General features: G+C 37.2%; 4 protein-coding genes across 5 annotated transcripts; 3 read left to right on the top strand and 1 right to left on the bottom strand.

The window, feature by feature from the left end:
* The first annotated feature begins 2,368 nt into the window (after nt 1-2,368).
* LOC105441023 (transmembrane protein 268-like) lies at nt 2,369-23,476 on the top strand. The gene is made up of 10 exons (XM_030976015.1): nt 2,369-2,554; nt 12,399-12,995; nt 14,297-14,344; nt 15,324-15,436; nt 16,354-16,626; nt 17,175-17,285; nt 18,436-18,471; nt 18,940-19,005; nt 20,112-20,249; nt 21,351-23,476. The coding sequence occupies exons 1-10, from the start codon at nt 2,503-2,505 to the stop codon at nt 21,504-21,506; spliced, it is 1,590 nt and encodes a 529-aa protein (XP_030831875.1). The 5' UTR covers nt 2,369-2,502; the 3' UTR covers nt 21,507-23,476.
* Nucleotides 23,477-28,363: 4,887 nt separating this feature from the next.
* Nucleotides 28,364-45,707, top strand: LOC590080 (metal-response element-binding transcription factor 2). Of its 2 annotated transcripts, none has more exons than XM_011671739.2 (15): nt 28,364-28,645; nt 29,678-30,112; nt 30,998-31,181; nt 31,835-31,938; nt 33,215-33,245; nt 33,868-33,908; nt 34,617-34,693; nt 35,080-35,132; nt 36,070-36,112; nt 37,104-37,172; nt 37,789-37,912; nt 38,990-39,057; nt 40,713-40,886; nt 41,905-42,019; nt 42,656-45,707. In XM_011671739.2, the coding sequence occupies exons 2-15, from the start codon at nt 29,681-29,683 to the stop codon at nt 43,265-43,267; spliced, it is 2,127 nt and encodes a 708-aa protein (XP_011670041.1). In that variant the 5' UTR covers nt 28,364-28,645; nt 29,678-29,680; the 3' UTR covers nt 43,268-45,707. The 2 variants fall into 2 exon arrangements, with proteins under 2 accessions (XP_011670041.1, XP_011670040.1); XM_011671738.2 differs by having other exon boundaries at nt 40,692-40,886.
* A 761-nt stretch (nt 45,708-46,468) lies between these two features.
* LOC105441025 (transmembrane protein 141) lies at nt 46,469-50,438 on the bottom strand. Its single transcript, XM_011671742.2, has 4 exons — nt 50,057-50,438; nt 49,509-49,575; nt 48,850-48,939; nt 46,469-48,120 (listed from the first exon to the last, which is right to left on the bottom strand). Exons 1-4 carry the CDS (start codon nt 50,099-50,101, stop codon nt 47,870-47,872), a joined length of 453 nt encoding a protein of 150 aa, XP_011670044.1. The 5' UTR covers nt 50,102-50,438; the 3' UTR covers nt 46,469-47,869.
* A 55-nt stretch (nt 50,439-50,493) lies between these two features.
* Nucleotides 50,494-69,369, top strand: LOC105441024 (TPR repeat-containing protein DDB_G0287407-like). The gene is made up of 11 exons (XM_030976239.1): nt 50,494-50,570; nt 60,085-60,237; nt 61,238-61,365; nt 61,930-62,041; nt 62,698-62,805; nt 63,349-63,543; nt 64,431-64,618; nt 65,040-65,218; nt 66,419-66,828; nt 68,027-68,155; nt 68,862-69,369. The coding sequence occupies exons 2-11, from the start codon at nt 60,103-60,105 to the stop codon at nt 68,976-68,978; spliced, it is 1,701 nt and encodes a 566-aa protein (XP_030832099.1). The 5' UTR covers nt 50,494-50,570; nt 60,085-60,102; the 3' UTR covers nt 68,979-69,369.
* The last annotated feature ends 2,720 nt before the right edge of the window (nt 69,370-72,089 follow it).

The raw sequence follows: 72,089 nt of genomic DNA, 5'->3' as shown, positions 1-72,089 counted from the left end.
GCTCTGGGGGTATGGGCATTTAATAACAGTCAGATGAGCATATTCTGATACCTTATTTGTGACGCTGTCAGGTCACTAATTGGCATGGGGTCCAGCGGCAGAGACCCCGGAAGCTCGGGGTCTTAGGCCATAAATTATGGTCAGATGAGCATCTAGGGCCCCGTCTTAGGGCCATTGGTTGGGTCCAGGGGGCACTGAGCCCCCGGAAGCTCAGGGTTTTAGACATTAAATCGAGGTGAGATGACTTTCATGGGGCCCGCCTTAGGTTCCTTGGTTGGGGCAGAGCCCCGGAAGCTCAGGGGTTGTAAGTATTTAATTACAATTACAGGAAGCTCAGGGGTGTTATTAGCATATTTTGATACCTAACTAGGTAAGGTAAGGTAAGGTATTTATTCATCAACCTATCGCAGCCAATGGCTGAATTGCATGCATGATATATATATTTGGTTTAAACATATAAAAAAAACATTATATTTACAATTCATTATTTAACAATAATTTGATGAAAAAACTTAATAAAACTCAGAAGGGAAGAAAGAAATAAAGGAAAAATGTGGAGCAGGAAAATAAGGAGAAAAGGAAAAGAAAGTTGAGGGAGAGGGAGGTGAGAGAGAGAGAGAGTGAGAGACAAAAGAGAGAGAGAGCGAGAGAAAGAGAGAGAGAGAGAGAAAGAGAGAGAGAGAGAGAGAGAGAGAGAGAGAGGGTGAAAGAGGAACAAAGAGAGAGATGAACACAAACACAGAGCTGGTATAATATAGTACAAATTAAAAATGTAATTGTAAAAAGTTATTTCATCCAAAGGAATTAATTTACAAAAAAGAAAAAAAAGTTTGCAACACTGGTAGGTCACTTATTTTTTCTTTCTATCTCTTTAATATACTTTTTCGAAAAAAGTGGGGGGCTCGAGGCTCCTGAGCCCCGCCGTTCCGCGAGCCCTGACATGTTGGCCTCTAAATAAGCATATTTCTTGTCTGACTGTAAATTTAGGAATTTGCATTTTCCAACAAACGCATAGTAAAAAAGGATATAATCTACTAAAGAGTGAAGAAAAATCTCGAAAAAATTATGTCATTTCACCAACATTTGTAAATCACATGTATCACATTAGAAAAAAGTAAACCACATTTAATATTTGAAGCCCCCCCGATCTTCACCCTGGTCTATACCTTGTTGGAGGGGAAATGGCAACTGAACTCCCTTATCTTCTTTCTCTTTTTTATTCTTTCCCCTTTTCTCGTCTTTTCCTTCCCTTCCTTCTTTCTCATTTAGGCCGTTTGGTTGGGGGGGGGGGGGGAAAGGGCCTTTAATCGCCCGATCCATGCGTTGTTGGGGGGATTAATCGCAACTGATCTCCCGGCCTTCTTTTCACCCTTTTCTTTTCTTCTTCCTCTTTTTTGTTCCCTTTTAGCTCTTCTCTTTCCCTTCCTACATTTTTTTGGCTGGGGCGGGGAGAGGCAAGGGCCTTTTGCCCCCCCCCCCCCCGATCCACAACTTGTTGGTGGGAAAATTGCAACTAATATCCCCTTCTTTTATTCTTCCTCTTTTTTTTTCCCCTCCTCTTTGTCTCCTCTTTTCCCTCCCCCCCCCCCTTTCCTTCTTTCTCTCTTATTGTTTTGATGAGGGGCGGGGGGGGGGGGGGGGGGGGGCAATTAAGGCCCTTTTGCCCCCCCCCCCCCCGCCCCGATCTCATTCCCCCCTTTACTTTTCTTCTTCCTCTTCTTTCTTTTCCTTTCTCTCCTCTTTTCCTCTCTCTCTCTCTCTCTCTCTCTCTCTTGATTGATTGATTGATTTTGTGATTTGGTGAGTGAGTGACGGTCTCATTGGGTGTGTGATTTTTTATATTTATAGATATTTTCATTAATTTTATTTCAAACTTATTTTTTTGAATAATAATTATTTATATTAAAAAAAGATAATCAATTATAATAACATTCCATTGTTCATTAATCATTAGTTTATTTACTGATTGGTCGGCGGGTAGTTGGATCCTAGTTAGTAGGCCTAACTGATTGAATTTATTGCTTGGATGATTAATTGATTGGTTTATTGAAATATTTTCCAGATTTGTTGTGCCCAAATTAAATTGAGAAAATTACTCAGCTTTCAATAGAGAAAGAGAAAGAAAAAGAAATCTGTTATCTGAAATAAATTGAATGTATCGTATCACAGATAAGCAAAAAGTTTAGTTCACCCTTTAACGCTCCGGTGTTTTGGTATGTCGCCCTCTTTTGTTTAGTGAATGAAAACTGCATGTTGCATGCATGCATGCAATGTTTATCTTTCTCATGCAAGAGCTGCATTGACTGCCTTGCTATGCAGTGGGCATGCTGTGCAGGGATGATATGCATTGTTGCTGCATACATGCAGTAGCCTAGATCTGTATCGAATGCCTGGATTGAAATGTGATCTCGTTTGCTCCTAATCAGACCTTTTATATTTCGTGCTGGAATCAGGATGAAATCGCCATTTTCCAAGTGATCTTGTTGAGCTTGAGCAATCAAGATGGATAGCATTATCCCTTCAGAGTTTCCAGAAGGAATCTTTGTGGAAGATGGTAAGATAAAATATTTCGAGCAAAAATTACATTCACAAAATCAACACGATTGACTCGAATTGATAATTGGATTGGGTATTAACGGTAGAGTTGCATTGCCATGACATGTAGACCGTCCTAGTACTAAGCCGAACATTGTTTAACCTCTAGTCTTTAGAAGGTAGATGTAAAAAATGTTGTAACAATGTTTTGTTTTCTGACGTTTTGTTTTCGGTCATTTGGCCTTCGGACAGGTGAGGTTGTGTTTCCAGACAGTTGATTTAAATTTAAGGACTAGATAGATATAGTCTAGACTAGAGTCTACAAACAATATTCCATAATGTTTAGACATCTGTCTGGAACAAATATTCATGATGGTAAGTGCTGTTTGACGAATAATTTTTGTTAAATCCACAGGCACAAGAAGGCTTTATTATTATCAAGTGTTCGAACATCCAGTCCCCTAGCTCCCTAGCTACCCTCCCCCCATCGACCTTGTGACGACAAGACTAGACTAGACAAAAATAACCATCTGGTATGGGAAATTCTTTAATGAAATTGATATTTGTCAACCTCCCCCAGGCCCCATACACATACTGACAAATTCTTTTCACCTGGGAAGTTCTCCATCTCTGTAGGTGGAGAAGTTCCCCGATGAATTTCCCTGGGCTTCCGATGGGGAATTTTTCCCTGCCCCCATTGAGATCGGACATTTCCCCAGGAAAAACAAGCCCTTCCCCGGGGAGTTGCTTAGTTTGAAAAGGGGTAAAAGACATGACTAGCAAGAAAATGTAGGTAACTCTAAATCTAACCATGATGTTCATGCTCAAGTTAGACGAGTGTTAGTCAGATGCGCTAGAACAAGAAAATATGGTATTGGCAATGTACATGTACGTCTGACTTCGATAAATTTTGTGAATCCCGAGGGTTGTATCAAATTATTATTTTTGTACTACCCGGTAGGCCTAGGGATCTACCATGTTCAGGGTTCAGTTTGTGAATTTTTAAATCCTTGAAACTTGGTTATTAACTAGTAAGGGATGACTTAATTTCTACCTTTATTGTTTCTCAAGTGATTACTCCAAATTCAACAAACTGCAGCTTGCAATTGACCATTTTTCATAATGTAATCAAATTTAATGCATAAATCTATGTACATGTAACAAACTATTTCATTCACAGCTACATATGTAGGACTGTAGGTTACGCAAACTGCATACATTTATTGTTGCTAGCTAGGTACTTGTAGGACAGGCATTTTGGCTTGTCCTACCTAACAACACGGAATGTATGCAATTCCCATCCTAACGATTGGAATAAAATTATTCATAACAGGTGAATGAATCATTCGTAGGGACCCGGAGGCACTTAACAAACATGTGTGCATTAAATTTGAGTACATTAAGAAAGTGGCCTATTGGATGTACTATTTGATGAAGTCACATTGGTTTTAAGTTGGTAGGAAGGAAAAGCGTGAATTTCACATGCTGCCAAAATAGCTTGAATAAAAACAAAATCAAGAAGAAAAAAAATTATCAGAACAACCACAACAAATATCAATTTTTATTCCTCCATATTCCCTTAAAAAAAGGTAATAACAGAAAACGCAAAGAGTCAATAGTCATTGCGAAGAAATACATGAAAATGATTTATGCAAGCCCACTCAAAATTAAGATGAAATGAAAGTGAGGAAGGGACACCCACCCCTCCTATTCAATCAAGTCACAAATAATTACACAACTTATCCTCATGTTGTCATATGATTTATGAATGGTTGAGAAACTTGGGTCTTTGCAAATCATTTGTACAGGTAGATTCATTTTCTGTTAAACAAAAATCTGTTGCTGCTGAAAACTTTACTAAACTAAACTGGGTTTTTTTTTTTTTAAGTTTCATTTTCGAATCACTTAATACACCAATGTCATGAACTAATTTATTTGTTTTTCAAGAGTTCAAGTGGTGAATTATGATTGGAAAGAGTGGTATTCTAACTAACTAAACATAATTAACAGGTATTAAAGCTTCTTATGAGAATCATTTATGAATCAAATCAATCAATCAAGAATCAGGAATGATAAAGAGAATAACAAAACTAAATTGATGGATTGGTTTCATTTTAAGATCATTTGTCTGATATCAAGAGCTAATTTCTGTCGTGAAAGGGATGGAACTGAAATAAAGTATAGAGAATTTAAAAAGTAGAATGATTTGATAGGTTGCTCACGTGCTTTCTTAGTACTCAGGTAAAATAAAACAAACGAACAAACAAAGGTTACATGTACAGTACAACCATAAGTTTATTCTTCTGATCAGGAACCAATATCTGTTACTAAAGGGGGGTGGAGCTGCAGTAAACAAGACAAAACTACATACATGTATAACCTAGTACATGTACATGTAAATGTAAAAGGTAGTAGACTTTAAATAGTTTGCAGTTCCAAAGTTCACCACCGAATTTGAGTAGTGAACTATGAAATCACAGGCTAACTGGAATTATTTACACTTAAGCATACAAGATTGTGATAATCATGTTTGATGCATTTTTTAATCCAGAAGTGAGATGCAATATATGTGCAACTTTATTGTGATAGGTAAATATAGCGAGGATTAAGGAATGTATACCTAGGCTACAGGTACTGGTATTAAACAAACAGTTCAAAGTTCATCAACAGGAATGCAGCTACATGTACATATATTTACCCATCTTGACAAAATGTATGTTACAAGCAAAATTGAATTTCCAGGTGTACAGTATACATGTAACCAAAAGAAATAAAGAGAAGGGGGAGGGGGGGGGTGTACATTGCATATCTACAATGTAGTAGATATAATTGAAAATTTTTTAAACAGCAACAACAAAAGGGCGGGGGGGGGGGTGATTGGCCTTGCCTGTCCTATTCATTCTGCCTTCAAGGGTAAAAAGGGCAGATTTACACATTTTTTGTACAATAATGAATTTAGCAGCCCCCCCCCCCCCCAAAAAAAAAAGAAAAAAAGAAAAAAAAAACACCCATATGAGAAGGGTGCATATAATGGTTTCTTTGTGTTCTGGTTGAAGAGAGAACAAGAGGGAAATGGTGAAAGGAAAATGCAAGAGAGAAACACTGATAGTTCACAAAGAGAGAGGGAGGGAGGGGAGGGGGAGAGAAGGAGAATTGAAAATATGAAAGAGACATCAACACAAGTCACATTATATGTATATACATGTATGCATGATAAGAATCGCTGACTGTCCTTTTCAAGGCACTATAGATGCTTTGTTTCCCTTCTTACAAAAATACATACAATGTAATTTTGTGTTTATAAACAATTATGTCTTTTTGTCGGACCAAGGAGTTTTGATTATTATTTTATACAGATTGGATATTTACTTCAAATAAATTGTATTTTCATTTTAGGAAAAGACAATGATCCAGCTAAGGTAGCGACTGCGGAGAAAGGTATAATTCTACCATTCGTCTATCTTGCCTATTTCCAGCAAAAAATAAAAGCTGCTACCATATCCCATTGCTATTGTAATCTCTAATGTTGTAATTTCAGTGAAAATATACAGGTACCCATTTATGCATTATAATGTAATCTTGCAGTGTGTACATTACATTGTTTGTTCAATGATCATAGACATATCAGTACCATGGCTCAGTACCCTTTGGTTTCATCTTCATAATGACTACAGTCGATTATTCATTGTCACATTACATTCCACCAAACCACTTTATTTTAAACATGAAAAGAAAGAGAAAAAAACAGAAGAGATGTTAAGAGTGTTTAGCCTTGTTCATTGATAAAATGTTTACATCAGCATTCATGAAACAATTTGATTTTAAAATATTCCCTAAATCATGCATATGTTGTAATTGTTTATTTAATTTACTGTGCTGCCTCGTCATATTTGTTATGCAAACAATCGATCATGATTGAGGCTGTTTGCTCTGAAAAGAAAAAAAAAGAGTGCTTAGCAAATTAGCAATGGGAATTATGGGACATTTAAAAAGGAAGTGGATTATATGTTACCCTAAGGCCTAGGTTAGTTTCACTTTCGCATTCAGCATATATTGATTTTCTATCATCCTGGCTGTTTTTATAGAGGTATCGAGTGTTTAAGATGAAGATAAGATATTTATTAAGAAAGATATTTTGTGTGCGTGTGCCTGACTTTTTTTTTTAAATGTCAAGCATTACAATGACAAAAATGAAACCACCCTATCTAATCATACAAATCACCAATCCTGTATTTATGGTAATTGTTCCCATTGAATTGATCATATTTTTGCAAACATTGCTGTAATTTTCAAACCATTACCAATTTACCATTTCATCCCAATATCGTAAAAATTTGGGTTCAAATTTATGGGTGTAAACTGTAAAATACTGTATAAGCTTCAATTTTACACATGCATCATCAATTTCAAATTTAGTCCTCCATGTACTGTACATGCAACCTGTAAAAATGTATCAAATGTTCAACCTCATTTATCTGACAAAACGAAAGAGAAACTGAAGAAGTAAACACATATTAAGAAAGAGAATAGTATCTTGAAGGAAAAAAAAAAGGATCTAGGAGGTTACAACCCGGTACATAATGTTGAAAATGATATCTTTTAATTTGCCAACCCCAAACACAAATAGTAAAAAGTTTTAGACAAATAATACTTGTGGAAAATGCAATATTTCAGATTTTATGAAATTGTAATCAATAATCATCTAGCTAGACATACGTAGAATGAAGAATAAACGAACATACATGTTTCTCTGCAATACTTTTTCTTCACTAATCTGTTAAGTCACAGGCAAGTATGCACCTGAAAGTGAGAATCCTTTAATAGATGAAATCTAGACTTGAGCTGCATTGACACTGCAACCTAAAATCATTGATTTTTCTCTCATCCCTGTATTTCAACCAAACACGCCAAAAAATCCTCCTCTGGAGGGTGGTTTTTTTCAAACACCTGCCAAAATTTGACAGATTTTTGCAGTGTAAATGCAAACTTTGGTAAGATACTGATTTTTGCTTACGTGACTCTCCTGGCATCCATGCATGACACCGATGATTGGTGCATGCACACTTCTCATTAAAAATCGTTATGAACAAACTTCATAAGTTTTTTATAGGTTTATCCAGTAGTGTAAATGCTCGACCCAAAATTGAACGATTTTTCAAAACAGTGTTTTTGGATGTGTGAATGGGCCTTTTGGTAACAACTCGTTGAGGAGAGGACAGATGGTATCATTCACCCTCTTGACATTTAGAAAGTAAATCAACCATTTATAAAGATTCGATCTTTGGGGTTCACACAGCTAAAACGTACCAGTATATGAATAGTGAGATTCAAGAGGTTTTGCGTTTCACGCAGACTCCAAAAATAAAATGAACTTACATTGATGTACTTGGTTTCAAGTTCAGTTTTCAGTATTTTTAAAAATTAATTCTCAAAATGTGCCTGTTTGTTAACATCCAGGCTGTTACATCACTTATGGGAAGTTGCGATTGATTGCAAGTTTCAAAATTTGCAACTGATATTTGCAATCGATTGCAACTCAACTTTTTTGCAACGCCTCTCTAATCTCCTAAATTTTCTAAGATTTTGTTAGGGTTAAAGTTTTAACAATTAAATTAAGTTAACTCGATCTAGCTTTTATTCTCCCCCACCCCCTCTTTCTCTCTCCCCCCTCCCCTCTTTCTCTCTCCCCCCTCCCCTCTCTCTCTCCCCCCTCTCTCTCTCCCCCTCACTCTCTCCCCTCTCTCTCTCCATCCCTCTCTCTCTCCTCCCTCTCTCACCCCTCTCTCTCTCTCCCCCCCCCCCCCTCTCTCTCTCCTCTCTCTCTCTCTCTCTCTCTCTCTCCTTCCTACTAATGGGACATCAATTGCAAGAATGTTGAGTTGCATTCAATTGCAAATTTGCGATTAATCGCAAGACTTAATCTTGATTTCAGCAGGGAAAAAATTAATATTTATTTTTTGGGGCTACTTTTCAAGCTTACCTGCATGAATATAACATTCTAAAAATTTGTATTGAATTGAACTCTATGCAAATTTACAGGGGCTCTTTTCTGATTTTCGGGGGCTATTTTGGGCATTTCAGGGGCTAATTCGCCCCGAGCCCCCGTGTATTTTTTTCACTGGATTTCAGGGATTTGCAATTGATTGCAACTTTCTTGCAACGCCCCATTAGAGTACCCACAGTAAGATTGGTTACTGATTAACCAAACCCATTTTTTCCCCTCAGTAACCAACTACCTTTTCGGTCCACAAATTTAATTCCAGCCTATAAAAGTCATTTCTCTGTTCATCGTAAATGTGAGTCACTATGTACAAGTAGTATTTACTTTTTCAACTGAAGGCCCTTGAGAGACAATATATTCAATTAGCTCTCCACACTCGTGATATTGAAATGTGGTTGGGCATTTATTTGCCCATGTCTACATTGAAATAAACCACATGAATTTGTGTATTGTTGATTGTTCTCCCTCAATGCATAATGTTAGAGTATTCATACCTTTATAAGAATTTCCCTTTCCTTGCATTTTCACCCCGTTGCTCATTGGTACATCAAATTTCATGCTAATTTATTCATCAAGGTCTAGTGTATTAACTGAGTGATGATCTATCTACATGTACATGCATATTTCATACAATCATGAAAGTTCATAAAATGTATTGTTGATACATATCGTTTGGGAGGTAAAGAAGATATTGAAATCAAAACTTTAACTTCCAATTCAAAAAATATTCCATATACCTGTACATGTACAAGTACATGTACCGGTATATCATTTTATATCTGTTTTATGTTTCATCCAGCAAATTTATTTGGCCTTTTTTGCTCTTAGCATCATGATAAAAGAGTGGAACAAATAGATAAATCATGATTTACGTCAGGTGGAGTCATTTCGAAATGTCAATTGTGGCTCATTGGCTCATCTACATATACGATCTGAGTGCCAATCTTGTCAAAATGTCAAGTATAAGACAAGACACTACTTGGGCCTCAGCATACTCAGCTGCCTCATGTACTGGTTCAATATATAAAAAAAAGGAACAAAATCTACCCAACATCTGCCCTTGGAAAATTAGACATCAGTTGTAACCATGGCAACATTAATTAAAAAGAGAAATTAGTGTCATACCATGCCCCATACAGCATCTGCTACATGAATTCAACTCATTGATGCCATTCACTTAATTATTACAACACCCCCCCCCCCCCCCCCCCCCCCCCCCCCCCCCCCCCCCCCCCCCCCCCCCCCCCCGTTCTGTTCACTGCAGGATTGTCAGGTCAAAAAGAGGAGTTTTAGGCTATGAGAAAATCATTTGGGTTCTCATTTTTTACAAATTTGGCTTTAATTTTCGTGTTACCGGATTTACCGGTATTTAGATGCTTTTGCAACTCATGCTGGAAGAAAGACAGTCATGAGGACTTGATTCTCACATTCAAAACTCTTTACCTCATACCAATTTTTTGTTTTGTCTCACTTTTTATTTTGGTGTTTAGTCATATTGGTAAATTGAAATCCAAACCTGCATCGGGCCTCATAATTTAAGAAAGTTAAAAATGTGCATTTTATATGTGACAATGCCAAAAGTTATGTTCTGGACTGGATTGCATTAAAAAAAAATGTACACAACATATTGTCGACATTGTCTGCTGACAAGTCAGCTGAGACTAGACGTATCCCACCCAGGCTCTACATGTATGTGTATTCTGTGTATGAGTCAAAACAAAAGAGAATACCTCGAACGACTTCCTATAATACCAATACTATTCAGATCAACGTTATCAAGAGAATCTGGCCATATAAAAATAAGGGAGTTTATTGCACTTGTGCCACTTTGCCAACAAAAATAGAACAATGCTTAAAGGGATCCAGTAACTTTGTCTGGAATTTTGTCTGGATTTAGCTCATGATGCAATGAAAATTATAAACCTTTAGGTCAGTCAGGAACCCCATGACTTTTACAAGCCGATCGCCTGTCTGATTATCAAGATATTTATGATTGGAATTACAAATTTTGGAAACTGTTCGCCTGACGGTTTTCATAACACTACAGTCTATTGGGGAAAACGAGTATGGTAAAACCGGTCACTCAAAGAATTTTACTTTTTTAAGGCGCTTCTTGATCATTTTGAAGCGCAATTTTTTTAGGGCTTCAATATTACACCATATCACTGACACTGATAACACGTAGGGCCGTGTATCTCAGATTTAACATTGTTAAATGATACCTTTAATAGACCTGTAGGGATTCTAGGGAATACAAATTGACTTAAATTGTACATGTACATGTAATCCAACTATTTGTGAAATTTTGTTTCCTTCTTAATTGTCATACATGTTTATACAAGGATCATATCGTCATTTCCGTATGAACTTTTATACATTTATAAATTTTGTTATTTCCACTTGTCAACTGTACAACTGCAGGTACAGGTACCCAAACATACATGTACTTAGCGTGTTTCATCATACAGAAATGCCCATGCATCGATAGACAACAATAATAGACGCATACCCACCATTACAATGACACCTGGAAGGGTGAAAAAAATAACAATGAAATTCAATCTTTTTGAGTTATACACCTGAATGAGCAGTTTTTGAACCCCCAATAGATCTATAATATGATGTGTGTTTGAATGCATTATAGAGCAATTTTTTTTTTTTTTAGAGTTTAATACATTAGACATCAACTTTTTTTTTTTCCTTTCCAAAGTTAACATTGATCTAAATGTATTACCCTGTCAAATATGATATAATTTTTGGTATTCATAACATGCTGTTTTCAAGTGCCATCAACTTCAAATTTCCCTATTTTTTTCCTTCAAAAGTTCTTGTATTACGCTGGTGAATATAATTTCATTTTGGTATTCATAACATGCTGTTTTCAAGTGCCGCATCAAGATATTTCATAAACTGTCATTAACTCTTTGTCTTCTGGATTGGGTAGTCCATGTATTATAAACCTATGGAAATAAGAAAATTCAGTTGTCAGCAGGTTAATGGCTCAAACACCTAAAACATTCAGAGATATTTTTTCTCACATCCATCCCATGAAGGAGGATCTATTACATCCCATGACAGATCTATTACATCCCATGACAGATCTATTACATTCCATGGCGGATTTATGAAAGAACTATTGAACTACTTTCACCTCTTTAATTATGTAGATCAAAATGTTAGTTTCTATGAGAACTTGAGTTTTCTCACAACACGAAGACAAGGAGTGGTAGGAACAGTGTGGAATTGAATTTAAGGAAGCTACTTCCTGGGCTGGTAGAAGGTAAATAATTGGTCTTTTGTTAGGTTTCGTTCAAGTACACCCTTCGTTACATAGAGGACATCCTGCTTTCGTAGAAATCGTGAGAATTGTAGAAATAGTACACCATCTGCCAATGTGCAATGCAGTTGCAATGCTTCCTTATTTGAAGAAATTATTGAAGCTGACAATAAGTTTGATACAATTTCATAACTCTTTGGAACAATCTGCTCATTATGCCTTTCATTCTAAGTTTTGATAAGGTTCGTGTTCACATTTTAAAAGATTAATGCTTCAGCAATCTCTGATACAGAGGGACAACCTGTCTATAAATACGTCATCTTCCTTGAATGGTCTTTATAGTCAGGTTTCACACCCTCCATATACCAGTGTCTATGAATGAGAAGAATCATATTATGTCAGTTCAAAGGGAGAAAGGAAACGGCCATAACGATACCTGTCATTCCTGATTTTAAATGTACTACAGAAAATTTCTGAATGTGAAAGGCCTATATGTTTAGTTCCAAGGGATGAAAAATGAAAGTACAGTCATTCAAGTTGCTTATGAAAATGTTTAAAATATCTTCTTGTTATTATGCATTACAGAGAAGCTTCTGGAAGGAGAGGATACCCACATGTCCAGCTTCTTGACCGACTGGGACACGGAGGCTGACCAGGGTGGAGGACGCATGGTCACGGCCGACAGCGGCGATGACCACTCCGTCGACAGTCTTCCCATGTCACCCGACGAAGCCAACTCCAATCAGAATGCAGACATGCTGGTGCGAGGCATGGCACCGGTCCTGGTTGGCGAGGAAACGAGCCACGCCTTCTTCTGCTTCGCATGGGAGGATGACGAATGGGCCATCAACGTGATCCGGAAGCTGGAATCCTCCGCTTACGGTTTCTCATGTGATAACAGCAACCACAAGTGGGATCCGGGCGTCGCCAAAATGGACAAGATCATCAATTCCATCTCCACCGCCAAGAAGCTGGTGCTTGTCGTAACGCCAGACTTTATGCGCAGTCCGTGGTGCATGTACGAGAACCTGCGCGCTCTGCGCGGCCATTATACGAACACGGCGAAAGTCATAGTGGTGGTGTTGGGTGAGATAGAACTCCCAGATTTTCTTGAAGGGATACCGACCATTAACGCGATGTCGAGGAACTTCTGGCAGAGGTTTGTTGCCGCACTGAGATTAGGTAGGTGCCTGAAGACACATCAGAGCCTAATTCAAAGCATTTTATCTCGTATAAGACCTTCTATCTGGAAAAGTATCGGTATGTCAACATGACAATCTTCGTGATTGTGTTTATTTGGAGAAGTTTTATGATTATGTAGAGAGAAAACCTGCTCCTTGTCCTGAGACGATTTTTTAATGGTATTGCAAGCTCTACCTGGGCCCCGTTTCACAAAGCCCTTTTTCAATGACAAATGACAGAAATCAGTGACAAATCCGCTGATAACCAACCAGAAGCAAGGATTTCAGTAGCTTATAACAAAACCTGTCATTTTTCACTGATGACAAGTTTTTTTGAAACGCCCCTCTGCTCCTTGTCCTGAGACGATTTTTTTCATGGTATTGCATAATTGCAAGCTCTACCTGGTCTAAGTAAACAGGTCATGAATAAAAGCACAACCAAAACACAGTTGTGCAACATTTTAAGATTGTCTTGCTATGATACAATGATTACAGATAATGTGTATTCAACTTCTTTACTCTACCGTAATGCGGCATATCTATAGACAAGCATTGCACAGACGAGCCCTTGGAAACGATGCACACTAGTAGCCCAAAGGAATTTTGGACATGTCACATGAGACTCTTTCTTACTTTCTCTTTCAATTTCATTCTTGTATTTTAATCAGGGGTAGGGTAGGGTCTTATAAAAGGTCGGTATTGATCTGGATTCATCGCAAGTCCTCCAATCAATCCCAAACTTTCCAACTCCTATTTCTTTAGTCCAGAATTGCAATTGATTTGAATTAATCACACCTGTTCATAGGATGGGACTCAGAATTCAAAAGTGAATGTGAATGCTTTGTATCATGGGCTCTTTCCTTTCAGTCTGTTGTATAAATCCATAAACTCAAAATGAAAGTGAATTAGCTTCATTATACAGTCACTTTTCCTCGTGATGTTTTGGGACGATCAATAATGATTTTGAAATGAGCAGTGTTTGAAGGTCTCTTTCTCAGAACCCCGATTCGCCACAAACTGAATGTGAATTGAATAACATTGCTTACATTGTTTTCACCGTCTCTTAATACTATTTCAATGTGTGGGTAAGATTTAGAATTGCACTCCCCAGGGAGTGGAGAATGTGCTCTGGGGTATTAATGAAGGGCTTTAGTCAGTTAATTGAAATGTGCTATATTGGAAATTTGTTATCATTATTTTTTTTTTAAAATTAATATTATTATTTATTGTTATTATAATCATCTAATCATCATCATCATCATCATAATCATTATTGTAATCATCTATTTCAATATCTTGTAGGTTCTAGCTTGGATGCTCACGATGCCTCTCTCAACAATAATGTGCCTGGTAAGTCGATAATTACCGGTCGATAACCCGTTGCATACCGGACCTACATCGTTATGTATTAAGCCCATGGGAGAAGAGATAATTCAGTCTGCAATGTGTTGATTAAGCTTATTGGGTCAAAGTCTGAGTGGAGTGCAAACATGGTGGGGATGCTTTAATGATTATTTAATCATTGAATTGAATTAGAAAGGAAAGACTGTTTGCAGGCATGTGTTTATATTGGCACAATTCTCATGCAGTCTGTATAGGAATGCATGTATGTGTAGCACATAAAAATAACATGTATTGCATTTAAATACATTTGTGTGGAATAAATGAAATAAATTGAGTTCCTTTCTGGCCAATATTGTAGAGTAAATAGACTTTTGACAGGGTGGCAGGATTACGTTGTTATTTGTTGACTACCGGTATGCATTGAAAAAGAGGATAACGTGAAATTAAAATACCCCCAATATACCTTGAATATACCTTGAAGGCCACACTTCGCCATGGAAGTGATGAAGATCCCTAGATAGTGTGGTGTGGCAGGGTTAAGGGGGTCCCATGGGACCCATTTTAAAACCCAGGTTGGATAATTGTCGCTTGAATCTGAGGAGTGTGGGAGCATCAATGGCAGTTTTTTGCAGCATGTTCCCCTTATTTACAAATCTCTGGCTATAGAAATTTTTCCTGATGTCAAGGCGGCTTCAGTGCTCATCAACATTTGAATGGCCAGATGCCCCATTTCGCAATTTTCTTTCAGAGGCTTATTTATTGTTAAATGGCTGTGCTCACTCATATATAAATGGTATGATTTCAATTGCATATTCTCTTACAGAGGATTTTTTTTTTTTGATGTATGAAAGATATTTTAAATTAAAAGTTTATTTGAATATCTGAACTATAAATAGTGTCCACTTTCCTTTTTTTTATTGAGTGAAAATTGATGTGTATGAGAGCAATTTGTAAGAATGACATCCTATTTGATTTCTCTTTTCAGCCCTGTACAACAGTGCTCATCTGGCGACCATCCAATCAAGTACAGATTGCTGTTGCAAGGCAAGATTTGATACCATCTACTGTCCTGATGAACTAGCAAGGAAAGGAGTTCAGGTAGGTTTCTCCTGTTCTTCAATAGCTCCCCTATTATTCTGAGATATCAAACTATTTATTGAGATTTAAGCGACTTGGACATGAAACAGATTGCAGTTTGTAAGGCAAGAATTGATACTATCTGTCCAGATGGACTAGCAAGGAAAGGTGTTCAGGAGTGGTCCCCCACTATTCAATTTGTAATAATAACAATAATGATAATGACGACAATGACATCAACAGCAACAACATAAAAAATAACTACAATAACAGCAACAGCAGCAGCAACAATAGCAGTAATGATGACTCCTTGCACCCGAACATAAATTCTCTTGGGGGCCCTTGTCAAAGCGGAATGGCCAATATGTGACCCTCATAACCATGTGGAGAGTGGATTAATGTCTTGCCATAGGCGTACTATGCCTGCCCGGCTGGGATTTGAACCCTCGACCCTTTGGGTGATTCTCAAAGAAAGGGTTAAGTTTTTTTTTACTAGACAGACATTATCTGTCTTGTGGGCTCTCAGTCTCGAGGGTGGTTAGGTCTACTAGGATGTTCTGGTTTTTAAAACCATTTGTCACTGACTATAAGTAGCTTTGAATGTTCCTTGATTAGATCGTTAGTTAGACATCCCAATTTTAGAAGCTTTTGGTGATAGTTCATTTTCACATCCTGAACTATACCTGTGGAATCAGTTGCCCTAGGACATTCAAAACATATGTAGGTTGCTGTAAAATGCCCTCAAAGCTCATCTGTACAATCTTGCTTTCCAGTAGGTCTTCATGTTTGTATTTTGTAAGTTGTTTCATTCTTTACTTTCTTTTCTTCTGCATCCCAAGCACATTAGCCATAAGGAGTTGCTTGTGTTATGAGCTGCAGATTTCCCTCTTAATCATCATGTTGGAATATTTTTTTTATTTTCTTATTTGACTCTGTAGATACCTCAGCAGGACTACACTGCAGCCATCTCCTCCATCCTGGACGCTCCCAAGATGAGATGGTACACCCTGTGGTACAACCGTCTCTTTAGCTCCCTCGTCTGTGCCATCATCACCGCCCTCATCATCGTGGGCGTGGTCGGTAACCTTAGTAACTTCCATAACAAGGAGTCCGGTGGTCTCCATGTGGGGATCTCCCTCCTCATCGCCTTTGTCTTGTCGGCCGTCGTGGTCGGTCTCCTGCATCTTATTGTCTTCTATGAGAAGAGAAAGGTGAGTCTTCAATGAGGGATCCTTAGCCCCTTTGGTTTCACTATTAAAGTTTATGTTATGATAGTAATAATAATGATAATAACGATAATAACGATAATAACGATAATAACAAGGAGAAGAAGAAGAAAATGGATGGGAGGGATGAGGAACGAGGAGAAGGAGAACAAGAGGTCCATTTATATACATGTAGTTCAGCTATATGTATATAACCTACGGTGCTTGAATGAATGAATGAATTATCAAGAGTAGAACTGTGCCTGTTGATGATGATGATGATGATGAACAGCATTTGTATAGCGCCTGTTTCATTTATTGTTTCATTGTCTGATATTAAAGGCCCTAAAACATCTGTGGAAACACCTTGATATGTACATGCACATGCACTTTCTCTGAAATTTACCTTCAATGTTATTTAATTTTGCGAAAAAAATTGTTTAGTGTTAGAACTTGCTTTTACGATTTCAGAATTATTATATATATTTATCACCATATGGAATGCAAATTTGAGCTGACAACTGCCTTTTCTTTTGTTTCTTATCTTTTCTCAGTTGAATGGTTTAATAGAGGCTAACCTGTCCCGTGCTAACATGATCTTCTGTAAGCACAACATCCTGGTCGGGATGACCGACAGATTCAACTGGTGCTGGAATAGAGCTGTGGTATCCTTTCAAATGAAGAGTAAAAGTAAAAGAAGCAAAAGTTATGAGGGAGTGGTGTTAATGTAGCTCTGAAAAGCTTTAATAGAGATCCACAAAACTCAAAAAGAGATCTGGTTGACAACAAAAAAGGAGTATATTATAATGAGAGGCACCATCTCTCTTATCCTAAAACAATTATTTACACAATTATTTATACGGAAAGAGAAGATAACTAAACTTAAAGGTAAAGACCAGTATTGGAAATGCCCCAATTTCAAAAAATGAAATGGAAGCTCTCATTACCAATCATGTGAAAGAATATGTTTTGACTAATACATGATGATAAAAAATTTGCCGGGAAACCGCCTACTAATTCATATATTTGGTAAATTTGTTTCTCTCATGGTCTGTGAGAGATATAGGGTAGTCCCATATACATCTTTCTGTGTATAGTGCTTGTAACTTTACGAAGAATGGGCCAAATTTCTTATCATTTTGATGATTCCAGAACCTTGCAGATGCTAGATGATCAACCTTTTCTGATCGATTCCACAACGTTTCTTTCACAATGCAATCGCATGACCATAACTGGTCTTTACCTTTAAGTGCATATGGAATGTATAGTGGTTGGTATTCAGTGGGATTTGAAGTATTGGTAATAGTAATAATGGTTGTAGAATTAAAATGTATGCGTAGAAATGGTAAAGAGTTTTTATACTGTAACTGTCAACTATATATGTAAAGCAATTTGTACTAAAAGTTCATATGCAGAAACATCTGCAATAATCCAAAAGCAGAAATCCCTCCTAGAGATATAAGGAAAAACAGCATGTGATTTCAATGAATTGAAGTGATGGACTTCATTCTATGGTGATCTTTTAAGCCCTTTTGCACTAGTTTGACCAGGAGGGATTAGACCTCCCTGCATGGTCACTGACAGGTGGTTAACTTATCAAATAAGCTCAATTAACATAAGAAAAAGAGGATCATGGGGGACCAATGGTCACCGATTAGGCATTGTTTGCTATATAGAGGGCGCAAGTAGCTATAAGTAGTGCAGTTGGGCTTTAAGTGTGAGTTTAAGATAACTGGAGCATGTTTTTCTTCATTATTTATGATGGATTCTCTGTTAATTGTGATACCTATTTTGCCTTAACTTGTGCAATATCAGCTCCACTTCATATACTTTGATTTGACAGACTGTAGGGTGAGTGTACATTTCATTCCGTCTTTTTATTTTTTTTAAGAATCCTAGACTTCTTCATGATTTTGCTCCAACACCATGTGATTCATATTTTATAATAAAGGATATATGTTTAAAATTTACTGAGAAGAAAAATGCAATGAGCATGATTGGAAAGTGTTATGTGATATATTGATAAGTTTTTTTTTAATGAACATGAATTATATAATGTGTGTGCTGGAGATAAGAACAAGAAATGGAAAGCCGAGTCTATACCTCACAACAGCAAAAAAGTTTGTAGAAGTCCCCATATTTGTGGTCAGTTAGCCATCCATTGCTGATATTAAAAAATGAATGTATGCTTTGTCCGAAGTCTTATATCAGAACAAGTCTTCAACTTTTATTAAAGGGGTTATTAAACTAGATATCTTCTGGTTCATTAAATTGCATCTGAAAAATGTATAATTGATTATTATTGTTTGATCATGACAGAAAGAGATGATACAGTTCTTGAGTGACAATCGCGTCAGAGGAGATGGAGATATGGGTTTAAATCAGGTATGTATGAAAGAACTCTTTGATTGCATGGGTACAGGTTTGTGGTGGTAATGATGATGATGATGATAGTGGTGGTGGTGGTGGTGGTGGTGGTGGTGGTGGTGATGATGATGATGATGATGATGGTGATGGTGGTGGTGGTGGTGGTGGTGGTGATGATGATGATGATGATAATGATGGGAGTGGTGGTAGTGGTGATGATGATGATGATGATGGTGGTGGTGGTGATGATGATGATGATGATGATGGTGGTGGTGGTTGTGGTGGTGGTGGTGGTGATGATGATGATAATGATGGTGGTGGTAGTGGTGATGATGATGATGATGGTGGTGGTGGTGGTGGTGGTGGTGGTGGTGGTGGTGGTGGTGGTGGTGGTGGTGGTGGTGGTGGTGGTGGTGGTGGTGGTGGTGGTGGTGGTGGTGGTGGTGGTGGTGGTGGTGGTGGTGGTGGTGGTGGTGGTGGTGGTGGTGGTGGTGGTGGTGGTGGTGGTGGTGGTGGTGGTGGTGGTGGTGGTGGTGGTGGTGGTGGTGGTGGTGGTGGTGGTGGTGGTGGTGGTGGTGGTGGTGGTGGTGGTGGTGGTGGTGATGATGAACTTATGATGATGTAGAGGAGGAGGATGATGATGATGATGATGATGATGATGATGATGATGATGATGATGATGATGATGGGGGTGGTGGTGGTGGTGGTAGTGGTAATGGTGGTGAAGATGAAGATAAAGATGATGGTGGTAGTAGTGGAGATGATGATGATGTAGAGGAGGAGGATGATGATGGTGGTGGTGGTGGTTGTTATGGTACTAATAATGAGGAGGAGGAGGATGATGGTGTTGGTGTTTATGTGGAGGATGATTGATTATAATGATGGTGGTGGTAATGATGATGATGTTGAAGAGGAGGAGGATGGTGGTATTGATGAAGAGGAGGAGGAGGAGGAAGATGTTGATAATGGTGATGATGATGTTTATGGTGACAATGCTTGATCATAATACTGCTGATGATGATGATGTTGATAATGGATGATGATGGTGGTGATGATAATGATGTTGATGATGCTCCATAGGATGATACAACAATAATTCTTTTCAACAATATCTTCCATTCCAGAACTCATCAGTAAGCGTTGAAATGCTGCCCTCATCAGGGGGAGATGGAGATGATACAACCCGGCTCACCATAGACACCAGACTACGGACATTATCTCCACAGACTCTCATCGCAGACACAGACCCAAGATCAATAGCGGTAGGTCTATTTCTAGTTTCAGAAACAAGGTTCTAGGATAATTTGCTAATTATCTTTATTGATCGTGGTAGGATTAGTAGGGGTAGAACAAAATCATTAACTTAAGTTGCCTTGAAGGATATCACAGTTTCATTGAAATGAAAGATATGAAGGTAAGGTTGAAGAAATTTTACGAAAGGGAAAGCCAAGAATCTTGGAAAATACAAAAACCTCCAATGGAATTAGAGTTTCAAGGTTATGTAAGAATTCTAATGAACAAATAGATGAAAGAGCAGATGAAATTATGAAAGTGACTACTGGAGTGGGAAATGTCGGAACAATACAGTCAAACCTGCTTTAGTGAACACTTGTCTTCAAAGACCATCTGTCTACAGAGACCACTTTTTGTGTTTCCCTTGGGCAGTTGCTATAGACAGGTTCGACTGTATTACATTTTACTATAAGGCATGTTTCTGAAAAATGAAAGTCGGTTCTTTCTGGACAGTTATATGATTACCACTTTTTCATGTATTTCAGCCCTCCATCAAGGTCATACTTGTTTACATCCAAGTCAATAATGGTCTCATTGGAGAATTGATATCTAGCCGTTCTGTGACAAGTTTATTTACAATGTTTTTATTTGTCTGCTTTTATGTTCCTCTGCTAGATTTTCATCACATTGTTTGTACATGATATACTGCAGTGAAACCTGTCTATAAAGACCACCCAAGGGAGACAAGGAAAGTGGTCTCTATAGGCAGATGGTCTTTATGTACAGGTTCCTTTAGTACATGTTTCAATGAGAAACAATTTTCCAGGGAAACAAAAAAATGTGGTCTTTGTAGATGGGTGGTCTTTCTATACAGGTGGTCACTAAAGCAGGTTTGACTGTATTTAAAGGCCGTCTGTATTAGTTTGGCTAGGAGGGATTAGACCACCCAGGAAGGTCACTGACAGGTGGCTATCTCATCAACCCAGCTCTCAATTAAAATAAGAAAAAGAGGATCATGGGGGACCAATGGTCACCGATTAGGCATTGTTTTCTATATACAGGGAGCTAGGAGCTACAAGTATTACAGTGGGCCTTTAATATTTCTTTCACTCTGTACCATCTCTACGCAGGAGGAAGCAGAGCTGTACCTCATGCAGCACAGTGCACCGTATATCAACAAACTACTCAAAAAGCAATTGGTGGGACCGTTGCGAAAGAGACATTGTAGAACCACGGTTTGCCTTTGTCAATTTACCCAGAAGACGGTCTTCTGCGCTCCCGTGTAACGTTAACTTGAAGTTGGCACAATCTCATTCAACTTGTGTGGCATCTTCATTTCATTTGAACTAATAGGTTTGATTGTTGGATACAATATTAAAGGTTATCATCGCCGTCACCATCCTTAAGCGTCCGTTTTTTTTACGTGCCATTGGGTTGGACATTTCATTACCCTCCTTGCACTTCTCCAGTGAATAAAGTCCAAAAGGAGATGTAAGTGTTAGGTATCTGGGCACTGTGTGTTCGATTGATAAGGGTTTACGGTAGATTTTTTATGAGATAGAAAGTATTTTAATGTGTTAATTGTGCCTTTTTTGTCAATAATTGAATTGGATTTTGCTACGATAACTCTGTTGCTCGATCATTTGTGAATATGTGAGCACGATATATAAATTTAGGAATATGGTATATGTACAGTACTCGGATATAACAGATGTATAACTATTTCTTCTTGTGTTTATTCCATCGAATGGAAACTTTTGAAGTACTAAATGTAATCGTTGATGAGAATCTGTGTCTATTCTCTCTTCTATAATGCTTTTTCTACAGGATTTCCTTGGAGAGAATTTGTTATCATTTTGTTTTGTTTGTAGCATTTTTCAATGTAGCGGTGGTTTATTTGACTGTTTTTACTTTGCTAGAATGTGCATTTGTTTAAATATGTGTCTATTACACCCCAATACATAAGAAAAGCTCGATCAATATGAATTTTGTACAACTATTCTTGTATATAATAAGAATGAGCAGGTATTATCATTATTGCCAAAGTACTCATGGGGGTATGTTTGTGCCATTTTGCTCAATACATAGAAAGGATAAAGAAAATGAGAAAAGTTGTTCAGAGAGTTGATTGAGAATGGAAAAAATGGAGATTCAGCATCCTATTCTACATGTGAATTATTGACCAAACGTGGACTAAGATTATTGCCTAACAAAATTTAAAAAGATATTGGAGATAGTAGTGGTTTTGACAAAAAGTTATATTCTCACATAACTCTCACATAAAATTGGCACTTAACTTTAAAAACAACAATTAAATGGTACCTGACAAATATATGTGATAAATAACGTAGCTCAGTAATGATTATAGATTGACCAAGAGACTGACCAAATGATTGTAAAAGAGATTGTAGCTGTGTGATAATTATTAACTGACCGAAAGAGAATGTATTATTCAAAGAATGTATTAGTCTGTATGTGCACATTTTGTTTGGTACAATTGAGGGGGTTCCTCATTTTTTTGCAATATTCATACATTTTGTAATATTGTATAACTTTATTTGAGTGGTGGTTATTTACCTGACTGCTAAGAAAGGATACCAGAGGACCGACGGCTTTAGGTCGTCTCAGAGAGACCTGGCAATGAGGATTAATGCCTTACCAAAGGGCACTAGCATTGCACTAGCGCATCGCCTTGGTTTCAAACCTCAAACTATGCCTGATAGAAACACTGCTAAAATGTTAAATTTTTGCCTGCTTTTGTCAATTTTAATGTGGAACAAACTAGGATCACCTATATCAACTTTTGACACAAGTACAAGGTGCATTAAATGTGATATCCAAATAATTAAAGGAGGACCAGGCACTTGATGTGTAGCAAACAAAGTTTTATAAAAACGGATGAAAGTAAATTGTTATGGAGAAACGACATGGCAATTTTCCCCTGTAGTATGTAAAACTCTCACAAGCTTATTTTCTAAAAAGAAAGTGTCTCAGAAAGTACAGTTTTCTTTAATATCATGACTTAGTATTGACTTCTTAAACAAATATTTAGCCAAAGATATACAAGTATTAGTCTACATGTAGGCCTAGCTTCCATGTAGAATGAGTTTTCTCTCGTTCTGAAGAAAATTTGATGAATTATATTCTGCTAGACACTGGTATTTCTCATCTTATTTGCATATAGCTTGAGTATAGTCTGACTCTGTCCTCAACAGGTGTATACTGGATTAAGAATATATTAACTCTACATAAATATAAAAAAAAATAAAAAAATATATTAACTCTTGGTCACAAATGCCATTACGAACTGCTACGAACGCCGTACGAACGATTTTCAGACAATGGAAATTTGGGAAGACAATGGGAAAACAGAGATTTTTACGAACTTGTTGTTCGTACGAAGCTTTGACCGTTGCATAAAACTGCACCCTCCACCTGTTTCTCTCATCCAGTGTTGAGATCAAAAAAGGATAATCAAGATATATATATATATTCTTATTCAAAATCTACTTGAAACCATGTTAATTTAGCATGGAAACATACAGTCCGTAACTTTGCCAATATATGTGACACGTGCCAACTGTATTCCAAAACAAAATGCATTTAATGTAAAGCTGTTTATTTGTGAATTTGTAAGTACTACATTTAAGCCAACATCAGATTCAATCATTAATGTTCAAGAAGTGACGGATGTCTTCTTTTGTGCGTTCTTAACTTCTTATGAACCTGTACTATATATGCAGTACTGAGCTGGAAAGCTATTCAAATTAAATCCCCAAATAAGATGAATACCTTCAAAGACCAAAGTGTAAAAGAAATAACTTGGAGAGTATTTATTAAAGTTAATAAGTAGTTCATTATTACTTCTTGGTTTTGTGAAGAAGGAACTTCACATTTTCATTTTGATCCAATTTAGAAAATGTTGAACCACTCTGAACTAAAATAGTGGCATTTTTTCATTATGTTAGAGACATAATGTGATAGATTTAGAGTTTCTTTCAATGTTATTATTAGCAAATCCTATTTAAAAATGGGTAGCTTCATATATTTAATCTATCTGGATATCCATACAAGTTTATCAAGAACCTATGATGTCTTTACAAATACAGATACAAATTCCTGTTTTTTTTTGCAGTTGGGAAATTGGATAAAGGAAAATAAAGGCATTTCTTTTTTTTTTTTTTACTGAACTTTGATTTGTGAGTAGAATGTATGCCATGTAAATGGAATTAAAATGTTAATTTGCGTGTATTTTGTAATCAACTTTTATAACTTAAGATGCCCCACCTCTGTTTGCTTTTTATGTACATATAAGTTTGTGTTCCTTTTTCAATATTTAATATTCATGCTGCTTATTAGATAGATAGTGTTATCATAGTTGTGTATATATTTTGCTTCCTTTTTGTGAATTTAGAAATTATTAGTAATTTAGCAATAAATAATCAGATTTATTTGCATTTTCTGAAATTGAGTTATAGATAGCATCTAGCTTTGAATTGGTTAAAATAATCAAATGAGGACATTCATATATATATAAGCATTGAAAATTCATACTTTTGCATGATGCCATATTGCAATGAAATTCTTCGATATATCATACTCTTAAAGAGATGGATAATAACAATTTGATATATTGCAATAGATTAACGAGGAGGCATGGACTATAAATGGTGAGAGGTTCATCTTATAATTGTTTAAAGATATACGTAGTAAGATTTTTTTGTGGGGGGGGGGGGGTAGTGATCCACCTATTGGCATAAACAACAGTCGACCATTTGATTCTATACCAACTCATATTCTATGATGAATTGTTAAACTAAATACTAGTATGAATATTTAAGTCTTGTTTTTCTTAGCTCATGATACCCCCGGCCGAATCTTAAAATGCAAGAATGATTGTGATGTTTTTGTAGCCTTCCAACTAATGTATTGGACTTTGGTGGGCAAGTATACCGTAATCAAACTTGTAACATTTGGAATGAAATATCACACTAAATCGACACTAGATAATGCACTAAAAAAAAAGTCATTGCATGTGCATAAAAGATTTTATAGAAGGTATTGGCATACTAAAATCCCAGTTCAAATAATTGTTAAAGCTGTTTGGGTTTTATTTTTACTTGTCTTGGTGACGCTGCATTAGTCCCCTGAAATGGCTATCAACATGCAGATCATCTGTGTTAGTTTAGAATCTATTTTTTTTCAATTTGGGGGAGAAATGTCAAGTCATATAGTCAGATGGATACACATATTGATAATTATTGATTATCTAATCAAAAGGAAATGTTACATTCATTTATAATTGATGCTGCCAACATTTTGTATAGTTTTTATTCTCAGGCGAACTTTTATACACTCCCACATTGCTAGCTTTTGTCTTCATGTATTTCTGTGAAACAACTCAACTTATTTAGTTACATTATAGTTACAGTTTTTTGTATTCCAGTTTTGATTGATTGCTGGTTTGGTTAACCTGAATCTGAAATGAGTTAGATAGTCTTGACTTATTTTGTTATGAATATCTTAAGAGTGATGATCCAACTGTTAAAGTGAAAATTATAATGGTACTGGATATTCTTCTCTGATGATATATATAATCAAATAAGGATGAATGATACATTTATAATTTATGTGTATCTCATTCCCTCCAATATGTAGCCATACTGGTACCAACAGAAAAATACTCTGTTGAGACAAGTTATTGTGCAAAATTTCGCTCATGGATATTTTTTTAGGCTACCTGATAATCTCATGTTATGTGTTTCAGAAGTAAACAAAATGAAAACAAACATTTTTTTGCAGCATAACTACAAAGTGCTTGTACATGTGCAGGAAAAAGAAGGAAGAGGGAAAGTGGAAAAAGTTACACAAAGTTAGTTTGCTTATATAGTTTGCTTAGATAAGCCCCCAGTTAACACATGTGATATCCATCTGTAGCTTTTGCCTTTATGAAAATGTAGTTGGGGAAAACATAATGAAATATCATTTAGGAAACATTGAAATGCTAAAAACTTTCTGTACTATATGATACTGCCTTATATTTCATATAAAATTTGGAAATTTGTTTCTGTCTCCATGCTTTTTCTATGATTGGGGTTTTTGGAAAACAATGTCGCCATGTAGTACTCATGCAATAAAGATTTATTTATCATCTTTACATGAACTTCACTGCCTACTGAGTGTGTGCTTTCTCTTACTGTTATGAGTTATAAGTATTGGAAATCTTCTGCTACTCTTAATCATTTACTGACATCAATGGAGGGTTATTTACCTAATGCTTTTAAAAGCTTTTTTGACGAAGGGGGGGGGGGGGGGTCCGAAGGTACATGGGGTTAACTTTACCGTCTAAAAAATTGTTCCTGACAAGAAACCCCCCCCCCCCCCCCCCTCAAAAAAAAAAAAAATATGTATGTATATCTAAGCCTCATCAAGAAGCAATCCAACTTCTTGCACTCCTCATCATCAGGTCGGTTACAATCATCGGCGGTCATGGCCCTCCAGTTATATCTGTTAAATTGCTATTCTTAAAAACCTGGTATTGCTAATACAATTTTTGGTTGCCCATTTGTTCAGGCTTTGCCAATAATTATGTGAGGCGTTATTACCTCCCCCTGCTAATATTTCCATCAAACTTCTATGTTAATATTGTTTTTTTGTGTAGAGTATCCTTTCTGTATATTGACCGACAAATTGCTTTTGCCTCTTTCTTACGTCAGTTTGTTGACGAGTGATGGTTTTTACTCTTACTTTTCTAAACACTTCTTCATTTTTTTTTCTTTTCTTGTCATGATATATTTACAATCTTTCCAAAGAACCTGGGACCAGTTTCTTGAAACCGTCAGTTCATGGGCGTTCCAGAGAGAAGTCTATAACACAGATTTTCAAAGGGATGTCCAAGGAAATGTTAGACTCATGACAAACTCGAGAAAGGGACCCCAGGTCCCTGGCGCCTCTGACCATATATAATTTCTTGCACTACCATGTGATGCTTTTCTTCTTCTTCTTCTTCTTCTTCTTCTTCTTCTTCTTCTTCTTCTTCTTCTCCTTCTTTTTCTTCTCCTCCTTCTCCTTCTCATCCTTCTTCTTCTTCTTCTTCATTCTCTTCTTCTTCTTCTTCTTCTTCTTCTTCTTCTTCTTCTCCTTCTTTTTCTTCTTCTTCTCCTCCTCCTTCTCCTCATCCTTCTTCTTCCTCTTCTCCTTCTCCTTCTCCTTCTTCTTCTTCTTCTTCTTCTTCTTCTTCTTCTTCTCCTCCTTCTCAGCCTCTTTCTCCTTCTTCTTCCTCTTCTCCTCCTCCTTCTTCTTCTTCTTCTTCTTTTTTTCTTCTTCTTCTTCTTCTTCTTCTCCTTCTTCTTGATCTCCTCCTGCTGCTTTTTAAGTTATTCAATATTTTGAGGTACAAATAATTCATTTTCAGAAAGATTAAAGCCCCACTGTCCTACTTGTAGCTACTTGCTCCCTCTATATAGAAAAATTCCCCAATCGGTGCCTGTTGGTCCCCCATGATCCTCTATTTCTTATGTTATTTGAGAGCTGAGTTGATGAGATAGCCACCTGTCAGTGACCTCGCAGTGTGGTCTAATCCTTCCTAGCCACACTAGTGTTGATTAGCTTTAAAAGAGTGAGAGGCAGTAAATAATGGATTCGGAGCATGTAAAATATAGGCAATTCCGTCAGGGGGGGGGGGGGGGTGCCGATTTCTTGCCCGAATAAAACCCTTCCATATATTCTCTGCCTTTTTTTTACCGGTTGCCCTACAGAATTAGTGATGATTTCAAAATTCGCGGTGTGGGAGGGGGGGGGGGGTGCAATCCAGTCATCCTGTCATCTAATGATTGAGAGACTAGAAAATATGATGCTTATATAGAGGAAAAGAGGATAGAGCGGAATGATCGAGAGAGCAGAGAGAGCTAAGAAAGATGTAGGAGGGAGAGAGAAAGAGAAATAGAGAAAATCCGAAAAAGTTAGATATAATATTCTTCTTATTATACTTTAATAAAGATTCTCTTAAAGACACATTGTTAAAATTTCTGTCTACTTTTCGTTTATCCCATTTCCACAATTTTCTTTCAAGTTTGTATAATTAAGCTTCTATAAACGCTAAACTAGGTCGTCCCAGAAAAAAAATTAGACGCATACCGGAAGTAGTGTTAGTTCACATCATTCATCATAGGTTTTCGCGGGAAACGTACGCAGGTTCTGCAAAATCCACACACACATTGTACACAAACACATGAATTCGCATGTGGGGCAATGGGATTGAATTGAATGGAGTCCAATTGAATTTTGGTACGCTTTTGTGAGATGTGAATGTCGTCATGTCTAAGCTGTCAAATGACTAGGAATTGCTGTATTTACTTCCACAGTGCTCTGAACATTATAGCTATCATAATTACTAGAAGCGAGGACACATTGTGATAAAAAGTTGGTGAGTTAGCTAAATCATGGTCACTCTTTTCAATGAATGACAGGGGGAGTCCCACGTGTGTAATTTCATGTTGGTAAAACCATGTTTGACTTTGAGATTTGAACATTCTTCAATTTGGAAGATGTGCCATTTAATTTCTAGTTGATTGAAGTAACAGTATCTGTACCATATTGTTACTAATGTAATATGAATTTTACATCTAAGTTAGAGTCTATGAAATTGTTATTGTCATTCACATTTGATTTGTAATTTTGTAGTTTTGTAATTTCAACTTTCAGTATTTTAAAGTTTTGAAATTTCGATCTAAAGTAGAGACTAGAGTACTAGACTACATAAAAGTAGAAAGAGCATGAAAAGAAAAGTGGGGTAACTTATATTATTTATACTTTTAATTTTTAAAGAAAGTCTCACAAAGGCAAAGCGAAGGATCATCAGTAGATCTATCAGTGCTGACGAAAAATGTACAGACATAAAATTACAGGTTTTTATCCTTGGTACTTGGTTGGGTAATCCCTTTGGCAGCTCACTCAGGAAGCTATACTGGGATGGTAGGTGAGGCGAGTAACTACAAGGATTGCCATGAATTGCTGGAATGGTGTGTGGACAAAGCACTTGTCAATTTACAGTAAAATATGTTAAGTCCAGTGCAAGTAAAAACCAAGCTAGTAAGATTATACGATGTGAGAACCAACAGGGGACTGCATCATACTGATGGAGGGTAGAGCAGCCTCCTTGAAGTTGGTTATTCCTTGAGCCTGGCAGATGGTTCCAGATCCTTATTGTTCTTGGGTAGGCCTAGGAGGAGAACTTGAAGGATTTGATTTGAATTTGAAGTAAACCAACTTCAGTTCTCTTAATTTAGATCCCTAACTTTAGAACTCTAGATCTAGATTAAATAACAGAATTCCATTTTGTCAGACTTTATAATTTATCATTTTAATAAAATTGAACAAGGCATTTATTAATAAAAATTAGAGAAAGAAAATTGTTAAAAACATGAAACTTTACTTTTCATTTTGACCTATTTTGTAGGATATGGCATCATCAACTCAAGTCAGTTCGGATCTTGCAAGCTGCTCTTATCAGCTCTCTCCAAACAACAAACCTTCTAAAAGCACATCCAACCAATCAGATGAGACCACAGACAGGCCCAAGCCCCAATCATCCCCCAAGAGGCCAATCAGGGATGCAGTTGCTGCTGCGAAACTCAACAGCGCTCTTCTCCCTGCCAAAGTGACAAGAATAGGTGCTTCACCGAAAAGGTTGAAAAAGGAAGGCTCGTGGAGAGGGGACGAGAGCGCAACCAAGAAACAGAGTCCAACTAAGAGTGATGCAAGTGAGGACCAGGACCAGAGTCCTAATACCAGTTCCAGTGGAGAGACTTTCAAGGACGCGGAATACTCAGAGGGTCTAGATGTGCTTGCCCGTTGGAGTGATGGTCTCTTTTATCTTGGAACTGTAAAAGAGGTAATGTACCATGGTCATCAGTACTTAGGTAGGAAAGGGTAGGAAAGGGGTAGAGGCATGTTAAACTTTTTGCTTCTTAACACTGTCATTTATTAATCTGTTTCTTACAACTGAAATCTGATAAGACCCATGCCTGCTGGTCATCTTAACAACAAAATCAATCAATTTGAAGTGTGATGTAATGATTAGGAGAACTTTAAATCAAAATTTAATGTTGATAAGTTTGTTTATATTGTGATGGAATATAGAATACTTATTAAACACAATCCATCGTGGGTATCTGTGCATGGAGGCTATTTCATACACATGAACAAGACCACTTGTCTATAAAGACACCATTTTTGTTTTCTATGAGCAGTTTCTCATTGAAAGGTGTATCACAGGATTCCGTACGAAGACAAAGACCACTTTCTTGGTCTTCCTTGGGTTGTCTTTATATACAAGTCTCATTGTACTTGGAAGACCTAATACATGTAGGTGATACTAGTATTTTCTTTCTTTTTTGTGTGTAAAATGATCATTTCTGGTCTTCTTTATTTCCTCATAATAATAAATACATCAGACATCTTCACATTTTCAGCCTTTGGCTCCATTTCTGGAGGGATATACATGGTTTTCTACATGAGATATTTTCTTCTAGCTGTAAATGGTAATTCAGTAGATTAAAAAGAACATGCATAAGTTTCTGTTTTGTTCTTTTCCTTTAAAATTCTTTTCCAACAAAGATTTGTAAATAGTGAACAGTGCATAATTCAAAATAATATTGACATCTATTTCCTTCTCTTAATTAAATTCAATACCAAACAAAAGAAGACATGGTTTTAAATTATACTTGTATGATCTAATGGTTCACTCACACATCGACTGTTTCTTCTCCCACCAAAGGTTGAACAGGAACACGAGCGCTGCATGGTGTCTTTTGAAGATGAATCTGAGTTCTGGGTGCTCTACAAAGATCTGCAGAAGGCCCACAATCAGAACGAAGACCAGGACATCACATGCTTTGTGTGCAATGATGGCATGTCGGATTTCCCCAACGAGATCGTCATCTGTGACAGATGTGGTCGAGGTAAGGCCCTACTTATTTAACGAAATTACTTACCCAATATGTTCCAAACAGAACCCTCAGATCTTCCCGAAAGTCTCTCCTCACCATTTCACAAATAAATACTAAATTTTACTGGTCTCGCTCTTTTCAGGTTGCATCGGCCGAAATTTGGAATAAACTACCAGAAAATCTAAACTGTGGTACTGTTGACAACTTTAAGGCGCGTCTTAACACAATTCTTTTCAAAAATACTTTCCAATGTTAACAAGAGGAAGTACGCTAAGCATATCTCACTCTTCTTACGTTACTCTATCCACCTTTCCTTCTTACTCTTTCTGACAGCGCAAATAGATATATTGTCATATGCGCTATATAAGTACGGTATATTATTTATATTTCTTATTTAGGAATGATAGTGACAAAATGTCAGATTGTTCTTCGGTTTATTGAAGTTACTCTGAGGTCCACTGCCATACAGTTTCCTGAACCATTTTAGAGTATTGAATGATGATTTCTGCCTTTTAAATTTGTAATCTCATATTGATGGGGTGATTACTTGATTAGTCTCCTTCATTTTTCGCTGTAATAAAAAAAAATATATGATGTGGAGAAGTGTGAGAGAGATTTTCTCATGCCTTTTTTCATATTTTTTCTCTTTTTCTATTTGTCTATAGGCTACCATCAACAGTGTCATAGTCCATCTATAGAGGGCTCTATTCTGCAGAATGAAGACGAGCCTTGGCACTGCAGACCGTGTGTTTTTGTCAACTCAGTTAAGGTGACTTTGAGTGTTTTAATAATTTTGGCCCATTACACAATACACCAGTTTACGGTTATGGGCGCCATTTTAATTTACAAGTAAACAAATCAAATGACCTCTAGAGGTCAGTGGTTTATGCGTAAATTAAGATTGCGCCCATGCAAGTTATGATGACATCACTGCCTGCGCGCTGCGTTGTGCGTGCACATCATCATTTGCATGGGCGCAATCTTAATTTACGCATAAACCACTGACCTCTAGAGGTCATTTGGTTTGTTTACTCATAAATTAAAATGGCGCCCATGTCTGCGCATGCTCACTGTTGTAACCGTAAACTAGTGTATTGTTATTCTGGACAATTATGTTGATAACGATAGTGATACTCATTTTGTGCACCCCGTTTCACATACAAATGTATGCATTTAAGTCTCTCTCGAGCACTTTTGTTGAAAGAGTCATCTTAATTTACATCTGTTGCTATTTTCTGCACTCAATGAATGGAAAGGATTAAACCCTACAAGGGTCCTGTTGCATAAAACGTACCATTGATGGCAATTTTGCAGTTAATGGTAAATTCTGTGGAAACCTTGATTTAAAGATGAAGTTGAGTTCTGGTCATGCGATTGCATTGTGAAAGAAACGGAGTTGAATCGACCAGAAAAGGTTGATCATCTAGCATATAAGAATTTGTGTGTATTGCAAGGTTCTGGAATCATCAAAATGATAAGAAATTTGGCCAAGTCATGGTAAAGTTACAAACACTGTACACAGAAAGACGTATATGGGACTACACGAACACGTGGCGTAAAAAACCTACCCCCGAGTTTTACGAGTTACATGACATATTTAGAATATAAAGGCATTTGAAGAGCCATGCTTTTCAGGGAACATGTCTCATCTGATGTTCTTCCACACTTGCATAATAAGAATGATAACGCTCACAAATTATTTTTCACCTCTTCCCAGAACTCAACCTTCTCTTTAATGTTGCCATGGTAGTTAGTATTGATGGCAAGGTTACCATCAGTGGTTATTTTGTGCAATGGGGCCCTGGTACCTGTTTACCCTACCCAGTTTACTGAAAGACAGCCGATAAAATATCTTGTCAAAACTTTAAGTTGTATTCAAATAAATGTAATGACAAGCACATTTTGCAGATCCAGTTGGTTCAATTGTGTTTCAGTCTTACTTTTAATTGAGTAAAGCATATGTCTTGTATTACATACTTGTCATAAATTTATTTCATAAGGCCTAAAAATGTATTCATGTTTTTGTTGATCTTTTTATTGCTTAGGTTGGAGGTGCTTTGAAGAAAGGACCAGCAGGTAAGAAATCTGTGGAGTTTCACAAAGTCTTTTTTCAATGACAAAATGATAAAAACCAGTGACAAATCTGCTGATAACCAATCAGAAGCAAGGATTTCAGTAGCTCATAACAAAAACTGTCATTTGTCACTGATGACAAGTTTTGTGAAATGCCCCCCCCCCCCCTCCCGGAGTTTCCTTCTATCCATACCTCTCACTCATTAGAACACATCTACAGATTATATGCACCATAATGATTCATCTACTGGAAGAAGGAGGAGCCATAAAGTTCAGAAGTTGCGATTTTTTAATGGTTTCAGTCAGACTCGCAAAATACCTAGCAAATATGACACACTGCTGACTATAGAAAAAAAACGGGGGGGGGGGGGGAAATTTTTTAAATAAATAAATGTAAGAGTAAAGAAATGAAAGAGGGTAAAAATAGGATTTGGGGTTATTTTTTCCTCAAATCTGCATCATATAGAACAAAATTAGTTATAAGATAGTTGTAATCATGAAGAACCTTAGACCTGTAAGCTCCTTTTCATTTCTGATATTCTTGTAAAGCATGTTTTTATCTAGCCAATCAATTTTAGTGGCACAATGTGTAACTCATTCTTCTTTTCTTGTGCTGCCCTCACAGCCAAAGTGTTCCAAGAATTCAAGAAAACGCTTCCATACAAAGTAAGTATTTTTCGTTGAAATTACCATCACAGCCCTCCATTTAATGCTATTTGAAACTTGAATTACTAACTTAAAATGTCATTACTATTAACTTTCATCCTAGAAATTGAAAAAGATATGATGTCTTTAGTAAAATTTCTAATACCATATTTAGTAGCTTGTATGCTATACTATGTCAAATTTTTGATTTAATGATATTTTAAACTTGAATTACTTATCTAAAATGTCTTTCTATTTTTCTTAAGCGCTTAGAGACATATTTTGTGATAAGCGCTATACAAATGTTGTTAATTATTATTATTATTAATACTATAAACTTTCATCCTAGAAATTGAAAAAGCTATGATGTCTTTAGTACAATTTCTAATACCATATTTAGTAGCTTGTATGTAATACTATGTCAGATTTGTGATTTGTTTTTGTTACTTTATTTTGAATTTTAATTTCTTTACCCTTGTCCTCAAATTTCAGAGCTCATTAAAGCATGTCTGCACTAGTTTGGCCCAGGGGGATTAGACCTCCCTGCATGGTCACCGACAGGTGGTTATCTCATCAAATCACCTCTCAATTAACATTAAGAAAGGGGGATCATGGGGGACCTACGGGTACCGATTAGGCATTGTTTGCTATATAGAGGGTGCAAGTAGTGCAGACAGGCTTTAGTTAAAGCTCATATTTTCCATTACATTTATCTATTTTTCTTGACAGATTGAGACCATTCATTGGGATGCTGGTCACAAGACTAACACAGAGCAGTATTATTGTTACTGTGGTGGGCCAGGAGAGTAAGTGTTACTTCTGATTTGGTTTAGATATTTCAAAGATTCTGAAAATTTTCAGACTTACTTGGTTTTCTTTTATTTGATTCATGAATCATAAAGTGTAAAAAACTGTCGTTCAAGAAATCATCAACCACTATGGTAAATGTAATGAAAATTTGAGAGAAAACTTTATCAATTTTTGGGGGACATTTGGTAAATAGTTTGAAAGTCATGAAGTTGTAACAGTTACCGGTAAATGGTGTAAATGGTGTAAATATTGATGTGTAAATTGTTTTTAAAGTGGAAATAAATTGAATCGAATTGAATTGAATTGAATATAGGTTAAATCAGAACTAAATTTATAATTTTTTTTCTTTTAATGATTTTATTTTTGTTATTTTTTTTTCCAGCTGGTATCTTAAGATGCTGCAATGCTGCCGTTGCAGACAATGGTTCCATGAAGGTAAATAAAATTCACTCAAAATAATAATCACATACATGGGGAGTATCATTATTAAGGTTCTTTGACACATGCAAAAGCTATTAAACTGCCAGTTACGATTCAGACACCTAGCGTGCTGAAGTTAGCTGCCCGTTTTGCGATCACTAAAAGATGCCATTTTGGCGATTACCCAGTCACGTTTGTCAGAGAAGTGGTGTGTTAGGTGAAACTGTCCGGTAAATACCTTATGGATGTATCAAAGAATTGATTTCACATGCTTTAAAACACCATCCTCATGAATTTGTTTAACATATAATTTTGGATGAAAGCAAAGACAAGAATGGATTATTTCAGGCTCAGCTCCCTCATGTCTATTTCTTGTTAGATTATTTCACAGTCATTACATTAATTTGTTGCCAGGACTCCTCACTAACATTTTCACATATTTTTTCTCAGGTGATCCAGACCATCCGGGTTTAAATTGTAAGGTCTCTGAGCAAGGGGAGCATGTTAATATTTTGAGTGTGATGTGGGGGGGGGGGGGGGGGTGGTCCATACAGAACACCCATGTATGCCAGGCATCCATTAGTGTCATTTCCTGGTTTCTGTCTAGCAAATACTTTTTAAAAGGAAAAGGAGGAATCATTATGTTGTTGATTGGAAAGCTCTTAGAATCAGATTTGGGGTTATGGAGAAGCAAACCTAATTTGATTGATTTATTTGCCTTTTTTTTCTTGAATAGTAGTGGAAAGAAGTAGTGCATAATATTAATACAAATTTTAATTTGTTATGCATTCAAGTGAGAAAAAAATAAAAAGGTAGACTTGAATTAATTGTTATTTTGAAGTGAATATCTGTTTTATAATAGAAAGACACTTCATCTTTTTTTGATTCACTTTCATTGAATCACTTCTGATGCTAGAAGCTAATGCAATCTTTTCTTCTTTGTTCCAATCAGCCTGTGTCCAATGTATAGAGATTCCAATGCTGTATGGCGATAGGTAAGATGAAATCCCTAGAACTTTTACTTTTCATTTTATAGTATAAAACCAGTTCCATTAGTTTGTTATAAAGGAAAGGTGTTCAAAGAAATATCATAATGCTTTTCTCTGCTTTCTTTACTGTAGAATTTGTCTGTCTGTTTAAAAAACAACTTTTTGTACTGCTGTGGGTCATTTATATTGCTTTTATGATTTCATTTTGCATTCAAGTCCAAATCATACCATTTGATAATTGTTAGTTATTACTAAATATATTGTGTACTTTTAAATGACTTACCATCAGTTATTGAGTGAACTTTTATTATTTTCAATTTATCCTTTTCAAATATTTTAAAGAAAATTGGAGCAAGAATCTTGCTCTACTATTATTCAAAAGTAAATCATGTGATGAAAGATAGTTCACCAATCATTGATGGGAGAAGAAAAGTTTGTTGCACTGTGTAGATAGTAGTACTATCTACACAGTGCAACGCAATTTCACTGAAGATAGAAGTACTATCTACATAGTGCAACGCACTTTAATTGTATACGCTGCGTATTGCTCTCCTCTTTAAGCGCTTTTAGTGTTAGAACGCAAACTTTGGTCACGCGCGAACTATATGGTCACACCACCATACTGCATGCACTGTACGTATCATACACCGTTTGCTAGCTGTTAATTGATGACTTGTTGCTCTAAAATGACGGAAGAAGTGAAATGTTTCTGATGTGGAATATAAAGCGAATAATCACCTATTGGTTTCAGACGATGGCAAACTATCACTTCCTCAGCGATCTGAATGTATACGCTATCTTTTCTCAGCTTCGCTTCAGAAATATAGCTACATCCAGATCGCCTCGGAAGTGATAGTTTGTCCCATCACCTTCACCAACGGTAGTTATTTGCTTTATGCATTTGTACATTTGCATATAAACAATCTAATAACAATTATAAGAATCATTAAAATGCGACATCTGTTTAACGATTTTGATTTATTTTCTTCTTTTTTAGGTTCTATATATTTGTATGTTCTGTGTGCAATCAAGGTCCAGAGTACCTCAAAAGACTTCCTCTAAAGTGGTAAGATTTCACACTTTAATTTGTTTTAATTTTATGCTGGAGTTTTCTAATGGATGTGATTCACTGATGATGTTGTTTGATAATAATGATTTTTAAAAAATGAAAAATTACAATGTTCAATTTTTATATAGCGCATACCGGTATTACATAATTTTCTCTAAGCGCTTAGATACACAAGAGAGAGAGAGAAGAGGAAAGACATGAAAATATTGAGCTTTCACCATTCATCACTTACAATTATGAAATCAATTGCAAAATTCAAATGTTTACTTTAGGATTTATGACTGGCATGATCAAAAAAGTTTTGTTTTTAAGTCGGATTTAAAATGATAAAGTGAACAATTAACATTATTCAATTTACAAGCCTCTACCTTACGAAAGCAAGTTACAATTGGGTCTCTCCTCCTGTTATAACTGATGAGGAAGTGTAAAGTGTATCGTTACATTTAGGGGTTTCCCCCTACTCCTTTATGAAGATTTTGGTGGTTAGTTGGGAAAGGGAGACTCCACCCACATATTTGTCTACATGGAAATGATTTCTTTTCAGCACAAACCATATTCAATTTGTGTTTTCGTCGAGAATTACTGATTTTTTTGTTTTGTTTGTTTTGTTCAGGGGGGACCTTGCCCAACTGGTGCTATACAATCTCACTCTGCTACACAAGAAGAAATACTATGATTTTGAAGAGGAGATTTTACCCAATCTGACGCAGAATTGGAACAACTACCAAGTACCTCATGTAAGTACAATTTCATATTTTTCCCAAGAAAATGAGCATCAGGGCTAGTGTTCAATTCAAAACTTATGTTAGAAATAAGAGTATTTGACTTGTTTTTCAGGTTAGATGAAATACTTAGCCAACTTTGGTAATCAGTTGAAGCTATTGCTTAAAGATAAACTTGAGTTCTGGTAAAAAAATAAAATGAATTCTCACAGAATTTAACGAAACTTACACTGAATGTTCAAGATTACAAATAAATGTCATGTGCCAAACAATTTTGGAAGAAAATGTATACTGGCTGAGTAATGAGCATAGAAAGATAAGGAAATCAGGGTAGTACTAGCCCCGACACCATGTGTGTTGTCCCATATACATCTATCTGTGTAAGTGATTGTTACTTTACCAAGACTGCCAAATTTATGATGATTTTGATGACTCTAGAACCTTGCATTACACACCATTACTTACATGCTATATGATCAACTTTTCTGATCCATTCCACACCTTTTCTTTCATAATGCAATCGCATTACCAGTACTCAAGTTTATCTTTAAGTTTAAGACAGCTTCCTAGCGTTTCTAGCTAATCCCTATTATATAGTTGGCTTTAAATATACTTAAGTAAAATACCTTGATGAGATTTGAAAAACAGGAACTGATTAATTCAAGTATTGAATTACATACAGGCCCATAGCTGAAATGTTATAACTTCTAGTTTGTTTCTCTGAAAGAATCACATGACCTCAAAGGTACAGATATTGTATGTTAAGAGCCACAGGAGTATTTGATCTCATTCAAAAGGTTATAGTTTTGTCTTGGCTCTCGGCAGACAATATATTTCTTGGCTTTTCATGAGCACAAAGAGCAAGAATTCCAGCATAGTTGGAATTTTGTTGATACTTTTTTAAATCGACTTTTTCAAGCTGATAATTTTGTTACTGCATTTATTTGATACTAACTGATACAATTTATTTTCTATCCGCATTTCTATTACAGTAATATGAAGTGGATGGTGAAGATCAATATTTTTACTTTTAAGAGACATCTTATTCCTTCAGCCTTCAAAAACCTTTGTGTCTTCCTCCCTTAATTTCAGCTATCTGAAACAACTCGGTCGGAGAAACAAGAAAGAATGCTAAATGCACTTCAAAGCTCTAAGATGAGGTAAGTGATTAATAGTTTCTGTCCATGTCTCAGCATTATTTGCATGAGAATTTTGTATCCTTCCATGTAATTGAATGGCCCAGGGTACCAATGGTCATGGAAAACCTGGAACGTCACAGAACAAAGAATGCTTCTGGAAAGTCATGGGAAAAAATGGCCTAAAGTCGTGGGAAAAAATGGCCAAAAGTCGTGGAAAGTCATGAAAATTGGAAAAAGGAGGGAGAGCATCACAAACATGAATGATATATATCCCTGTATGGTATTTGTACACCCCTTGGATACTGCAACCCTTATCTAGTCATGGAAAAAGGGCAAAATGGGTCGTGGAAACTCAACCCTGATGGCCTTAATGTGGAATACCCTGATCACCTATTAGTAAAACGTGTTTAGGTTAGGATTAGGGTCAGGGTCAGGGTCAGGGTCAGGGTCAGGTCAGGTTCAGTGTTTGAGATACTTGTGTGAAGGGGGCATTCCGCAATTGATCTGTAAAATATGACACATTTTATACAATCTAATCATAACATGTGCATCAACACAAATGCTTTAAAATTTCAAGTTCATTTTTTGTTGAGATATTGGATGTCACTTTCCTAATGTACTTCTGAAAAATGTAATTGACTTGTTTTGAAATTGGGTGATGAACCCATTTCATCATCACTCATTCAGATTCTGTGGAAAGAATGATAGGACTCTGTCCCGAAAAGCAGCAGAGTATACTGTGTATGTCGTGTTGGATATTCTTGTTCATCAAACAATATCTTCTGAATTCATTTTTGCAGTTATTAAGTTTGTATTTACTGAATTAATCATAATCTTTTTATGTTGCAGTCATTCAAGTTTGTACAAGCATTCATTTGATTTATTTGTGTTTATTAACTTGTGATAATAATCCAAGTTTTAGAATTTAATTTTTACCCAGGTCTAGCCTTCTTTTACGTTCTTTTGTGGCCAGAAGGTGTTTTGACTGTTGTTTTTGTTCTTTGAGGTTTGTATCTTCTGTTTAGAGCCAGAAGGATATTAAAGTTTATTGCCCCTCTGGCTCCAAAAGAACGGTACAGGGCAACTAATATTTGAATTTGGTTCTTTTGCTTTGGACTGTTGTAAGAAAGAGAATTTAATCTGTGTTGGAATTATGGTAATTCAGGTTTGGTTTCAACAGTGCAGTGAAATGACCTTTGCTTGACCTCATCTGTTTTTATATGTTAATGACAAAGCAGCTTAACTTTGTCCTCCTTCAGGGATAGTTTCAGCATTGGAGTACAGTGACCTTTGTTTGACCTCATCTGTTTTTATCTGTTTATGACAAAGCAACTTTACTTTGTCCTCCAGATTTGGTTTCAGCATTGAAGTACAGTGACCTTTGTTTGACCTTTGATTGACCTCATCTGTTTTTATCTGTTTATGACAAAGCAGCTCCATTTTGACCTCCTTCAGGTTTGGTTTCAGCATTGAAGTAAAGTGACCTTTGTTTGACCTTTGTTTGACCTTTAATTGACCTCATCTGTTTTTATGTGTAAATGATAAAGCAACTGTACTTTGTTCTCCTTCAGGTTCGGTTTCAGCATTGAAGTAAAGTGACCTTTGTTTGACCTTTGATTGACCTCATCTGTTTTTATCTGTTTATGACAAAGCAGCTCTACCTTGTCCTCCTTCAGGTTTGTTTGCGGCAAGGAAGTGAAGAAGAAAAAGAACCTGTGGGGGTTACGAGTCCGCACCCCTCCGGTCTCGCCCACCATCGTCTTGCCTGCCATTGGTCAGATCACCGATGATGTCATGAATGACATGAAGATGACGGGGACAAAGGTCGTGACCTTCCAGCCTGTACAGAGGTATGTAACCCCACCCTTCATGTGTAGTTCTAGGAACCATACATCAATCATTGATTGGCTTGCATTTCCTTCCTACATGAGGGATGTAGTCTCAAATCTTGATTCTGAGGGCAAGTCTAATGTATTTTGAAATCAAAATTGACATAAAAGTATTTAGTATACATTCACAAATTTGTTTTTTCATTGGTTATAAATGTAAATATAAATTTACAGAAAGAAATTATCATATAAGTACAGATATGATTGACATTTATAATACAAAATACAAAATGGAATCAGAATATAAAGTGGGTGAGAAAGATGATAATTGTATTTTTTACGATGAGGATGCAGGCAGAGCAAGAGAGTGGAAGAGGACAAAAGGTAGGCAGAAGAAGTTGGTAGAGTAGAGAAGAAAAAATAAGAACAGAGAATAAGCCAAGAATAATACATGGTGCATACAATTTTTGTTGAGCTGCTGTACTGACATAATGAGGATAATTCAATATTTCATGTTCAATCAGGCAAAGTTAACGTCGGATCGCAGATGATAATCAGAAAGAGGAGTACATATTGTAAACAAACATTACAAGCATTCTCAAAGGTTCTAGATGAGAGGAAAGGAAGCATCAAGGATTCATGGATGCAAATAATCAAATAAATTTTTTCCAAGGCGTCACATCAATTAGAAGTGTATAACATTGACATTACATCTTGTTTTGATCCTCCCCCTCCTCTCTCTTTATCTCCCTCTTTCTCTCTCTCTTTCTTTCCTTTTCTCTCCCTCCCTCCCTCCCCTCTCTTTCTCTCTTTCTCTCCCTCTTTCTCTCTCTCCCTCTCTCTCTCTCTCTCTCTCTTGCTCTCTCTCTCTCTCTTGCTCTCTCTCTCTCTCTCTCTCTTGCTCTCTCTCTCTCTCTCTCTCTCTTGCTCTCTCTCTCTCTCTCTCTCTCTCTCTCTTGCTCGCTCTCTCTCTTGCTCTCTCTCTCTCTCTCTCCCTCTCTCTCTCTCCTCCCCCTTTCTCTCTCTCTCTCTTCTTTAGTTTGTCTCCTGTTCCTCTGGAGAGGAGAAGAAGGAAGCAGAAAGGTCTCACTCCTGAAGAGATCATGGCCAACTCCAAGAAAGCTCGTAAACTCCTGCTCCAGGCGACCAGCAGTGTGAGTGAAAACTTATTTGAAATAGTCAGATTAGATCATTTTTATTTGATTTTTCACCAATATCATGCGTTATTCTAGACTTCCATTCAATTTTAACATGATTTTATTTTATTCCTTAACATAATACCACTCTAGTGGATTTTGTTTGATATAGATGAATTTTTATCATTACTGTATAAGCCAATATTTTTGCATAAAGATATTATCATTGATGACAGGGAATAGACATTTTTGCAAGAATTATCACTGTGTACTTGCAATATATGTTGCATTTGCTTTGTCAACTAATTTTTTATAACAGCTTATACAGTGGATGAAGAGTTCTCATGTGTTTCTGATGAGCTTTTAACAGCTTTTCTATAGGTTCCTGCACATTTCACAGTTTATACTTTTCTTGTCTGGGTTTCCTTTAAATGATATTAGTAGACAAACAAAAGTGATGATATGTAACTTTGTAGTCTGATTAATTTGTCAATTACTATATTCATTTTTATTATGAATTATGAAACAATATGTCTTTTATGTATATTTTGTTATCTGTAATATATCTGCATGTGAAATGTGAAACCAGTAAACTCAACTCAAACTCAACTCAACTCAAACTCAACATTGTACAACTTCCTTTCTGCTGTACAGAAAACGGGCAGACCTCTTACAAGCCTGAACCAATCCTACAGAGGCTATGGAGGTGGCATGTGTACATCCAGTACTGGACTCACAGTAGTGACAGGTGGCTGTTCCGTCCTTGACATGATACCCCCTCTGGAAATGGTTCCCCTCGGCAACAACGTTGTACCGTGTTCAATGACTCTCTCCTCGCGCACCAGCATCAGTAGCAACGGAAGCTCACAAAACGGCGCTGGACCTAGCAATGGCCCCATGAACCAATATGGCCGCCTCCTCTCGGAACAATCGATGGGCAAGAAGCGCAGGGGTAGGAAACGGAAACGCAGGCTCAGCTCTGAGGACCTTGACAATGAAACCAGTAATGGTAGCCAAACACCTGAAGAAGTCAAAGACACAACAGACTTGGAAATCAAGTTGAAAAATCAGCAGAGTCCGAGCAAGACAAGAGTGAATGGCATCACGGAAGCGGCGTCCCCGATCGGGATCCTGCAGTCGGTAACGTCCTACTTCGGTGCGGAAGGACGCATCGCATGCGGAGAAGGCCACAAGGTGCTTGGGAAGCGTGTCTGCGCGGACGGCAAGGTGCAGTATTTGATTCAGTGGGAAGGGAGCTCACCTTAAACTATGGACCTACTCCCATCAGAAAGAGAGAGAGGGCTGCATCTTGAAGAAATCCGCTCTTCGATTCCGCCGATGATGGAAGGCAGAACTGCGAATGAGTCGAGGCATATATCTCATTATCTGTTTCACCTCTTTTCGTACAACAATAACATTCTTGTACTGTCTGTGGAAATACTGCAGTTGAAAAAAGAGCAGGGGGTGTTTCACAAAACTTGTCATCGGTGACATTAGACAGTTTTTGTTATAAGCTACTAAAATCCTTGCTTCTGATCGGTTATCAGTAGATTTGTCACTGATTTTTGTCATTTGTCATTGAAAAAATACTTTGTGAAACGATCCCAGGTCCCTGTGATGGAAGTGCGTGTTGAACTCTTGAAAATGGCCTTACTATTAGGCATCAAAGAGGGAGAACGCGTCGTTCTAAATAAAATGCAGGTGGTTGCTGAATGGGTTATTGATGGGTACACAGGGCTTCCATGTAAGTTGTATAAAAAGATCTGCTAGATAGTGCTGTAAGGGATCGATAGAGGAATTCCAAGGTCATCTGCTGATGTTGCATTACTCACTAGCTGCTTGATATTGCAATGCTGATAAAAAGATGGTGTTGGGATTTAGATGTAGCGCTTGTGGCTAAAGACAATGGAAAGATTATTTTCAACAACTTGTTGAAATTTTCAACGCTTTGAGTTGGTTCCCACATTGCATAACATAAGATACAGTGTCCTTATAAATAATCTGTACTTTAATAACCAAGATGATCTCCGTAGTCACCGACTGCCGACTTTAACCCATAGTCTACTTGAACCTGATGATCCATGTATCAAGCCTTGGGGAATTACTTTGTCCAGTAGTCAATGGTTATGCAATTTTGAAAAGATATCGATACCGCTGCTTCATAAGACCAGAGTGCTTTAATAGTGAGGTGGGGAAAATGTTTGTATGAATATCCAAGCTGATTTTTCTTTTAACACCTAACGTCAGGCATATATTACCACATAGACTAAAAACAAACCCTCTGAAAAGTATTACTCCATCTTGGACGTTGATGTATTGTCTGTAACCCGTTGCATGTCGGCTTTTCTGTTTTCTGACCTTAACCACTCAGACATTTCCAGATTCTTGTAGGGTTGTCGTCCATCCATAAATGTGCCAAAATACCTCTGAAGAAACATCTCTGTACCCTAAACTGTTTAAGTTTTTTTAATAAATATTTTACCATGATTTATTATAGAAGAATGGAACATTAGAAGCAGGTCATAGGTCGTGGGCAGTATTTTCTATATTTGTGTATATTTTTGGATACCATTATTACATTACATGCTTAATCATTTCTTTTTGTTCAATTTGTAGGATGATGTATCCACATGAAATGGTAATAAAACTAGATTTCAGGGTCATTAGGTCAAAGGTCGAGGTAGGTTACTGTCTAAAATCATTTGGTTATTGCTTTTTCACTTTACAAATTGTTTTTAAGTTGGCAAAATGAGGTTTTCTTGTGATATTTCATAATGCAACTCTTTCACTGAGGGCCAAAATAATAATACAATCATAAAGTTAAGGAAAAGACATATTATATCAATTCCACTCCTACAAGGCTTTTCTAAACACAAGTGCTGTGATTATGTTTACAACTTTACATGTTATTGTCAATTGTGATATGCAAGTAAATCACACCTTTGTTAATTTCATTTTCTTCTTTTTTTAAAGTGATGGCCTCTGTATCTTGTATTTACAGTTTCCTTCGACTTGTTCTTGATCATATTTGTTTTTTTACTTCTACATTTGCTTCAAACCTAAATTTGTCAGATATAGAGCATTGGGGCTTGGGCTGCAATAGGGTTTTACGTGAGGTTCAGCGATAGGGTCCTGTTTCATAAGACTTGTTATCAATAACAAGTAAACAATAACTGTTATAAGCTACTGAAATCATGGCATTTGATTGGCTGAGAGCAAATTTTGTCATTGAAATTTAGCGTTTGTTATTGATAACAAGTTCTATGAAACAGGGCCCAGGTGGTAGTGTTGGGTCATCGAATCATTGTCCCAGCCATGCTGTTGTAAATTGTATTGTGCTTATATGGAAGGGAGCTCAACATATTTCCTTCCTATGTTCAAAGGAAACATCTTTGAAAAATTGGTGTCTGCTTTTGACAAATGGCATGGACAGCGATGCATATTAAACGGAAAGTTTCAAGTGAAGTTTCAATAGAAAAGTGTTCTCGTGCATTATATTGATGAATCCCAAAAATAATATTGAATTTAAATATTCCAAGCTACAGTATTAAAGTAGGATTGTTTTAAAGATTGTCTTGTCGCAAAATTTGGTATCTGATTTTTTTTAATTTAAAATTTGAATTGCAATTTGTTTCAATTATTGAATCCCTGCAGTATTACTTGTGGAAAATTGATGAAAATAAATCTTCAAATCTTCAAACTTAAAGCAATTAGTTATAATCGTTGGTCTCTTAGCGTAAATGTTTTTGATGTTATTGTTAAAGATAAAGGTGAGTTCTGGTAATGCGATTGCATTGTAAAAGAAAAGGTGTGGAATGGATCAGAAAAAGTTGATCATATAGCATGTAAGTATTGGTGTGTACTGCAAGGTTCTGGAGTCATCAAAATCATCATAAATTTGGCCCAGTCTTGGAAAAGTAACAATCACTGTACATATAAAGATGTATATGGGACAACACAAATGGTGTCAGGGCTAGTACTACCTTGATTTCCTTATCTTTCTATGCTCATTACTCAGCCAGTATTCCAAAATTGTTTGGCACATGACATTTATTTGTAATCTTGAACATTCAGTGTAAGTTTTGTTAGATTCTGTGAGAATTCATTTTCTTTTTTTACCAGAACTCAAGTTTATCTTTAAGTCCAAACAACTCTAAGCACTTTTCCCTTAAGGGCTTATCTCAGCAACTTTGCAAAACAGGATTAATTATTGGTGCTGCATAGATACATGATACATCTTATATTGTATTGACATATAACATTAACGTTGCATGAATGATCTCATAAATCAAATTGACCATGACTGTTCTTTTTATGTTACCAGGTATTGGTTAATTATGCTAATTAATTGACATCAAATGTGTCATTTCACTTCACAGGATGAACCTCGTGTCCAAGCTGTTGGATGTTGTCAGAAACTTGTCAGACAAAATAGCTCGGACTTTCCCAGTACATGTTTTTTTTTAATTTTTTTTATTAAGTTCATTTATTACCGTACATCATGTTGTCCTTGTTTTTGTACTCGTTCTTATATTGTATTTTGATTTGATGAACAATCATGCGGCTTGTTCATCAATTGCAAAGATTACGTAAAGTTGAGTTTTAAGATGTAACTATTTTCAACTATTTTTCCTTTAAAGTTACTCAAGCGTAGGTATAAAGAGTGCAGCACACGAACGTACGCACAGGAGCGTAATACCCATTGGCTCAGTGTTATGTAGTGATCGGGAGTGATCGCCAAGTTGCCTACTTCCAGAATGACTATATACCCAAGCATGAACATCTTTAACAGTAACTCTTTCCTTCCTTGGCACTGCCGTCGTATGTGTTAGAAGATTCATGTTTTTATTATTATTTCTAGTCTGAGCTCCAAGTACTTTGAAGTATGCCACTGTGTTTATATACCAGATTAAATCATGTGTTTTACATTGTTTACTTTTTCAGAATGTTTCAACCATGAACAAATGTAAATGTTATAAAAAGTTCTGTACCACAAATAAAAAAAAGCACACTAAAACAACTTTGTTTTAATCTGTTGTTTTTGTTTAAATAGACATATCCTGTCATGAAGTATCAATCTTTGCTGGTGATGTTTTTCTACACTAGACTACTATAACATACAACAGCACACAAAGTTTATTCAGATAAAATCATATAATTTATTAAACATGATTCTCTGCCAGTACAAAGATTTCTCCATACCAGTTATATCTCCAAACAGCCTTCACAACTTTTTAATTATAGCTAGTATAAACTCTAAATCACACATTAAATCATTAATTTTCTAAGATCCACTTCAAAGAGCTTTCTCTGCCCAGTTTTCAGTGCATAGTTCAGGTTTGTAGGTGGCAGTTTCTTTTGCAGAAGTGGAGCAAAGTAGATTAAGGTTGGAGTAGAATGGGGGGGGGGGGGGTGAATTCCCATACATTGTTCTTGGACATATCTAGCAGATATTGGATATTCTTTCTCTCAGCTCTCTCTTAATATATATTTCACCACCCTCCCCTTCTCTCTACCCCTCCTTTTTCTCCCTTTTTTTACCTCTCATGATTTCTGTCATATAGTCTCTTTTTGCCTTTTGATATCTTCTAATGTCTCTGACATTACTATCTACATTCCAAGGAATTTGATTCCTAAGATATGTCCATCAACATCCCGTGTTGAAGTTGCCGGCCAGACAAGTTCATGGCTACACAGTAGAGGCCTGTTTCACAAGGCCTTTTTTCAATGACAAATGACAAATATCAGTGACAAATCTGCTGATAACCAATCAGAAGCAAGGATTTCAGTAGCTTATAACGAAAAATGTCATGTGTCACTTATGACAAGTTTTGTGAAACGCTCCCCAGTCCTCCAACTATCCAACATCTAGTCCATTGTATCTCCATATTTGGTCTTCATAGAAACAGAACCATCAACCTCGTCTTGACCTCCACGACTTGCTATTGCACTTGAGGTATTGCCCTGAGCTGGCGGCGTGGTGGGTTGCTCTGTGACTGTTCTGTGTGGTGTAACGACATCATCGTTGTAGCCCGCTGCTTGAGCCATTCTTACCCAGTTCTTCTGGCAGTCTCTGGATGCGATAGATGCTGCCAGGTAGCCAAATACAATAGCTCCACCTTAAAGATTTTTATTTTTTTTAATCATAATGACATTTGTACAATATTATACAACAATGATACTGGAATTAGCATTATACAATGTAGAGCAATCTTGGGTTTTGGTGATGAGGGGAAAATAAATTTCAATCATTTAAACCAAACTTACATGAATGTTCAATACTGCCAAAAGGTACTACAAAAAATATAATATCCCAGTAATGTCACTAATTTGTTAAACTAGCAAGCCATCTTGATTCCTGATCGCTTGATGAGTATTGCTAGAACATGTGGTTTCAGTGAATGTTATATCCAGCAAGTTTTGATGTTGGTCAATGTTATTGCTGATCAAAACCACTTTCATAGTTTCATTCATCACTCCTGATTGACATTTTAATGTTTAACCAGGGAATTAGCCATGGAAAATTTCAAACAAAGATGAACAGATTGAAAATTTTAATATTCATGTTCAGACATTTCAAACTATATAAAAGGAAATTAATCAAATTATCAATTGGTGTCATTGACATTTTCCATACATATTATGATAACCTTTTATTATTTGCAAGATATTATAGTCCTACGTCCTGTGATTTTGTGATATATATTCTATTCTATTAAGAATAATCAGGCTGAACTTTAATACAAAGTAGAGATTTTTTAGAAATAGATTTAAACAAAAAAATATTCAACATATAATATTTGATGCATATCCAATAGAGGACTTACAAATGTTTTAGACTACTTTACCTGCTATTGCTGAAACTGTGTGAGATGGGGTGAACCTAGCAGCATATCTTTGCCGAGCATAGATACTTGCTGTTAACCCTGCAGCTCCACCTAAAAAGAATTCCCCCAAAACGAAAACATGTAAATGATGCAATAAATAATTGAAAACAAATTTGAGATCGCATTATTAGTCACAAACATTACACTACACGTCTTGATATATGGTCATTTTAGTTTTTGTACGTCTCATAGTCATATAAAATTGTTTTATAGCTTGACCCTAAATGCATTCAACTATAGTTCTGTAGTTCTGGAGTTGAACAAAAATTAATATTTGGAGACAGCATCCACAATGAAATACTTTGTCATTTATTTTTTAACATCAAGACCCCAAGCCATTAAGTCTGACTGCACTCAAAAATTGGTCTTGAGATTAAAACTGATTTCAACAACACGGTTTCTGATATCTATTTAAATAGCTAATTTACACAAAAGAAGAGACTTTTCACAAATTAGTATTGAGCCTAGCTAACCATCTTTATTATCTGAGTAAAACCATTGACCATGTCAGTGAATCATGGAACTTAAAGTTAAACAGTTGAATCATCATTAGAATTAGACATTCAGATTTGTTAGCTTTTAATTTATTATTAAATATTAGCTCATATATATTTACTCACCTGCTACAAAACCAATGAAGCCTTTCAAAAATGCCTTTGATTGACATCGGGCATACTCTTGAACACCCTGTAAATTTTTGAACAAAAACAATTGCTTTATGAAAATATATCTCGGCTCTGCTCTGAGCTCTGATAACAAAAATAAAAAAATTAGGAGAATAAAAACAAATTATTTAGATCTATTAGGGTGGTCTAACAGATAAGATTCAAACTTCATTGTTCAGAACTTGGGTGAATTTCATTTTCGGAAATCTAGCAACATTCCTCTTGTTTACAGTTGACGAAAAATCACCGAAGGCTAAATGTTAACAAGTATTTAGGAAGGAGAATTATGTCAACATTCTAAGCTCAGCTCAGCTCAGGCTCAGGGCCAGTACCGGAAATCGCCCACAAAACTGTGCCGACACTGCCCCGTCTGCGCGCGCTGCGTAACGTCAGTTTCCCTTTCCCTTTCCACGATCGCATTATGCTGCATGCAGCTGCAGTAGAGTTAAAAACGGAATCATTTGGTGGTGAGGCTTCAAAGAACTCCAAAGACTTTTACTCACCGGATAAACGTCATCATCAAGGTCTGTGATACTCTGCAAAACCATGATTTTACCTCAGAAGCCGGCTGCTAAATTGTTCACATTACGCAATTTTGAATGAACTTATCACACATATTTTCGCAGATGTAAACAACAAATTATGTACGGTAGTGTCGAGTTGCACAGTTTATGTCTCAAAGAAAATACGAAAATGCTCCACATAATCTCACTTATGACAGGCCATCAAAGAAAAGCTTATATAGTTTTGAGCGAGAACAGTATACTCCGATTAAGAGACTATTGGAGTATTCGATGAAATCATGACTAAAGATTTAAAATTGAAAAAAGCTACTTTACTTGATGATTCTGAAATCAAGTTGTGTAACACACAATAAATGACGGTTTCTCGCCAAATTTGGCTTGCTTTTCTGATGACGTCATTGGTGATTCCCCGTCGCGCCGCGACTTGTGAAGGCACAGTGTTGTTCAAGTAAAAACTTTACCATCGATCGTAACCTTCCCTGAAGCTATAAAGGTAAGCTTCAGCTTCAATAGTTCTAAAATTCGTTTATTTATACACTCATTTTCTTGTTACTTGATGAATATAAATAAAATCGGAAGGAACAACTTTAGAATACCCCACCCTGCGGATTTAATGCTTTTTTTTTGTCCACCAACCTAACGCTTCAACTTGTTAAAGTACTAAAGTTACAAGGTGCCGAGATTTAGTCTTGAATGGAAATCGCAATCCAGCCTGCCGCCAACGTGCCAACGAGCCAACATGAGTTGAGAGTCTTGAATTGATATCGTCAACGTGCCAACGTGCCAACGAGCCAACATGAGTTGAGAGTCTTGAATTTATATCGCCAACGTGCCAACGTGCCAACGAGCCAACATGAGTTGAGAGACTTGAAGTTAAATCGCCAACGTGCCAACGTGCCAACGAGCCAACATGAGTTGGTGAGAGACATGAGTTTATATCGCCAACGTGCCAACGTGCCAACGTGCCAACGAGCCAACATGAGTTGAGAGTCTTGAATTTATATCGCCAACGTGCCAACGTGCCAACGAGCCAACATGAGTTGAGAGACTTGAAGTTAAATCGCCAACGTGCCAACGTGCCAACGAGCCAACATGAGTTGGTGAGAGACATGAATTTATATCGCCAACGTGCCAACGTGCCAACGAGCCAACATGAGTTGAGAGTCTTGAATTTATATCGCCAACGTGCCAACGTGCCAACGAGCCAACATGAGTGGAGAGACTTGAAGTTAAATCGCCAACGTGCCAACGAGCCAACATGAGTTGAGAGACATGAATTTATATCGCCAACGTGCCAACGTGCCAACGTGCCAACGAGCCAAATGAGTTTAGAGACTTGAATTTATATCGCCAACGTGCCAACAAGCCGAGAGACTTGAAGTTAAATCGCCAACGTTATAACGTGCCAACGAGCATGAGTTGAGAGACTTGAAATTAAATCGCCAACGTGCCAACGTGCCAACAAGCCGAGAGACTTGAAGTTAAATCGCCAACGTGCCAACGAGCCAACATGAGTTGAGAGACTTGAATTTGAATCGCCATCGTCTTGGAAATGGGCTCAAATGGGCTATGAGAATGAAAAGAGACTGTTTTTATAGATGAAAAAAGGCATTTATGAGAGAGGGAAGGGGCTCTTTTTTAAATGGGGGCGCTTATTAGAAAGGAAAGGGCGCACATATGAAGATATAAGGTGCGCTTATCAGATTTGAATAGGGCAATTATCAGAGGTGAAAAGGGACGCTATTCGTATCTGAAAAGGGCACTTAAATTATTACAAATTATAAAGGGCACTTATGAGAATGGAAAATGAACACTTATTGCAAAATAAAATGGGAACTTGTCGAACGAAAAGGGGTACGTGTAAAGAAGAGGGTGTACTTATCAGAGGTGGAAAGGGGAAGGGGCATTTTTAAAAATTAATAGGGACACTTTTCAAAGTAAAAGGGGCACTTTTTATGTAAAAAGGGGCATTTCTTACAAAGTTCATAGGGCACTTTTTCTGTTTTAAAAGGGGCACTTTTGGAGAACTTGATAAAGTGGGGGGGGGGGGGGCACTGTGCCCCCCTCCCGGGAGCGCCGCCTCTGATAAACATACATACAACTATCACACATAATTATGTTTATATACTTTTATAAACGTTATAAATTTAAATGAAAGTTTCGCTTGTACCAGTTAAATATTCGTCTAATAGTAAAATATCCTAAGGACTAAATGAGTAATCGAAACTGTTTTATACTCGACCAAATGTAAAACGTTTTGTTAACTATAAAGGTGAGGCGATATTCATCCTATTTCATATACAATCATATGAACGAATTATACAATGGCTGCTCTCCTCGTTTGCTAAGTGGGTTATTTACATAATATGTTTGCCATTTTCTCTGTTATTTATTTTGGTTTACAAAATATTAACGCTGTTGATTATGCTTCAACTGCAAGCTTGACTGCTAATACAGAGTGATAAGTTATACTAATAATGATAGTGAAACAAGGCATTTCCAGGAACTGTAGTAGTACCTAGTAGTATAGTAGTACTGCTACTACTACTACTAAAGTTCAAAGCTTGCGCGCTTCGCGCGAGAGGGGAAAACTGATTTCAGACAAGGATTAAGAGTCGAGAATGGTGCAACGAATCGTATTCTTTCTCTAAGATTTTAATGAAACGTCAAAGCTTGCGCGCTTCGCGCGAGAGGGGGGGGGGGGGGGGGAATGATTTCAGACAAGGATTAAGAGTCGAGAATAGTACAATGAATCGTCTTTTTTTTCTAATAATTTCTGAAAGGTCAAAGCTTCCGCGCTTCGCGCAGGTTTTCCATATCCATCACCCCTTATGTATTTGTTTGTTTAGAACTTCTTTTATCTTCTTTTTCTAATTTCCTTATGTTATTCTTTATTTCTCTTTCTTTTCCATTTCCATTTTGCTTATTAGCACCTGTCTTTCCTTATGGTATTTTTTATTTCCTCCTTGTTTTATATTTTATTTTGTTTAATCTTCCATTTCTATCTTTCCACAAGTTATTCTTTGGGTCCCGTCACCCAAGGCACCAGAGTTTGCGTTACCATAACTCTCTACCTAACCCTAACCCTAGGACACCGGGTCCCGCATCAGCCTAGGACACCGGGTCCCGCGTCACCCTGGGACACCGGGTCCCGCGTCACACTAGGACACCAAAGTTTGCGTTACCCTAACTCTCACCCTAACCCTAACCCTAGGACACCGTGTCCCGCGTCACCCTAGGACACCGGGTCCCGCGTCACCCTAGGACACCGGGTCCCGCGTCACCCTAGGACACCGGGTCCCGCGTCACCCTAGGACACCGGAGTTTGCGTTACCCTAACTCTCACCCTAACCCTAACCCTAGGACACCGGATCCCGCATCACCCTAGGACACCGGGTCCCGCGTCACCCTGGGACACCGGGTCCCGCGTCACCCTAATACACTGGAGTTAGCGTTACCCTAACTCTCACCCTAACCCTAACCCTAGGACACCGTGTCCCGCGTCACCCTAGGACACCGGGTCCCGCGTCACCCTAGGACACCGGGTCCCGCGTCACCCTAGGACACCGGGTCCCGCGTCACCCTAGGACACCGGGTCCCGCGTCACCCTAATACACCGGAGTTAGCGTTACCCTAACTCTCACCCTAACCCTAACCCTAGGACACCGGGTCCCGCGTCACCCTAGGACACCGGGTCCCGCGTCACCCTAGGACACCGGGTCCCGCGTCACCCTAGGACACAGGATCCCGCGTCACCCTAGGACACCAAAGTTTGCGTTACCCTAACTCTCACCCTAACCCTAACCCTAGGACACCGTGTCCCGCGTCACCCTAGGACACCGGGTCCCGCGTCACCCTAGGACACCGGGTTCCGCGTCACCCTAGGACACCGGATCCCGCATCACCCTAGGACACCGGAGTTTGCGTTACCCTAACTCTCACCCTAACCCTAACCCTAGGACATCAGGTCTCGCGTGACCCTAGGACACCGGAGTTTGTATTACCCTAGCTCTCACCCTAACTCTAACCCTAGGACACCGGATCCCGCGTCACCCTAGGACACTGGAGTTTGCGTACTAACTCTAACCCTAACCCTAGGATACCGGGTTCTGCGTTACCCTAACTCTCACCCTTACCCTAACCCTAGGACACCGGGTCCCATTTCCATTTGATTTTCTTCTTCTTTTGCAGTTTTACAAATATATAACAAACAAAACATTTTATACATGACAAAAGAGTATATGTAAAACAAAGTAAGGTTGGCTGTTACTAATCAGAAACATCAATCAGGTTTATTTTTTATTGCTTGATTTTCTTTTTCTTTTTCTGTTTTACATATATACAAACAAATCATTGAACATTTACACATGACAAAAGATTAAACAAAGTAAGGTTGGCCGTAACTAATCGAAAACATCAAACAGGAGGGTTGACAAAGTAAGCAAAGCTTGATAGTATGACTACCCTCAATGGATACATAATAATACAAATATGGAGACAAAAATATTGGTAAAATGGAAAAAAAAGAGAGGGAGAAAAAAGGGAAGAACATTTTTTTTAGGAGGGGTGTACATCAAAATGTACAGATTTTTGTGGTAGATGGATTTCTATCGATATATTATGGTTATAGTATATTATTCCTCTATTAATTCCCCTTTTCTTGTTTTCAATTTGTTTTACCCACGACCACTTCTTCTTCTTTTTCTTCTCCTTTGATCTTCATCTTCTCAATTAAACCACAAAGATATTTATTGTTTTCTTTGAAGGCGTCACTGTGCAACACTCTCTAACAGTGATTAACAGTAAATTCTCCCAACGTTTTTTTCTCTGAAACTAAGACATAAATTGGGCTTTAAAAAATCTTAACGCTATATTGAGCCATTCACTGCTTTGCCGATTTACATTCACCTAACGTTACCATGTGCGCATGCGCACCCTTATTATTATCATTGTTGTAGTATTATTCCTCGATCTATTCCCCTTTCTTTTGTTTTACCCCTTTACCCACGACCACTAGGCCCTTCTTGTTCTCCGATCTTTATCTACTCCCATTTCTCTTATTCTTCTTTTTAATATTATCAATAATGATAATATTAATAATAATAATTCTCTTCAATTCTCATCTGTCTTCGGACTATAGACCCTCTAGACTCTTTCTATTAATTGTTCTGTACTTCATTCTTCTCTCCTTTGATGACTTTGCCGGGATTGGGTTGTCTGCCAACGATGTCCGCACTGTGTGACGTCACCAACCCCTGTGCGTAGCAAATCGTTGTTCGTTGGCTCTTACCAACATGCATGTGTTCAACAACTAACTTTGCCGAGATTGTTTTGCCTGCCAACGATCCTACGATGTCCAACGAGGAGCAGGAGGGGAGGGGAGGGGGAGGAAACTGAATTAGGACATAAAATAAGAGTCTGCATGATACAACAAATCGTCTTCTTTCTCTAATAATTAATGAAAGCTAAAATCTTCCATGCTTTGCGCGGGGGGTAGGGGGGGGGAACCGATCAATGAAACACCAAAGCTAATTCCACGCTTCACGCGGGAGGGGGGGGGGGAACCTGCATGACTTCAGACAAGGATTAAGAGTCGAGAATAGTACAACGAATCGTCTTCTTTCTCTAATAATTTAATGAAAGGTCAAAGCTTCCGCGCTTCGCGCGAGAGCGGGGGGGGGGGGGGGGGGGGAGGCGGGGAGTGGCGGGAACTGAATTCAGACAAGAATAAGGAGTCAAGAATATGGTACAACAAATCGTCTTCTTTCTCCAATAATTGATGAAAGGTAAAAGCTTCCGCGCTTTGCGCGGGCGGGGGAAAACTGAATTCAGACAAGAAATAAGAGTCGAGAATGGTACAACAAATCCTCTTTTTTTTCTAATAATTAATGAAAGTTCAATCACCAGTGGCGTGCCAACGTACTGACAATGGATCATAAATCGCCATCATGCCAACGTACTAACACTGAAACATGAAGTTAATAACGTGACATTTCAATCATTAATTTCATATCGCAGTAATTTGAAACAGCTCCCCCAAGTATTTTTAAAGAAATAAAATTGTAAATCTCCATCGTGCCTAGAAAGACAAATGTGAATGTTATATTCCTTATTCGGTCAATGGCCAGATGACGGACGGACCAACGTGCCAACGCTCCTTATTTCCTGTATTATTTTCGTTTGGCAATGAGGGACGGGCCAACGTGCCAACGCGCCAACGCGCCTTATTTCCTTTCTTTGTTTGCCATTTAAAGGACACCATTTAAAGGACACCACAAGTTCCTGACCAATGGCTTCTATTGGTAAATCAATAATGATAAATCAAAACCGACTTTAGCAACTGTCCACCAAAAAAAGTATATTATAATCTCAATTGCATTAAATTAAGAAGGGAACATGCTGAGATATATAGAAAATTATCTAACAGCACGAACTTTTCAAGTACGAATTGGAAATACAGAATCTAAAACTTATAAAACGCATAACGGGTTACCACAAGGGAGTGTTTTAAGTCCTCTTTTATATAATATAATGATGGGTGATATACCTACAGACCAAGATGTAAGCATATCTATGTATGCAGATGACTGCGCAATATGGATATCAGGCAGGAACATTGTACATATTACTGAAAAAATACAGAAATATTTGAATCTTTTAAATCGTTGGTTTGAAGAGTGGGGGTTTCGACTCTCACCTGTCAAAACAGTGCCCGTACTTTTTACGAAAAGCTGGAATGCCGTTCTACCGCCTGATATAGAACTGAATGGAAATGTGTTAATGTACGAAAAATCTCATCGCTTTTTAGGGGTTATATTTGATAAAAGGTTAACTTGGCAACCACATATCGAAAATGTAATCACGAGAAGTAAAAGAAAATTAAATATCTTAAGATGTCTAACTGGAACAAACTGGGGAAGTTCCTCGAAATCACTTATCATGGTGTACAGAGCAATTATAAGGTCTCTTTTTGATTACGGATGTGAGGCGTATGACAGTGCAGCTGCTACCACCAAAAAAGCCATTGACTCTGTCCAATACCAAGCACTGAGGATATGCGCAGGTGGGCTGCCATTAACCTCCTTAGAATCACTACAGGTGGAAATGGGGGAAATGCCTTTGGATATAAGAAGACAAATGCTTTCAAGTAAATATAGACAAAACATCGAAAGATGGGCGAATCATCCGTTGTTAAAAAACATTGAACCATGTTGGCATTTTGAATACTTGAAGGGGAAAAACGTAAACAAACCTTTTGGATATAGAATACAAAGCAAGCTGGGAAAACGTATAGAAACGATAACCTACTCCCCATTTCCACCATGGTTATTCTACCCTCCGGCAGTGTCAACGGAATTAAGTACTCGAATAAAGAAAACAGATCATCCTACACAACAAAAACAAAGCAGCCTGGAAATCGTACATACTAAATGGGCGACTCAATTACATATATACACCGATGGATCAAAAGTACCTGAAAGAGGGACCTCTGCAGCTGCTTTTTACGTCCCTTACTATTCTGTACATCGGAGCAAAAGGTTAGCAAATTTCACCTCTTCGTACAGGGCTGAATTGGCTGCCATCATTCTTGCTCTCAGATGGGTAGATGAATTAGACATTTATGTGGGGGTTGTTATTTTTAGTGATTCACTGAGTGCACTTATTGCATTACAACAACAGAAGGACGAATCTTTTATTCTGGAAATTCTCACCATGACTACTCACTTAAAGAATAAAGGAGTTGATATATATGTAGAGTGGATACCTGGACATTGTGGAATAAAAGGGAACGAGATGGCGGATTTCCACGCAAAGGCCGCATTAGTAAAGAAAATAGAAGTCAATAATAACCTAAATATGTCAGAAATGAAAAGCTTAATTACTACAAGTTCCAAACTCCTTTGGCAAGAAAGGTGGAACAAAACCAACTCGTATTTGAAAACATATCAAAAAGATGTTAATAAACCATATATATGCTCATTAGAGAGACAACATTCAACAATAATACATCGACTCCGCTTTGGAGTCCTTGGACTTAACCAGGATCTCCTCAGATTGGGAATTCATGCTACTGGTTTCTGTAATAGATGCCCCAGTGAAATAGAGACTGTAAAACATTTTTTAGTACATTGCCCTAACTATATTATAGAAAGGGCTATGTTTCTAACAGAAATTAACGAATCCCAACCTGAAAAAATTATGGAATACTTAAAAAAGAGTGAGTCCAGTATACAAAAAGCTATTGTACGGTTCTTTCTCAGAACGAAACGGTTCCCTATCAGGAAGTAATACCTCCCTTGATGAACAGTAAAATATAATACAATATTATAAATATGCTAAATTACACTCAGTACATTAAAAATATAATAACATAATGTAATAAGAAAATAAAAAAAGAACAGTAAAACATAATACAATATTATAAATATGTTAAATTACACTCAGTACATTAAAATATAATAACATAATGTAATAAGAAAATAAAATAAGAATAGTAAAACATTATACAATATTATGATATGCTAAATTACACTCAGTACATTAAAAATATAATAACAATCATAATGTAATAAGAAAATAAAATAAGAACAGTAAAACATAATACGATATTATAAATATGTTAAATTACACTCAGTACATTAAAAATATAATAACATAATGTATTAAGAAAATAAAATAAGAAAAAGTAACAACAATGATAAAAGGTATGATAAGATTACTGAATATAGAAGCTTGTGTAGGTGCTATCTTATATACATATTTATGTATGGTGTGTATGTGATATAACAAATAATCTGCACGTACTGTTAAGAAACACTAACAAAGCCCATGAATGTTTTGCTTACGATATTATTTTACGATACTATCTTAAAAGATAGATAAATATAAAACGAAATAACTGTATTTTTAAAAAAATCCAAAATTGAGAGATATAACACGTGCCGTAAAGTAATTTGGCGACAATAGTCAAATCACTGACTAATCGCCAATAACTCAAAACACAACAACAACAACACAACTTGTTTTCCCCCTTTACTTTTAGGCTACCTATTTCCTATATTATTTTCGTTTGGCATGCAATGAAGGACGGGCCAACCACTGACCTATACACCAACGTGCCAACGCGCCAACGCGCCAACGCACCTTATTTCCTTTCTTTGTTTGCCATGTAAAGGACACCATAAGTTCCCGATTTTTTTTTTCTTCCCCCTTACTTTACTTTTAGGCTACTTTTCGACAATTTTCAAGCAATATCAAGGGTAAAACATTACAACTAAGGTGAGAACATCTTTAACAAACTATAAATAAAATACTTTGATGTGTAAGAGGTAATAGGAAGGAGTTAAAACATAACAAATAACCATATTTCCATTCTCGAGTTGATGCGATGACAAATTCAGAAACTGGTCACGAATACGAAAGGAAGGGACTACACTAAATTGGTACGTTGGCGCGTTGGCGACCAACGGACATACTACGTTTTGGTGGGGTATTCTAAAGTTAAGCCAATCGGAACATTGCAATCATGTTTCATACCGGTAATTCTTTAGATCTAGTCTAGATCTACTTCCTGAAAATTGATTGTCAGAAGATTGTCAGAAGGCGCGGCGTGAGTAGCGTGCAGATCGGCGCAACGGGGCCTGGAGCTCTGGCGTGGGCGCCCAGGCCCAGGCACAGCTCACATCGGGGTCAGCTACGAGCATGCAGTTTCCACATATTGTTTCGCATGATTGGTAATAAGAGCTTCCAAGAGGGGGCGTTTCCAAAACTGGTCTTTACCAGTAATAGTAATACAAAGTTTTGGTATGGGGTCATGAATTTGGTTCAAATGAAGATAGATTTTTACTATTCATCTAATTTTCAAAATTTCCTTAAACTTTCCTTTAATTCTTTTAATCAAAATTATAATTAATAAATGACACTATTTGTAAAGCTTAAATCCTCCTTTTTTTCTGGGATGCACTGTATGTCTCATTTATCATTTGTCTCATCTGTTTTACCTGTAGGTGTTTGACTTCTCCAAGATGGCTGTTGCTGAGCAGTGTCCCATGGATGAGAGCAGACAGCTGGATCCCTATGAGCAAGACAAGGAAGCACATGAATCCTTCATGAAAAGTAGGAGTAGTAGCCTCTTAGGACGTAAGGATATCCTGGAAGAGGTTGGTGTAACTGTTAAAAGGGGTAATATTCCATGAATTAGGGACCCACTTTAATACATAAGGAACCCACACTTATTTGTGGCTCTGAGTAAAGACTTATAGTGGAGTGAGATTGTAAAGTGATTTCCAAGCATATTATTGCGTCCTCTTTCCTAGAATCACTTAACAATCTCACTCTTCTATTCGGGTCTCTATACTCAGAGCCACAAATATGTGTGGGTTCCTTATGTAAGTGGGACACCAAAAATGTCACAAAGTGGGTCCCTAATTTATGGAATTGCCCAAATATATTATAAAACAGGGTCTAGAATGTAGGCAATCTAATTGGTCAAATGACACCATGTGACAGGGCATCTTTCTTTCCTACCACGCCTACCATGCCAAAAAGTTCCCATCAGCAAAAAGTGATCACCAATTAATATGGCTGAAAGTGATAAAGCACGGCTAGCGTATACATGTATCTGGCATGTACAAAATAAGATGCGGTGAATTGCTTGCAGTCTCAAATGGCAAAGACAATGATGCACGTATTGCACCTCAATGATCTTGTTCCCTTTTTGAGAAAGAGTACCGGTAGTTAGAGACAGATAGGAAAGCCGTCATCAAAAGGAGATGAAATGAAACACTTCCCCAGCCTTTCTTTTGAACCTTTTTTGTACATTTCATTCACCCAAACCCTGTGCCCCAATGAGAGTATAGCTAGTGCCCCCTTAATGTACGTCACACTCACTTATAGTAAGGGCCCCGTTTCATCTAAACTTGAAATCAATTCAGAAGTTCAATTTTTTATAAGCTACAGATATCATTGCATTTGATTGGCTGGGAACAATTTGTACAATTTTAGCGTTTTTGATGATAAAACATTTTATGAAATGGGACCCTGCATGATGTTGGTATCAAATGTGCGTGCAGGTATACAAAAAATTATACACATCAATTAAATCCAGTAACTCATTACATGCATACATACATTTATTACAAATGACAATGGATCTTGCAGATTGACAGGGGGTCCAGGGGGAAGTGTGGCGCCCTCATTGTTCTTGGTGGACCAGGTATCGGCAAGTCTTCTCTGCTAGCCAGGGCTGCTGATGTAGCATGCTTGAGGGCCGCCAAGGCAATGCCCAGGTATATAGTTCCTTGGATCAGGGACCCATTTCACAAAGCCTTCTTTCAATGATGAATGACAAAAATCAGTGATAAATCTGCTGATAACCAATCAGAAGCAAGGATTTCAGTAGCTTATAACAAAAACTGTCATTTGTCACTGATGACAAGTTTTGTGAAATGCCCTCCTGTTCATTTAAGTTTACTCCTGAGTGGCTTTATTCAACAAAAGGGACAAACGGGGGACTGCCACAGCAAAATTACGGCTCAAGTAATATGTAAATGAAAATATACTTCAAACAGTGTGGGTGTCCAGGTTTTTAATCCTTGATGAATAAAGAATAAAGAGATTTATGCACTTCTTGTAGCTACTTGCGCCCTCTTTATAGCAAACAATGCTAATTGGTACCCGTTGGTCCCCCATGATCCCCTTTTTCTTATTTTAATTGAGAGTTGATTTGATTAAATAACCACCTGTCAGTGACCATGCAGGGAGGTCTAATCCCTCCTGGTCAAACTAGTGCAGTCAGGCTTTAATGTTGGATACTTCAATTTCATTGAATCAATGTTCTCCTTCTTCTTCAGTGGACAGGGACCTAATTTGAACGTATTCTATCACTTTGTCGGTGCCATCCCAGGATCCACTAATCCAGAGAAAATGATCAAAAGACTTCTCAGAGAACTCAATGTCTGTAATGTAAGTTATGTACATTATCATGAGTTAGGAGTATTTTCAATCATCAAGATGTATGATATAAACAGTTGTCTAATACTGCAAAGAAAAAATTATGATGACATACTCATTGTGATTGGAGCTATTAGCTGAACATTATCTTTGAAATACCGGTACTGTTCTTTGTCAAAAGAGTAGATCAGCATGTTTTAGACACCATCTTTAATTATGTACTTATAATTTTAAGATATCTACACTCTTCAATGATGTTTTGAAACTGAAACACTGAAAAACACAATAAAGGTGTCTTTTGCTTGTAGAGAATCTAGTTGAAAATATAACGATGTTTGGTTTATTTTCATCATTAACTATTAGCCTAAATGGTCATTAGACTAAATGATATTTAAACGAAATGATTATTGGACCATTTGGATAGTACACAGCCGGGTGTAGACCATATGGAAATAGACCAATTGGGTAGTAGACGAACAGGTCTTAGACCAAATGGCATATACTTCTGCATGCTGTCTATATAGTACTCTGTCATTTGCTTAATCCTGTGACGTTCTGAAAGCTGTTTCACCATGGCATATATGTAAGCCTAAATAGTGCAGGTATATTCCTGGTTTCTTTTTCTGAGCATTATCTTTGATAGTCCCATGTATGCTCTTTGTTGTTAGGACCTTAACATGCCCAAGGACTATGAATCAGCGTGCCAGATTGCAAGCAGTGCCCTCTCAAACCCAAACACAAGGCCAACACTCATCGTCATTGATGCTCTCGACCAGGTATGAATCAGTTCTAATCATGTTGAAATTAACATCGCTTTCTCTATGGTGCGTAGAGTAGTTTAATAGATTGTAGATAGTACTGACAATTTCACTTTCCAAACTAAACCAAAGTGACTCATCCTCATATACTTGTGAGAAAAAGTTGACAGGAATGCACTTAAAAATGCTGTTTCTTTTCATATACATGACCAAGAGGATTGTCAGCAAATAATTACTGTTGGTGAAGGTGATGGGACAAACTATCACTTCCGAGGCGATCTGGATGTAGCTATCTCTCCGAAGCAAAGCTGAGGAAAGATGGCGTATACATTCAGATCGTCGAGGAAGTGATAGTTTGCCATTGGCTGAAACCAAAAGGTGATTATTTGCTTTATATTCCACATCGGAAACATTCCACTTCTTCCCTCATTTTAGACCAATAAATCATCAATTAACAGCAAGCAAAAGTTGCTGTCCAAACTGGCTCCACAGGTCTGTTGTGTCTTCTCCGTAATCCTAAATTCCATGAAAACACCATTTCTCTTTTTTGCCCGTTAAAAGCTTGATGAGGACGGAACGGCCTCCGCTTTAAGATGGTTGCCATCCAAACTAAGATGGTTGCCGCCCGAACTTGCACCCCAGGTCTGTTGTGTCTTGTCCATGATCAACGAAACCCCTCCTCATCATACGCTGAGAGAGAGGAAGATCAAACGGGTGGAGCTACCCGTCCCCCCTCTAGAGATGGAATCCAGAAGGGTAAGACAATTCAATTCAATTCAATTCAATTTATTTCATTCAGTTAAAAATACAACATTTCATATAACAATCAGCTATATAACATAAAATACACATTAAGAACATATTGGACAAGGACATAAAATTAACTGAATAGGTCGCAACCTGAAAGGAAACATAAACCCTATATAAAGGTTGACCCTTTTTTTGATACTAGAAAATATGAAATATATTTGTAACTAAACATTATACAATACACAAATTAAGAAAACAAACACGTACAAACAAACAAATAAAATATGTCTTGAATTCAAATGATTATTGCAAAAATACACAAAAGAAATTTCTTATACCTACGTTTAAATTCATTTACACTAGCAGAATTATGAATATAATGAGGAAGAGTGTTCCACTAAAACGGTCCTTAGAAAATAATTATTTGTTGGTTTATTACTGTACAAGTCAATGGCAAATGAAATTTTTTAGCATTTCTAGTATTATAATTATGAATATTACAGTTTAATATAAACAATTTGGAAATAGAATCAGGAAGATTATTCCCCCTGCCAGTGTCAATATTATTCAATAATATTTTTTGCGGTGTAGTTGTCAGTGGATTCTGCGTAAAGGGCGGATAACTCTCCCGTTTGTGATAGGTGCAGAAATATCACTAATTTAAGTTTTTCCTCCCAAGTGCCTTTACCCTTGGGGTGCTACTCAAAATATTTAATATATACTTTTCTTTTATAGGACTTGTAACGATACTATTAATAGTTCTCTAAAAAGAAAGACAATACTTTTTAGAAACATTGAAAAGATTTCAGTAGCTTATAACAAAATCTGTCACTATTCACTGATGACAAGTTTTGTGGAACGCCCCCCTGAACCAAAATTTGAACTTTGAACAGGAGATTGTATCAGAGATCCTAGGTCAGTTCGACAAGCGTCTGGACGAGGAGCAGATGGTGAGTCTTCTGAGCAAGGAAGCATCTCAGAACCCTCTCTGGCTGTCTATCGCTTGTGAAGAGCTCCGAGTCTACGGTGTCTTCTCTAAGGCCACAGACAAGATCAACACCCTGGCAGATGGGCTTTTAGAGTAAGTTGATTGTATTTAAATAATTCATGATAATAGTGGGTTCTTGTCCATTAATATTGATGTGTAAATGTCTTGTTTTCAGGCTCCTGGCCCACTTTCTAGAGAGGTTTGAAGCTGAGGTTGGAGGGAGCCTTATGATAGCCACCCTGTGTCTCCTGGAGTGCTCCTCTTCAGGTCTCCTGGAGGCTGATCTCCTTCCCTCCCTTGAGACAAAGATATATAAATATAAATGTTTTTAATTTTCTTTGTCAGGCTCCTAGCACAAGTCCTATAGAGCTATAAGAGTGGAGGGAGCCTGTTGGTAGCCACCCTGTCTCTCCTTGAGTGCTCCTTCATAGGTCACCTGGAGTCCGAGCTCCTTCCCTCTCTATGAGACAAAGTTGTATGAAATGATGTATCACCTGTCTATTTCTCTTTTCAGGCTCCTGGCTCAAGTCCTGGAGAGGTTGGAAGCTGAGGGTGGAGGGAGCCTTATGGTTGCTACCCTGTGTCTCCTGGAGTGCTCCTCCTCTGGTCTCCTGGAGGCTGAGCTACTGGCCATCCTCGGAGATGAGGATAACCTGATGCCTTCAGATAATGGAAAGAACAAAAAGAAAAAAGGTTTGTATTAAAGATGAGATGATTCATTGATCATTTATTTGTTTGCATGTTATGAAATTAGTCAGTAAGGCCTACAGGCTAACATCCTAAACAAGGAAAACAACACCCTCAAAGGGTGTTGGACTACACATCCTCAAGAAAGATTACAGAGAGTCCTTTTCAGGACCCCACAGTCCTCCTTCTCTCTCTCTCACATGGTGCACCCGCAAGCCTACTGTATAACACCCTCAAAGTTCCACTATTATATAGCTTGGAATTGTGACATGATCTTAATGCCCCCATAAAGATATCATTTTGGAAGATGCTTCCTTCAATATATGTACATTCACATGATTTGTATGTATTACATAGCATGTATTAGCATCAAGCATGCATCAAAGGAGACATGAAATTGCAATAATTGCTTTAATACCGTAAGGTGCAACACTAAGCTCATTCAAATTACATGTACCGTAAATCTCTGTGTATAAGATGCACTTTTTTCCCGCAAAATTTTGTTTTGAAATTTGGGGGTGCGTCTTTTAAGTGTCGATTTATGCCCCCTCCACCTGCACTGTGCCTGGCAATATCTCCAAGCTCATTCATACAAGGTGTGTTGACTCACCACTTGCACCAATACAGTCACAGTAAGATACTGTAGGAAGTTATTTGAAGTGGCACAGTAAAACTGTACTAGATTATATAATCTGTAATCCAGGTTACAAAGTTGCAACAGTAATGTACTCTCACTATTTGTCACCTGGGTTATAGTGATGGCACAGCATCGAACTGTAGGATACAACTACAACAACACTACCTGTATGGCCGGATTTCTGTTGGACTTAGAGAAAAATTTGTCTGTCATCTTTATTTTAAAAAATGACATTGTTACTATTATTTGTGTCAAGTTCACAAAAACAAATCGGCACCTTCAACTGCACCTCGCAGTGCATTTTTTAACACGGATCTGGCTTGCTGCCTACAGAGTCAGCATTTTTTTTGTTTTTGTTATTTATTTTGTTTCCCCCGAAAAATAGGGGTGCATCTAATACACAGAGATTTACAATCTAAGCTTTTTTTAAGTATATCCAGTGAAAATGAATGACGAAAAAGGATCAGTAAAAGATGACAAATATTGCTGCGATACTGGGGGGTGCACGAGATATAGAATTTCTTGAAATGGGTGTAACTTAATCAAAATATAACCCTTTTCATATACAGTGAAACCTGTATATAAAGACTGCTCAAGGAAGACAGTCACACGAAAAGTGGTCTTTATAGGCAGCTGGTCTCTAGAGCAGGTTCTACTTCATCTTCTATGTATTTTGAAATGTTCAGGTGCCAGCAAGAAGAGGAAAAAATCCAACAAGCCCCAGCCGCTGACCGCCGTCAAGTGGGCCCGGGTCTACCGTACTCTGCAACCTTTCCTACGACCCTTTGGGGAGAGTGGAGAGGGGCGGCTTGAGTTCTACCACCGCTCCCTCAGCAAGGCAGTCAGAAAGAAGTATTTCAATGCCCGGCTGGCTGGGGAAGGAGAGGGCGCTGCCATGAACGTAACTCTTGTATGCTGGTGGAACACAAAACTGGCCGATTACTTTGAAAATGTGTCTAATCTGGAGAGGAAAGTTGAGGTTAGTGTCAGATGATGTAATAATAATAACGGTGAACATTTGTAATGCTCCATATTTGTCAAAATTGACACTCCTGGCGCTGTTGTGAGAAAACTGTATGATTGTAGGCATACAGGTGTACGTCTATCAAGGAATGCAAAATACTCAAAATTTAAGTTTAATATACCGTAAATCTCTGTGTGTAAGACGCACCTGTGTATAAAACGCACCCCTATTTTTGGGGCCAAGAAAACAGCAAGCCAGGTCTGTGTTAAACAACCCACGCAGGGAAGGACTTTCATTTAAATGTGAGGTGCAGTTGAAGGTGCCGATTTGTGCTTGTGAACTTGTCACAAATAATAGTAACAATGTCGTTTTTAGAAGAATGTGTAAGATCATTAATGTAAATTAAGAACAGTAGAGGACCTAGAATAGAACCTTGTGGTACGCCGTGTGTAATAGAAGAAAAATTGGAGGAATTATTATATAAACTACATATTGAGATCTATTAGAAAGATTACTTTCAGGCCAAGATGACAGACAAATTGGAGTGTCGTTCTAGTTTCCGAGTGGTGAGTCAACACAGATTACTTCTTTTTTTCTTCTTTTCTTCTTTTACCTGTGTATAAGACGCACCCCCGACTTTCAATTTTTTTCGGCGGCCAAAAAGTTTGTCTTATACACAGAGATTTACGGTACTTCAAGACATAATATTATGCATTTATAAATTATACATTATGCATTTACGTATATTATATTGTCTCTTCTTTAATTCATTCAGATTTGTTTATATACGTAATTATCATCATTTAACCTTCTCGTATATGTTGCATGTTGATATTTGTAGTAATAGAATATAAACTGTAATGAAAGGGTCAAAGTAAAAAACAAGCAGTTATGCTATGAATTGTGGGCAGCACTAAAGTCTCATTTAAAATCTGAACAAGTAGAATTGAATTTACATGGAAAGGAACAATATTCATTATGAAATATAATGTAAGGATCACTTTTTAAACAAATTGATTGCTTTTGAGTTTTCAGGAGAAGCCACATCAACTGATCAAATAGGGGTTAAATTCTATTTGACTTTTGACTGAATGCAGGTGTGATTGAGACATGATTAACAAGACAAGACTGGGCACAAGGAAATGAGACAATTTATGCTTGGGACACATATTCAAGATTCCAATTTAATGACTTAAATTTGTTTGCGTTTCAGGAATATCCATATCAACTGAGAAAGTTAGGAGACAAGGAGCGTTTAACTGAATGCCTCTCTGATTGGGATATGATCAAGGGTCTGTATAATGAAGACCACAGCTCGCAGCTTCTTTCTTACTGGAGACAGGTAATACAAAAAAAAATACAAATTAAATTTCATAGCATAGTAACCAAATATAGAGAGGATCATTCTCAGTGTTATTATATAGCTAAAACAATGCTCCCAAGGGAGTGGAAAATGTGCATACATTGTGTGCGGGTAAGCCCGAGTCCGATGACCGGGGTAATAATATATCTGTAAAGCGCTTACCGGTAGGCACATCACTGTATCGATGTATTGGGCGCTGTGTAAAAGCGGAATATTATTATAATTATTATTATTAGAAACAATCTCTAAACTTTAGAAGTGCATAGGGATGTTATCTGCACTCTATTATTACCGGTATTATTATTTTTAAACACTTTGCAAAAAAAACATTAATTAAAATTGTTATTTGATTATTGATTGGCTTATTCAAGATCCTATACAGTACATTCTCCCTTGTACATTCAAAACCATAGAGACCGTCCCAGGTTTAAATATTGGTCTTATTAGCTTCGCCAGCATTTCAATGTTTCCCTATTAATCATGTTTTTAATTCAGTTAAAAAAGAAGGTTTCTCTAGCCTCTAAAGCACTAATAAATGTTCAGATGAATGAATCCGTCTGGTTCTGATTTTGAATGCAAAATACCCATCTGCCGTGTATTCACTTCTTTTGTAATAGGTATTTACGTTTGGCTCTATACGTTTAAAATGATTTGGCTTAAAACTTGCACCTTCATTCTTCTATAGATGGATGAGAAGTATGATACAATGGCATCTAAATACACCGAGATGAGTGTTGCTATGTCGAGTGATGATCCTAAAAAAACTGCAGATAAACTCAGCTGCCTTGCACGCATTCTGTAAGTGCCTAACAAGCTTTAGTACTATGCATGTGGTACATGTACCTTTTAAAGGTATAATCTAAAGGTTTTGATATGGTTGTAAATGTACTGCAGTTGAAGTTATTAGTAATTAGGCTTAAAATCTGAAGGAAAAACATCCTGGGCAGTCGTTAGAAGAATTATCGATATTCAGAAAGGGGGGAAAAAAGAATTAGAAAGGGGGAGGGGGGGGGGGGTGGGGGAAATTAGAATGGTAAAAATTATATTTGTACTGTGATTTGAAAGAAAGTATTTACTGTTGCTGCTACCCATCATCTCTCAACTAATTTTATACTGACTTGATTTGTCAAGATATATGCATGTACATGTACAGTGTATAATACTCATAAAATCGTCTGTCTTTGATTTGTGCATACATCCTTGTTGTTTTGTCTTGTCTGTTGTAAAAGCCGTTCAAGAGCATAGAAACATGACTGCTGATAGAATTCTTCTCTCAAGAAACATCCATTTGAAAATAGTTAACAAATGGAAGTTTATTGATGCATTGTCTCGTCTCATATAATATCCGTTCAAAAGAATAGAAGAAACAAACCAAAAAAGTTTTTTGAATGTTTTTTCCCCCCTCATTACAAGGAGGATCCATTGAAAAGTACGACCATTCATTGAATGTTGTAACATGCTTCATATATTATTCATTTGGAAAAATTGAAGATTTAACAATTTGTTGATGTATTGTTTTAACTGCCACTAAAACCCAGTTTAAAGGGATAATAAGATCTTTGTCTCAGATTCTAAACAAAATCCTGGATACACATAATCATAAATCTTTAGTTCAGTCAGGAATCCCATGACGTTTACAAGCGGATTGCCCATCTGATTATCAAGATATTTATAATTTAAATTCGAAATTTTTATGCCTCCGCCACCGAAGGTGGTGCCGGAGGCATCATGTTTTCGGGTTGTCCGTCCGTACGTCCGTACGTCCGTCCCGTTTGACCGTTATCACAATATCTCAAGAACCATTTAAGATTTAAACTTAAGACTCTGGAATAGTATTTATCACCATAGGAAGACGATCTGATTAGATTTTGGAGTACGTAGGTCAAAGGTCACAGGTCACAGAGGTCAACTTATGAAATTCCTTGTATTGAGTTTGTTAGCGCGATATCTCAAGAACCATTTGAGATTTAAACTTCAAACTTAAGGATAGTATGTATCACCATAGGAAGACGATCTGATTGGATTTTGGAGCACGTATGTCAAAGGTCAAGGGTCACAGAGGTCAACTTATGAAATTCCATACATTGAGATTGTTATCATGATATCTCAAGAACCCCTGGAGATTTAAACTTCAAACTTAGTGATAGTGTGTATCACTATAGGAAAACAATCTGATTAAATTTTGGAGCACGTAGGTCAAAGGTCAAGGGTCATAGAGGTCAACTTATGAAATTCCATACATTGAGATTGTTATCATGATATCTCAAGAACCACTGGAGATGTAAAAACTTCAAACTTAAGGATAGTATGTATCACCATAGGAAGACGATCTGATTAGATTTTGGAGCACGTAGGTCAAAGGTCAAGGGTCACAGAGGTCAACTTATGAAATTCCATACATTGAGATTGTTATAATATCTCAAGAACCACTGGAGATTTAAACTCCAAACTTGTTTAAATTGCTCTATGGCGGAGGCATCATTTTCGACTGCGCGCAGTCAAAATTCCATCTAGTTTTTGAATAGGTTAGTTTCCCCACAATGAATGTCCATACATGCCATTAGATGGATCCTGACCCCTAATCCTTTTGAAAGGGGGGTAGTGGCAAATATTGTAAAAATTTGAATTATCACAACTTTCGGGCCGAAATTGTAAGGGCCGGGTGGTTCAGCATTTTGAAGGAAAAAATTATATTTTTTGATTAGGCTAGTTACCCCACAATGAATGTACATACATGCCATTAGATGAATCCTGACCCCCATATCCCTTTGAAAGGGGTGTAGGGGCAAATATTGTGATAATTTGAATAAACACCAATTTCGTGCCGAAATTGTAAGGGCCGGGGTGGTTCAGCATTTTGGAGGAAAATATTATTTTTTTGAATAGGTTAGTTTCCCCACAATGAATGTCCATACATGCCATTAGATGGATCTTGACCCCCATATCTCTTTGAAAGGGGCGTAGGGGCAAATATTGTGATAATTTGAATTATCACAACTTTCGTGCCGAAATTGTAAGGGCCGGGGTGGTTCAGCATTTTGGAGGAAAATATTATTTTTTTTCAATAGGTTAGTTTCCCCACAATGAATGTCCATACATGCCATTAGATGGATCCTGACCCCTAATCACTTTGAAAGGGGCGTAGGGGCAAATATTGTGATAATTTGAATAAACACCAATTTCGTGCCGAAATTGTAAGGGCCGGGGTGGTTCAGCATTTTGGAGGAAAATATTATTTTTTTTGAATAGGTTAGTTTCCCCACAATGAATGTCCATACATGCCATTAGATGGATCTTGACCCCCATATCTCTTTGAAAGGGGCGTAGGGGCAAATATTGTGATAATTTGAATTATCACAACTTTCGTGCCGAAATTGTAAGGGCCGGGGTGGTTCAGCATTTTGGAGGAAAATATATATTTTTTTGAATAGGTTAGTTTCCCCACAATGAATGTCCATACATGCCATTAGATGGATCCTGACCCCTAATCCCTTTGAAAGGGGCGTAGGGGCAAATATTGTGATAATTTGAATAAACACCAGTTTCAGGCCGAAATGGTAAGGGCCCGGGGTGGTTCAGGATTTTGGAGGAAAATATATATATATTTTTTAATAGGCTAGTTTCCCCACAATGATTGTACCTACATGCAATTAAATCGATTCTGACCCCCATATCCCTTTGAAAGGGGGGTAGTGGCAAATATTGTAAAAATTTGAATTATCACAACTTTCGGGCCGAAATTGTAAGGGCCGGGGTGGTTCAGCATTTTGAAGGAAAAAATTATATTTTTTGATTAGGCTAGTTACCCCACAATGAATGTACATACATGCCATTAGATGAATCCTGACCCCCATATCCCTTTGAAAGGGGTGTAGGGGCAAATATTGTGATAATTTGAATAAACACCAATTTC

The sequence above is a fragment of the Strongylocentrotus purpuratus genome, unplaced genomic scaffold, assembly GCF_000002235.5.
Source record: "Strongylocentrotus purpuratus isolate Spur 01 unplaced genomic scaffold, Spur_5.0 spur5_contig_869, whole genome shotgun sequence".
Classification (NCBI taxonomy): Eukaryota; Metazoa; Echinodermata; class Echinoidea; order Camarodonta; family Strongylocentrotidae; genus Strongylocentrotus; species Strongylocentrotus purpuratus.
This window is presented reverse-complemented; position numbering and strand designations above follow the sequence as displayed.

Excerpts from the sequence above, each read along its gene's own strand:
- LOC105441024 (XM_030976239.1), top strand. The coding sequence starts at position 60,103 with ATGGCTGTTGCTGAGCAGTGTCCCATGGATGAGAGCAGACAGCTGGAT. Across the intron at positions 64,619-65,039 it reads CTGGCAGATGGGCTTTTAGA|GCTCCTGGCTCAAGTCCTGG; the intron begins GTAAGTTGATTG and ends TTCTCTTTTCAG. Across the intron at positions 65,219-66,418 it reads AAAGAACAAAAAGAAAAAAG|TGAAACCTGTATATAAAGAC; the intron begins GTTTGTATTAAA and ends TTTCATATACAG.
- LOC105441023 (XM_030976015.1), top strand. The coding sequence starts at position 2,503 with ATGGATAGCATTATCCCTTCAGAGTTTCCAGAAGGAATCTTTGTGGAA. Across the intron at positions 12,996-14,296 it reads TGTTGCCGCACTGAGATTAG|GTTCTAGCTTGGATGCTCAC; the intron begins GTAGGTGCCTGA and ends AATATCTTGTAG. Across the intron at positions 16,627-17,174 it reads TCTTCTATGAGAAGAGAAAG|TTGAATGGTTTAATAGAGGC; the intron begins GTGAGTCTTCAA and ends ATCTTTTCTCAG.
- LOC590080 (XM_011671738.2), top strand. The coding sequence starts at position 29,681 with ATGGCATCATCAACTCAAGTCAGTTCGGATCTTGCAAGCTGCTCTTAT. Across the intron at positions 39,058-40,691 it reads CTTCAAAGCTCTAAGATGAG|CTCTACCTTGTCCTCCTTCA; the intron begins GTAAGTGATTAA and ends ATGACAAAGCAG. Across the intron at positions 40,887-41,904 it reads ACCTTCCAGCCTGTACAGAG|TTTGTCTCCTGTTCCTCTGG; the intron begins GTATGTAACCCC and ends TCTCTTCTTTAG.
- LOC105441025 (XM_011671742.2), bottom strand. The coding sequence starts at position 50,101 with ATGGTTTTGCAGAGTATCACAGACCTTGATGATGACGTTTATCCG. Across the intron at positions 49,576-50,056 it reads TTGATGATGACGTTTATCCG|GGTGTTCAAGAGTATGCCCG; the intron begins GTGAGTAAAAGT and ends AAAAATTTACAG. Across the intron at positions 48,940-49,508 it reads CTTCATTGGTTTTGTAGCAG|GTGGAGCTGCAGGGTTAACA; the intron begins GTGAGTAAATAT and ends AATTCTTTTTAG.